Source organism: Amblyomma americanum, chromosome 10 (assembly GCF_052857255.1).
Source record: "Amblyomma americanum isolate KBUSLIRL-KWMA chromosome 10, ASM5285725v1, whole genome shotgun sequence".
In the NCBI taxonomy this organism is placed as follows: domain Eukaryota; kingdom Metazoa; phylum Arthropoda; class Arachnida; order Ixodida; family Ixodidae; genus Amblyomma; species Amblyomma americanum.
This window is the reverse complement of record NC_135506.1, coordinates 70999890-71071419: the sequence shown is the minus strand read 5'-3', so window position 1 is coordinate 71071419 and position 71530 is coordinate 70999890. Positions and strand designations below refer to the sequence as shown.

At 48.7% G+C, this 71530-nt stretch overlaps 2 protein-coding genes and 1 long non-coding RNA gene across 4 annotated transcripts in view; 1 reads left to right on the top strand and 2 right to left on the bottom strand.

Moving 5' to 3' along the window:
• LOC144108387 (uncharacterized) overlaps window positions 1–12831 on the bottom strand; it is a 19058-nt gene extending 6227 nt beyond the window's left edge. The window contains exons 1-6 of the mRNA XM_077641634.1: window positions 12730–12831; window positions 9767–9853; window positions 6699–6938; window positions 4711–4883; window positions 2361–2594; window positions 1302–1435 (exon numbers count right to left, since the gene is read on the bottom strand). Of these exons, the coding sequence (XP_077497760.1) occupies window positions 1302–1435; window positions 2361–2594; window positions 4711–4883; window positions 6699–6846 (689 nt within the window). The 5' untranslated portion in view covers window positions 6847–6938; window positions 9767–9853; window positions 12730–12831. The remainder of the gene's footprint in view (window positions 1–1301; window positions 1436–2360; window positions 2595–4710; window positions 4884–6698; window positions 6939–9766; window positions 9854–12729) is intronic.
• Window positions 12832–16707: 3876 nt separating this feature from the next.
• LOC144106549 (uncharacterized) lies at window positions 16708–24600 on the bottom strand. The gene is made up of 4 exons (XR_013309044.1): window positions 24498–24600; window positions 22008–22034; window positions 20977–20994; window positions 16708–16725 (listed from the first exon to the last, which is right to left on the bottom strand). It is a non-coding gene; the product is annotated as an uncharacterized LOC144106549 (long non-coding RNA).
• A 10638-nt stretch (window positions 24601–35238) lies between these two features.
• LOC144106738 (uncharacterized) lies at window positions 35239–58492 on the top strand. 2 transcript variants are annotated; one of them, XM_077639583.1, is made up of 5 exons: window positions 35239–35391; window positions 42490–42625; window positions 44159–44292; window positions 48883–48988; window positions 57923–58492. In XM_077639583.1, the coding sequence occupies exons 1-5, from the start codon at window positions 35286–35288 to the stop codon at window positions 58161–58163; spliced, it is 723 nt and encodes a 240-aa protein (XP_077495709.1). In that variant the 5' UTR covers window positions 35239–35285; the 3' UTR covers window positions 58164–58492. The 2 variants fall into 2 exon arrangements, with proteins under 2 accessions (XP_077495709.1, XP_077495710.1); XM_077639584.1 differs by having other exon boundaries at window positions 42493–42625; window positions 57923–58491.
• The last annotated feature ends 13038 nt before the right edge of the window (window positions 58493–71530 follow it).

Below are 71530 nucleotides of genomic sequence, written 5' to 3'. Positions count from 1 at the left end.
CTAGGCTTCTTTGACTTGCGCTGACATCGCATAGCACACGGGCATTCTTGTATTTCGCCTCCATCGAAACACGGCAGCCGCCTCCGGGATAAGACCCTCGAGCATCCCCTCGAGCAGGCGAACGCCAAAGCCAATGAACCACAGCGGCGGGCTCTTCAAATAACGAGGCTACGCAGAGAGACCGGCGATGTGCCTGGGGGATGCCTTAGATTAGGTCATGACCAACATGCATAAGAGCTTAGCGCTGGTTTGGCGCCTATACCAGAACCAGATTAACTCGTTACTGCACCGTTTAATGATAAACACGATAAAGTTAGCGGTGCTGCAACCTCTGTCTCTTTCGTATTGAAAGAGCCATACGCCGACGGGAACACTAACGAATGACATCTGCAAAAGGAAAACGTTTCTGGGAATAAGACATGAACGGCGGATAAAACAAACGTGCACAGTGAAGGCGAAAACTATACACGAACTAACAAGTGGTTCATTACGCCAAGTTCTTTCACTCTTAATATGCATATGACTAACGTGACTTGCCGTAAGAAATTATGCGAACTCGATTTTAAAAATTTCGGGAATGCAGCGTTAGAAGCAAATTTATTTTCCTTCCTCGTACTTCTACGCATCATGGAATAAACATACGTACCTTTATTTTAGCTGTGCGAATTGCAAATTGCAGAGAGCGCCATACAATTTTAAACTGTTAATTCGACGCAAAGAAATTAAGTTTCGTTTCCTTCTTACAGGGACTCTGAAAGGGGCTTTAATGAAGTTGCGGTACGGCTGTGATCTTAAAGGACGCCGCTTGACGAATATCCTCCAGTAAGAATTTTTTTTATTCCCTTTGCGGAAGCTAAGTTAACTGTAGTGAAAATTTGAATTTCAACTTCTTCGCGCCTTTCCCTCTTCCCTCGTCACTTTTTGCACGCTAAAAGGTCGGCGCTCTTCCGTCGGCCCCACCTGCGGGGGCGGAGCTTCCTGACTCGCCGGAGCTACGCCGCTTATTGGCCGCGACCATGGTAGCTGCCTGAAGTCAGAAAGAATCTAACCAACATAGCCATCTCTGAACTGATGTACGCAGGTGCGAGCGACGGAGGAGGGTGCGAGCATAAAAAAGTCGGCCGGAAAGGCTCGCCAACTTTCGCGCATGTTTGTGGGTTCTCTGCTGCCTGTAGAAGTGTATTATTTGGCTCAGGTGTTCATTACGACACAGTGCAGTGATTGAGCGAGTTGATGTGCTATCCTCGGAAGGTGCTCCAGAGCCCGTTTAATAGCGCAGCGCATTCTAGGCAGCAACTTACTTCATGTCCTTGACGGCCCGAAAGACGTCCTTTGCCAGCTGTTGCTTGGAGGCGAGCTCCTTGCCGCTGTCCAGCAGTCTGAGGCCCAAGAACAGCTGCGACTCTGGAAGTGTCCTCACGTACGTCTCCAAGGTCTGCGCGGAACAATAAGAGTGTTATTTGCGGCTCCAAGTAGCCGTGTTTGACCAGATAACAACATGGACATCAGAGCGTAAAGCACGCCAGACGGCACATTGTTTTTTTTTTCTTCACTCTGTATCTGCACTGCAAGCTGCCCTCTGCGCACTCCCATTTAGGGGCAGGATATGCTGCCCAAGCCATTGGGTACATTGTCATCACTAAAAATACAGAAAAATTAACATTGGCTGCTGAAATAAATCCCTCTTCAAAACATGAGAAGTTCTTGCTGTTGGGAAGGTTTTAATCGAGGTTCAGATCTCCTATAACTGCTAACCTCAGTACCTCCTTTGCCGCGTTTAGAAGCCTCCTTCCATTGCTAACTGCATCAAGTTACTACGCTTTGCAGTGGGAATGTACCTCCGCTGCCAAAGGTAAGTATTCCGCATAACTAGAGATCAAAATCTACTCCGAAATTTAAGAAGCCGACCCTGCACATGTAAGGAAGTGCGCAAGAGAACAGCTTGCTTCCTTTCTACTCCCGCTTAGCTTTATTCATGTTTAGAGTGCAGGAGTTTGTGAGAACAGGAGCTTGCAAAAGTTTGCTTGCAAAATCTGAATCACACTAAGCTGTCCTGAAACCTTCATATAGAAGAGTGATCATGTGACCAGCTGCTGCAACGACCCTTCCTGTGATTGTCGAGTACTCAAGAATTGAAAGCTATGAAACACGAAAGGAGCATAATATCCGGTACCCGTAATGAGTCACTACATCATTAAGTTGTGAGGCTAAACCCCAGGCGTTTCACCACATTTCACCACCTCGCTGGCAGTTTACTTAAAAATGATTAAAAAGGTAAAAAAAATTGTGATATTTTAACCGGTTTTGTGCGTGGTGATTAAGGGGTGAATCGGTTTTGTGAACTGCACAGGGCAACTTGCCTTGAACATGGCGGACAGTTTGTGCTCCTTCTTGAAGTCGGCCGCTTTCCGGTCGAGACCCATGACGCCCAGCACGGACAGCGAGGCATTGGCGAAGACCTGTTTCGCTCCCAGCACGTATTGATCGGCCAGTGGCTTTCCATCCGGTGAGGACGCCAGGTCCATGTGCAGTCGGTTAGGCGAGAAGCTGACACCGAACGACATACGCGTGGACTTATCTCGATTTGTGGCAACCTGGAAATGACACAGTGCAGCTTTAAAATAAATAAATATATATATATATATATATATATATATATATATATATATATATATATATATATATATATATATATTCCGAGGCAGCCACGGGTTAATGTGACACCAAAAGGAGATAACGCGAGATTTCAGATAAAAACGATTTGCGAATACGGAATAATAGAGCTACGATTAGTTCAGACAAAAAAGGAATATTGCAGAATTATTGAAGAACATAACCACAATTAAGTGCCGTCTTAGGTTGATAGCGAGAGTGTCGAATATTTCTACAAGTGTTGGCATGAATAATACATTATAATTGCTGTCACGGCTCTCAAACTTGAGTGGTAGGAGGTGCCTTTAATGTTCATCAAGGTTCGCGTTCCGAGATTGTTATATATGCTTCATTTCTTTATTAGTCCCTCACGGCGCATACTACAGACACTGCCCACAAAGAAAGAAAAGTGGAGGTGATTGACCTCCTGAGATTGTCTTGTCCTCACATGAATGCAGGATCTGGCACACTTTTGCAGTTTATGAAGAGGGATGTTATAGAACAAAATTACACGCAACAGCATAGTAGTCTATCTGCAAAAGGAAGTACAAATACGGGAAAAATATGTGCGGAAACTATACACGCAGTTATATGAAAATCATGTGCACAAGACTTCTTCGAACTGTAGAATAGGACAGGCAGTACGCATGTGTCATTTGTATTATACCACTCACTCATTGAAAAAAAAAAGATTGTAAATCACGAAGTTTCGTCCTTGTTTTTGGTAGGTGTTAAAGAAGCTATAATACATTTTTACTTAACTGCGGATGACCACACACTCATAGGCGCGCTTTAAAACAATTATTTGTGACCGTGTTATTGCCACAGGCGCATTTGCGCGTATTTTTGTAGGTAAATGCAAGCAAACTGCTCGCCATTGGGGCCTTCGCTGGACGCCTTAAGTTCTTGGTTGCTTTTTACTGCGGTTTTTACTGTTTTTTATCATTATGAGAGCCAGAGACGCTGATCGGACTTCAGTATGCTCTGCACAGTTGGCTGCATGTTCACTGGCTTCTCTTAAGTGTGTTCCAGTACGACTTTACCAGAAAATGTTCTACTTCTCCTAGTTGAGCTTAGAAGACAAATATATTCGGTGCATCAATCTGTCCTGCTATCTCTTTAGACGCTACGCATTTCAGTCCACTCTACCTCTCTCTGTGTCTTCTTTCACCTAATGTACTTTATTGCAATATTCGCATGACCTTTTTTTTTGGGGGGGGGGGGGGGTGAATACAAGTGTGCGCTCAAAATTTTTATTAGCTACAAGAAAGCTTCAGGTAATTATGAATGGCATGCCTGTTACCTCCCGTGCGACGTCCATAAGTCATGACAGCCAGCTTTCATATCAGCCAACTTTTATGTGGTGAGGCAGATTCAATCAATCATCCTCGTTGGAGCTGGCCTTTGGGTCAACGATGAATAGAATTCAGGAGATCTTCAGGCATTACTAGGTCAATTGATAATGAATTGATTGACACCAGAAGCGCATTGTCAGGTGGCGCTTGCATGCAGTGAGGCATAGAGCGAGGCACGGTTGAGACTTAAGAAGGGGGGAGGGGGGTGCTTTTGTACCCGGGTCATAGGCGCAATAAACCGTAAGAAGGGGCGTTTCAGCCTGTCATCTTCCTTCGTGTTTCGTCCTGTTTGCGTGGTACCGTTTAGAATCAACAATTATGGGCATATGGAATATGGAATTATGGGAATATGGAGTCCATAAGGTATAGAAAATTATATCGAAATGTCTATAAGGAGTCCATTAGCATTGGACATAATTTCCATACGATTTCTATAGAGTGTACATGAAGTCATATGGAGTCCGTAAGGTTCCATGGGTGCTTCCATATAGACCATACGGCTTCTTATGCTCCATACTGACTCCATAAAATTTCTTATGGAGACGTATGAAAATATAGAACTTGTCATATGGAAACTTTCATCAAAGAGGGGTACTTCATAATTGCGAGCTTTTATAAGTCCTTAAATGCTACCATGCCAAGCGTCTGAAACCCGTTGAATGGTTCCTGTATATAAGATAACCCGTTCCTGTATATACGATACCTTGAGGAAGGTGTCGAATGCCACTCCTCCCGTGCTTGAGATGAGCGTCGAGTTTAACATTTCGACGTGCGTGAACACAATGATGTCGCACAGGGCCTCCTTGATGGGGAACATGGCAGGGTCGTGTCCAGAGCGGCCAACCGTGCACACCAGGTACCCGTAGCCGGTGGAAGCTGCATAAGCAATCGAGGCATCAAGATGTGGTCTGCAGACCCCCCTGCAGCTAGCGTAATAAATCAGTGAAAGCTGTGCTGGCAGAAAAAGAAAGCAACCTCTCTCCAATGCTCCCTATATGGTGCGCTCATCTGAAACATAGCTTTTCCAGTAAATGGGCCGTGGCTGCGCGAGGCATACATTTCAGTTTCCCTTCGGGGCGCCAATCACCTAAGCAAGCTATTGTCCTTCCCTGCAGGTAAAAACAGCCTGCGCTTGTTCCTCCCTCAATACCGGCGAGCAGGTGGAAGGTCAAAAATGTACAGCCCAAGGGGTTAGCTTCCAAGCAGTTTAGCGGGGATGTTAAGCAGACAGTCCTAAGCTTTGGAGGGTTGAGGACTTAAGTTCCTCTCGCATTCGCGAGATTAAAGATTGGCGCCCCTAAGCATGCAAGAGGAGCCATGGTCCAGGGCTTAGAAGCAGACCTCTTGGGCTGTATACTCTTTAGAAAGACTTTACAGTGTATTGGACACGTCTCATCGAGAAACAGCGAAAAAGCGAGCACAGAGGGTGGCAGGGGAGTTAAATAGAAGGGCGCTCAGCAAGTACCTTGAAACATTTGACGCAGACGTCAGCACTACCCAGACGTCCAGGCAAGTACAAGAGAGAAATAACGTTATTTGACCAAGGGATTACGGGATGCAGGCTCCTGGGTCCCCGCAGGATCATAATACACTACACTTTCATGTACATGCATGTAGGTCCAGACTGTGATCGATCGCTTATTCGTTCTGAACATGTATACTCGCTGCAAAAGGTTGAACTGCGAAACACAATATATTAGCGAAAAATATAACTTCATGAGAGTTAATGCGAACCGTCTGTAATAGATTATGAAGCCTTATTCTGAGTCTGCAAATATTACAATGCGCCATTAATTTCAAGCGATGTACCCCGGATGTAAAGACCTATTTTTTTTTCTCCAAAGTCACGTCCCGTAATAATCTCAAGGAGGGTGTCCAGTGTTGTTCGCTGCTGAGCGGCTTGTCACTGGAACAGTAATCCTGATGCGCTTGGCAGATTAGCGTGCACTTAGTAATAATAATAATTGGTTTTTTGGGGAAAGGAAATGGCGCAGTATCTGTATCATATATCGTTGGACACCTGAACCGCGCCGTAAGGGAAGGGATAAAGGAGGGAGTGAAAGAAGAAAGGAAGAAGAGGTGCCGTAGTGGAATGCTCCGGAATAATTTCGACCACCTGGGGACCTTTGACGTGCACTGACATCGCACAGCACACGGGCGCCTTAGCGTTTTTCCTCCATAAAAGCGCAGCCGCCGCGGTCGGGTTCACTTCAGGCAAATTTGATAGATGGCCACCAAGACTCCAGAATATTCTGAGCTGTTTGTGAATACCTTACACCAACGTTACTTGTTCTGAACAGAAGTGTCACAAAGCGTTTAGATCTTCAGGACTGGAAGTATTTTGTCTGACTCCGTCTGATGGCTGATCCAGTGCGGCGGGTTAGAGCTCATAAAATGATATGAGCATGGGCCCCGATGACAGCTGGTAACCTTTAGTGAAAGATGTAAAATGTGAACTGATGTGTCACAGTCCTAGGCAATTCTGTTTTCATCATTTGTGTGCTTATTTTCAATAAACTGCTCTAGATGGTGATGGTCAAAGAATAGGGCAGGTATCTGGTATCATTCCGTAACGCCATTCTGGAACGCGTGATTAAGCATAACCCACAATATCGATTCTCTTAAGCTCCATTAAGCACGCTATTGCGGTAAGCCACGGATACCTAACTAACTTTAGCCTGAAGTACTCACGTGTGCGCGTTGTTGTCGTCGTCGTCGTTGTCGTTGTTGTCGTGGTCGTCGTGGTCGTGGTTGTTGTTGTGGTCGTGGTTGTTGTTGTGGTCGTTGTCGTAGTTGTTGAGGTCTTGGTGGTTTTCTTCGTGGTCGTTGCTGCTGTCATCGTCTCAGTGCCCGTACGCCCTGTCGTCTTCGTGCCGGTCGTCGTCGTCGCGTCTGTTGTCACCGGTTTCGGAATGCGGCTGGTCTTGTCCTCTGCACGCGCCACACAAAACACGCAAAGGTTGACACAAAACTTTTTCATCAGGCAAGGAGAATGTCGAAACACTTCCTCTCTGGACTGTTGCAAACAACTTCCGCTGCCGATTCCAACCAACTAACACTGCGCAGGACAGTCCACGGAACAACGAGGCGATTCCCAGGGATCCCTTTCTATACTACTGAACAACGAGCTACCGGCTTTTCATCGGATGCTTCGAATTAACTTTAAAAGGTTCTTGTCTTGGATTACAATTGTTCCCTTTAAAATTTTCCGTCAATATAAGCAACATGTGCACAGTTACGCATAGTGCAGCACAGAAAACATCCTTTTATCTTTACCGTTAAATTTCTCGATCCCCACATGGGGATAAGTCGTGAAGGTATTGACCATTTATTATGGCCAATTCGTTCGGGAAGCACAAATAGTGCTTCGGCCAACTAGCTTTTTTTTGGTGGGAACGTAGATTTTAGATCACTGTTTTCCGGGTAAGAAAGCCCTTACGCATGGGTATTTCACCTTAGGCTACATGAACGGCCATTTCTTTTACACGACAGTGTTGAATTATTCTGCTCCGCCGTTTAAGAATCAGGGCTGCCTCAAAATCTTATGCAAAGCTTAACAAACCGAATCGATTTAAAGCGTGAGCATAACTGTGTAAATCGGGGAGCCCTTCAAGTTTTCAATTCGATACAGCGGCGCCTAAGCAGCTGCTAGCATCCCATAGCATTCAGCATAAGGCTAGGGTGAGGACAGTCTAGATGAAAAAAAAAGGGCAACCCGCAGAACTGCATCGGTTCGCTGGCATAATTTTGGTGCCACGCACAATTTCAGGTGTGCCTTCCTTAGTAGGCAGCCTCAAAGGTAGCAGTGCTGCGGGTATTTTGGGCATACACGCATTCATTTTACGATGCAGGCAGAGGAAGCGCCTAGCAGAATCGAACATGTTTAGTGTGTTCTGGTATTAATCACCAGACTGATTTGCGTACGTAGAGCACGTAATCATGCGCTGATCAGCGAGAGAACTCAAAAAGCATAGGAAAATTTATTGTTTGATGGTTGTCGGATTGGCTTGTGAATACTGGGAACCCATGACATCATGCGTAGCCGGCTTCGCACCAGCGGCCGCAGCCGACGAGGCACAAATGTGCGCTCTCTCTTTATAAATATGCGAGGTGAGGGCAGCGTGGCTTCCAAATTACTCAGCCACATATCGGTGTCAGTTGAAGAACTACGACATACTTTCGCATAATCAAACCGTCAGCTGTCTGACTAATGCAAGCCACGTGTCACCGCGCTTTATCGCCTCATGTGGTTAGGCCTTGTTTCTCTCCTTGTTTACGTTTGAACAATGAACGCTTGTTGTGAAGGCAAAATAAAAATAAACAATATCGCCCCGAGCCCTTAAAACTGAATACGGTGTAGAACGTAAAGATGTTCTATTTGCATATGACGCGACCGACTTAACAGCCCTAAAGTTTACAGACGAGATATGAGGAGAGCCGTTGTGGAGAGCTCTGGATTAATTCCCACCCACTGGAGTTTATTCAAGGGTTTCTCGGGCGCTGTGTGATTTGGGAAGACGTGCGCTTCTGCTAAAATTCCTTGAAGGCTTGAGAGCCGAGGTGTCTAAATGTGCGCAGTGCACCCTTGTAGTTTCGTACTTTAGGCATTTCGTGCACTGTACTTTCAAGAACAGAGGTATTCATATCTCGTTGCTTGTTTCATTGTCGTAGCCTTTCTTTTCAAGCGGCTCTCATCCATGAATGAGCCAACATTATTCCTCGTCTTGGCTACTCTGCTTTTCCTGACCCCTCGCAATCCTTTGTCATGTCCAGCGTCGTCGGACACAATTTTAGAAAATTTAAAAATTGTAAAGTACTCTTCATTGGCCTCGTGTTGACTACTCTGCTTTTCCTGACCCCTCGCAATCCTGTGTCATGTCCAACAACGTCGGACACAATTATAGAAAATTGGAAAATTGTAAGGCACTCTTCAGTAGCCTCGTCTTGACTACTCTGCTTTTCCTGACCCCTCGCAATCCTGTGTCATGTCCAACATTGTCGGACACAATTTTAGAAAATTGAAAAATTGTAAGATACTCTACACGTCACGGTGGTTCAATAGATAGGGAGCTCAGCTACTGAGCCGGAGTAACCGGGTTCGAACCCGACCGCGGCGGACGCGTTTCCATGGAGGCGAAACGCTTAGGCCCCCATGTGCTGTGCGATGCCAGTGCACGCTAAAGATCTCCAGGTGGTCGAAATTATTCCGGAGATCTCCACTGCGGCACCTCTTTCTTCCTTTCTTTTTTCACTCTCTCCTTTATCCTTTCCCTTACGACGCGGTTCACGCATCCGCTGAGATGTGAGACAGATACTGCGCGATTTCTTTTCCCCAACAACTAATTTTTTTTTCAAGATAGTCTTATGGAATTATCGAAAGTAATGGTTTATTCTTCAGGCATGTTGCGAAATCTTTCTTTTCAAGCGTTTTCACCGATGTCATCGAGCAGTGAAGGCTGCTATATCAAACTAATGTGAACGCTTCCGACAATAGCAAAGGCATTAATAGAAAAAAAATGCAAGACTGCTGTGGGGTGATCTGAGGCTATATTGATTATTATCTTTAAATCTTACATCGAATTAAAAAATTGCGTTGATAAACTGTTTTCTACTCAAAAATGCTTTTGTCTAGGACTGTTGGGTATGGACGTCAATATATATTGCTGCTGCGTAACCAGGATCAACCAATATGACTCGCTAAAATTGCGACAGCCGGATCGCGAGAAAAAATAGGCGATATAAAGTTGGTTTAAACTGACCAGGCTTGGACGGCGGACTTCTGGGAGGGATACCAATGTACTCAGGCGCTTTTGTTCTTTCCGTCACGTCCGCTTCAGGATCGCCAGCTGCGATATCAGAGGGAGGCATATTAGCACATCGGTACGCAGGATTCCCCCGAAATAATTTCATGAAGCACCAAACGAAAGGTACCTTCTCACTGAGCGCGCGGTTAGCTTTCTTCGCTCACTTGTAGCGTGCAGAAATCCAACCGCTCAGGGCGGATAAAGCCCATCCTCCTCGTTATTGCTCGCAGCTTGAATACAAGACCCAAAAGACAAAACATCTTGTATACCATGTGTTTCGGAAAAGGCCACCACTAATTTTATGAATTAGTGTCTTCGAGGTAAAGCATAGTACGTAATACCAGCGTTGCCGAACGTCAAAAAGTAGGCGATTCATTTCAGCTAGCCAAAGGATTAGTTAAAGTCTAATAGTTAACATTTTAAGCATTACCGACAGGCGCCCACTCGCAATTAGAAATTTGTAGTCTGCTGTAAGTAATAGCTATATGAGTATATAGAATTTTAGAACTCTGGTATTACTATGTCGCAAAAAGTTTCTCTTTAACTAAAAAGCAACTATTTTTGAAAAATTTTGGAGGGTTTCTTCGAAACACCGGTTATAGTCGCGGCCAACATGAGGGCACAAAGAGTAAACACGGTCACACAATCCCACAAGATAAACATCATGACGGTCTACCCCTTGCTCTGTAGGCATTTATGACTTATTTCTTTGTATATTACCACCACGATTTCCACTTCTTCCACTCTAATATTTATGCAGTCACAGACATGCATGATTAAAATGCTACACAAATACGTATACGAAAATCAGTTTAAACATGATTCCTGTCTCTTATAGGTAGATTTAGTTTTTAAGTATGTTTACTGTCTGCTTAGGTCTGTTCATGCTTCATCCGAGCCTTCATACTTGCTAGGTCCTTTTCATGTTGTACTTCCTGATAACATTTGCACTAGCCTTTTTTGATTAGGTTTGAAGAGACGGCAAAGATTTTTACGGTTTGGAAGGGCAGAGAGGAAGGCGGGAGTAACACGCCGCTGATCTGTCAAAACACATTACGGGGGAATGGTATACGGGAAATGCAGGAATAGGAGAAAAAAGATGAAAGGTAATGGCTAGTGAGCTGGCACTGAGGGCTTCACTATGGTGCCTACCTCTTGTAATGAAGGCGGCGGTGAGTGCCAAACCATGACTGCTGTTCGCTGTTCATTAGTGCAAGCACCGTTTCAGCTGCGTCTTCTATTTGCACAGCTGTTTATACAACGGGCTCGCACGCATCAGAAGCGGTCGGGTGAGGAGCACTAACCAGCTGCTTTGGCGCTGTTAATTTGTTCTATAGCAGAATCACATGTAGACGGGTTTCAGTACTACGAGTAGGCGACGGCAGAGGTGGCAACGCCGCAAAGTCTTATCTCTGTGCGCGCCCAGCACAGGCACACTCTAAACACAAATACGCCTATATGGGTGTAAAAAGGGTGTAAACTTTCTTCTAGCGTATACTCCCTTATATAAAAAGGAGTGTGATAGAGGTAAGCTTACTCCCTTTTTAGTCCTTTCTGTTTAGAGCGCATTAGTGGATGTGGGCACGATGACTTTGCACCTTAGTGCACAACTCGTTCCTCCTTGACCGAATCCTGAGAATTTGCACAGGTGGACTTGCTGTGCCACCAGGCTATGCAACCTATAACATGCTCGCCGCACACAATGTCGTTGTCGTTTCTTCACGGGTGTAGCCTGTGCGTCTACACTTACATCGCCGTTTGCGTGAGCGTTTCCATGGCAACGGGTCTGGTGTGTGTGTGTGTGTGCGCCTTCGTTTACGGCGTCCCATCCCTTACCATTTTGTTTATTGTTTTCAATTTCGTATTGAGCTTTGGACGCTCATGCGTTCCGTCGTAGTCTGCACACTTTGGCGCCTGGACGGTACAAGCAGGTCTAATATCGTTGCCGACTCAGCGAAAACATGTAATATAGATCTTGCACGTAGCGCTGAGGGGCTCGTCTGATATTTTCGGCAGCCAATCACTGCCCTTTGGTGGCCACTGCCTGTGCGAGGGAGGCAATGCGTTGACAACACTCAAATGCCGTTGAGTTCTATAACCCAGTTATGTGCCTATTTCTCTAACAGCCGATAAATGATAGCTGTGTGTGTAGTTATCTTTTCAAAATGAGCCAAATGCTAGAAGCGGGACTGGGTGAGATTTTGTGATTTTTTGAAGTGAGCTGAGAAGAAGGAATATGGCCAACGCCGCAGCCAGAACAAAATAAGCCAGTTTGGGTACAAAACGCCTTTGGAAAGAATACGTTTGGAATTAAAAAAAAAGGCGGCCACTTAGAATCAATATCAGCCAAGTCCAGCGAGCCAATGGGAGTCTAGCACGGACGCCACGAATGCAAACAAACTACACTCTGCGATGACCATTTTTCGTGAAAATGATAGGTTCTGAGCAGTCTAATTTTGTTTTTAACTGCAGCTTTGGAATTGACTAAAACAGGTACGAATAAACAGGTAACTGGAAGCGTCTAAGGAACCTACAAAAAAAAACTACAAACACCGAGTCAAGTAGATTATTAAAGCAGCGCTCTCAGACTGGATTTTATGGACCCTTTGGGCTGCTTGGAATGCTTTTCGGGCTCCCAGTGCACCAAAAAATAAAAATGGTTTGCGCATTTTCCCCGTTTGCTGCACTAACCTTTTTTTATTCGGGACATACAGTTAAGGAGTTAATAGTTGGTTGCTTCATTATTATTTAACCAGCCAGCTAGTTAGTACGTCTTTGCTCTATTCGGATGTGATACAACTTGACAATACTATGGCAAAAGAAAGCGCTCTTCTAACTCAAAAAGCCCGTTTTTAAAAACTGCAAAGTCATAAGTGAAACATCCCGGGCCATTTATGGAGTGTAGAATTTTCGCTCACGGGACCCGAAGACAGAGTAGTATATGCCCAGCAGTAGCAGCAGCAGCAGACAGCAGACGAGGAGGCCGAGGAAAACCTTTTGCCTGTTGTCCTCCTCCTCTTGGTCCCTAAGAGGAGTTAGGAGAAAGCATTTTATTCCGCGGTAACAGATGACATTGCTAATCATGATTGTAACGGACCTACTCCATTCAGCTTGATGGAGGCGAAGTTCTAGAGGCCAGCGTACTGTGCAGTGTCAGTGCACGTTAAAAGACCCCAGGTGGTCGAAATTTCCGGAGCCCTTCACTACGGCATCCCTCATAGCCTGAGTCCCTTCATAAACCAAACGAAACCTTTCATCTCTATGGGCCATTACTTCACTTAGCGTTTGACGAGCGTTAGTGCCTTGACTGCGCCTCTCGCCTTTGATTCTTTCGTTTCTCATGACCTCGGCAAGGTGGTCACCATTTCAGGCTTTGTACTGCAGCGGCAGCGTGGCCAAGTGGTTGAGCATCCGCCTCGCATGCGGGAGGTGCGGGGTTCGATCCCAAGTGATACCGGGTATCCATCGGTGATACAATGGGTACAAGCTTTCCCCTGCCCTGGTGCTCGGTTTATTTAGGGTGAAATGTTGGGAGATGGGTCTTTGACGCCACCTTGAGAAATTGAAAATACCTGCTGTCACGGCGCTCTTTGGCCATATATGCCCTTGCGCCATAAAAATCCATCATCATCATCACCATTTTAGGCTTGGCTCCCTCCTTATTAGCTTTCGACGCTAGCACAGTGAGGCTGCCGTTGAGCTGCATCTGCATCTGCAGCTTCGGAGGGTCCCTTCCTGCTGCTGCTTTTCTCTGCACAGCTGAGCCAGGCACTCACGATACACGCCTGCAGCTGGGCTTCCTAAGCGATATGTCCTTACCGTCCTTCAACAGATGTGCAGGTACATAATCTTCAACTGCGGCTTATGTCCTTCGCCTTGCTTGCTTGCAGACAACCTTAACTAAATCATTCTTAGAGCTATCAAGCTAAATAACCGTCAGTTATCTTATATTGCCCGGACGCAGCGTCAGTATACAGGGTAGGTCACATAACATGGAGCAAGGTTTACACAAGCGCAGAACGCTGCGTACGAATGAGACCAGCCGGATATTATGGCATCGGTACTGTTTCTTTAGGGACAGTGGTGAAAAGCGCGTCATTTTCTGACTTTCGTCATATAACCTTGAATAGTACAACCACTTTTTTATATTTAAGCCGCAAAAAACATGCATTCCAGTTCTGTTTAAAGCTGATTAGGGTCTTCACAAGCACTGAAAAAAAAATGCGAACTGAGCCTTCGTTAATCAGAAACGTGTCGAACAGGGTAGAATTTCTCCATGAGACATTTTAAGGCAACGTGCTGCACAACTAGCTAGGGACCCTGGATTACCGTAAGTGGTGTTTATTGCATTTAGCTGTTCGTCTTGACGCATGAGAAGCAGGCTCCTTGAGGTCTTGCGGCCGAATTATATTAGTACGAGGCTACATGCAATACGACAGTGCGATGCACTCTCCAGATAGCTGTGACTCTCTATGAAGTTCTTCCCTTCCTTAAGTTCCCCCTATTTGAAAAAGAATCTATGCGCCGATGTAGGCATAGCTGTTTCAGAATGATGAACTCCCTGAGGTGCGTAAAGGTCAAAGTGAGGCTCAAGCATGGAACAGTAAAAATGGTCACCCCCTAATCGATCTATATGGGAGGCATATTTTGAGGGGGAGGAGGGGGGCAAGACATCAAGCCTATTTTGTTTTTTATTTATTTAATCCTCATATACGTAATCAATATTATATTCAATTTTAGGTTCAAGTTTTATGTTCAAAGGTCGATGTAAACTAGCAGTTAGGTAGACAATGAAAAGGCTTCTAAAAGAAACTGTTTAAGGGGCTTACTCACGCCCACTAAGAGCTGAATGACTCGGCGGCGGCGATAGCCACAAGCCTGCTCAGCGGTCATCGAACTGAATGCGAGCAGTTCTTGGCCGAGCTCAATTTAAAGGTGGCAAGGAACTTTCGTTATAAAGAACCAAAAGCAACTACAACAATCTGGAAATATGTGGAAGCATTTGCACGTAGCCACGATCATTGAAGATAAGTCTGGTAGCATCTCGCATTACAAAGCAAAGTGATAAAGCCACGTGCCGGTGGTTTTGAGTGCGAACGAACAAACCGTGCAAAGATTCACGGCAAAATAAAACGTATTGAAATCGGAAGCTTTAAAGATGGGAAGCTTTACGCACGAGAAGTGACCAATTGCATTAAAAAGTTTGTGCATAGTTTGTTTATATTCTGCTAATCATCATGTACTCGGGTCCAATAGCCGCATTCTGTTGGGGCATGACTGGTTTAGGTTACTCATATACGAAATGCTTTACAACCAGCTACAAAGCCAAGTAGCTAAGCCTCACAGTGATTTGCACCAAGAGGGGGAGGGCGCTGCCCCCTCTGGAAAAATGTTGGAGGGGGGCGACCGCCTCCCTTCCCCCCCCCCCCCGCCCCTGTTCCGGGGTCCCTGGTGGCATATGCACCTTTCTGTGGTTTTCCCCGGCTCTATCCGTCTCCAGTGCATGCTGGATATGCCAGCCGCCATCGAAGAAAGAATAGCCGTGGTTTAACTCCGTTATACCTATTGAGACGAGAGTGAGACGAGCGGAAGCTCTCTCGAAACGCGACGGAGCGACTACTGAGGGCGCGCGATATACAGGTCAAGCTAGTCACGTGGTTAGGAGAGGAGGAGTCACGTGGTCTGCGGAGCGGCGAGACCCGCTGCGCCAGCGGTCGGAGCGGCGCAGCTGCGGAGAGTCACGTGGTATGACGTCATGCCACACCTCCGGTTTAGAGGTGACAGCGCGACGCCAGTGACCTTCAAAGTTGCGGCTCGGAAAGTAAGAGCTTCCGCTCTTAAAATTATCAGTGCGCCAGTGATTTTGATCTCACCATTATACTTACCGGCGTGTTGCTAATGTGAGGGGAAAAAAAGAATGAAGGTCATAGAGTCGAAACTGCTTTTATATATTTCTATACGAAGTATGTTTATAGAAATAAATTCAAGCCAACGACGTAGTCTGCAAAACAATTTCAATGCACCGTAAAGCACCGCGATCCCTTTGTAGCTTGTACAGAGCAGTTGAGTACTATGTACTGCCATAGTGCGGAAAAGATTGCCCGGCCAATGTGCAAAAACTGCCTCAAAAGTCGGCCTGTTGCCCGGTATAGGGAGTGCATGCATTACACACGTCAGAGTTTTCCGACGCGTGCGTCATTGCTAAGCGCCACGAAGAAGCCACTAGGGATATACCTCAGTATTTCTGATCAAAAGGCAGATGAACATTGTGTGAGTGGGCCATCGCTATCAGTGACGAAAAAAGAGCTCACATATTTGGCCCATCATGCGCCATCGCTAGGCCCACGTATTGATTACCTATAGCTATGCCTTTTGTGTTAAAATTTCCTCTTTATCTTTTCTTATAGCAGCTTGTATACATTTTAGGCGAGGCAAGGGCAATAAAGCTGCATCTGAAATAGCTCCGTATCGGTGTGTGTTTTGTCCGTCCTGTGTGCTGTTTCTTGCGTTCTGTATCAACAAAATGCGATACATTACTTGTGTTCGGGTGCAGTCACGAAGGTACGCATTTTGTCTATGAAAACCCCGTTAATGGACAAAGCTCCGTAAATCGTAAACTGAACGAATACTACTTTACAAGGAAGACATGTTTCCAAACTACTCAGGAAAACTGTGAAAGGCCAAGAGGACAACATCGACATCCTGTTTGTAAGGCCCTAGGGATGTGCTTTAATAAAGCACTGAGGGAGATTCATGTATCTGCTCATAATATCTCACCACAGCAGGAGTGTCTTCGATTATTTCGGTCCTTTTCCGCGAATGAAACCACCGAGTCGGGAAAGGAAAAGGAATAAAAACCCCGAGAGAAAGTAAAAGTGGCTATTGTGTATACTCACTTGAGTCGGAGATGCCCGCTGTACGGAAAGCGATAAAAGTTATTAGCTGTCACGGACAGAAAGGTTCCTATTTTCGTACATGGTACACTGAACAATTCTATGACCAAAACGAAAAGCTGTTTTAGAGAGCAACCTCTACTACGCAAGATACAACTTAAAGTTTCGTCTGGCTTTGCGCGATTGACCTTGATGTTCGACCAAGGTCAAACCAAGCACATATCCCCAAGACAAGCAGTGTATGACTATGTGTCTTGCTGCGCATAGCCATGAAATGCCTGTATGGTATAGTCATAGCTAATGACCAGCATCTACGTAAACGATGACCAGTGGTCACTTGACCTTGGACCTTGACCTTGAGAGCTGAGATTAGCATCGTCTGATGTGACGTCATGAGATTACGTAGCAATGACGTTGCACCGTTCTTCGCTGTAAATACAGGCGGCTTTGCTTTCGCTCGTCTACTAGGTTCAGCGTGTTGAACCGCAGCCATTTTCTTTCAATAAATGGTATACCAGTAATGCAGCCTGAAAGATAATATTTATTGTGCACCATTAGAACAGTGTCAGCTGTAGTTCTTGTCACTGGCAAGGGAGTCTTCTTGGACAACTTACATGCTCACCTACGGTTGTGAGGCTACTCAAGGAGAGTGCTTTTGAAATAAAAATAAAAAAGGATTACAGGGCTGAACGAATGCGAAACTAAATTGAGTGAGAATTCTTTTCATAAAGTGCACGTAAATGTGCACTAATTAAGTTCATACTGCTTTGTCCAGTATATTGAAAACGTGTTGTGCTTTACTAAGCACGGACGATTAAAAACGCAGGCCGCATTATTAATACACATAGACTTGCATCTATATGCGCCTCGAGAGTAGGGTCAGTGCGCTTTTGTGGGGAAAAAAAAACGTCTAGATCGGCGTAATAGACTAGCGGAAATGCCTTGTTTCCCAGAAGGGCGAAGCACGCATTTGTCACTTTGTCGCGTTTAGGCAGAACAATTACAGTTCACATGAGTAACCTGCACCACCCCGGAACAACTGTCCCAAAGAAACTGTCGATGCGCGCAATTGGTCATTGCAAGGATTTATGCACCTCTAATTCATTCTCCAGTGATGAGAGCGTGCTGCCTGAGACGAGCTTTGACGGGCGCCAGCTGGGATGAGATATGAGAAGTTTTGCGCAGGAAATAATTATAATATCAGTGCCATCTTTGACATCGTGTGCCGCTTAAGGCGAGAGAAAGGTAGAGAACAAAAAAAAACAGCACGTAAGGCTTGAATTACTTGGAGCGACTGGATCATGCAAGATATGCACGAACACTCACTAACCAGCCCTTTAATACGCGGCAGTTGGGCATGCATACACGGTGAGAAGAAGAGGAAGAGAGATAAATAAAGGGTAAAAAACTGAGCGCCCCCATCGCCGATAACCTGTCAAAAGAGTAACATGTCCTTTATGGGAAGAGGCAGTACACGGCACGCTTGCACATTTCGACCCGGCTTCTCTGATAAGCTTCAACAGTCTCTCATTCCGAATTTCTTTTTTGCCGTCTTCGAAAAATTTTGCTGTGGTTAAAATTTAGCGAGCACCGATTTTCTTTGCACACATGTGCAGGGTCATATTGTTCGGCTCGTCTAGTTCAATGCCAGCGTTTCTCTGCGTCTTGCGCGTTGATGTCGCGCTCCAAGGATTTCAAGCCTTAGAATGTACTAACTAGCAGCAAGCATGATCTTTGCGTGAATTCTTGCTAATTTATTAAACCGACCATGAGAGGTCCTCAGGTAGGAAGATGATAATTCAGAACATTACATTTCTAACATTTATTTTCTCGCATTAATGTTCAATCGCACACAGTTGAGTGCAGTGATTAATGCGATGAATATGTTTCGTATGATGATTTCGCAAATTCAACCCAATCTGGCGTTTACCAGCAGCTACCAACTGTTGGGGAGGACAGACGAGCGGGTGTAGATAGGCCAGCGAGCTAAAACTCGAGTTTCTTTAAACGAAAAGATAGGAACAAGGAGAATTTAACGCGTGCATATCTGCCTACTTGCCGCTGCGAGCTATCTTTCGATTGCACGAATTTTCGGCTAAGCGGTACAAAATGTTTGTTCAAATGTATAGGGGGATCCCCCAAGGTGGAGTAAATTTGTAATAAGGGAGTAATTACTCATTGACATCCCGCCGAACGCAGCCATGCGGCTACAGAGGAAAGGTATGCAGCTTTCTCGGAAACCTCGCAGTTGATGAAAAATTTGTCCTGATCCCGGTTTAGAACCCGGGACCACCGCTTCACCAAAGCAGTCGCTCTGCCAGCCGAGTTAACCGGGACGGCAAGCTTATGGTAGGGCGAGAGGGAATTGATCAAGAACTCGAAGTCGGAATAGTGTTGGTCAAATGTTAAGGGGGATCCCCCAAGGTGGAGTAAATTTGTAAAAAGAGAGTAATTACTCATTGGCATCCACCACGAGTTATTGATAAATTCGCTCCCACCCTACCATGACCTTGCCGTCCCGGTTAACTCGGCTGGCAGAGCGACTTCTCCGGTGAAGCGGTGGTCCCGGGCTCGAACCCCGGACCAGGACGAATTTTTCTTTCTCTGCGAAGTTTCAGAGAAAGCTGTATAGCTTACCTCTGTAGCCGTATGGCTGCGTTCGCGTGGATGCCAAAGAGTAATTACTCCCTCACTAGAGATTATAGCCTCGTGGCTAGTTGGGTTTTTTAGTGCATGCTTGATAAAGAAACTGCAGTGCAGCAGGAGACGAAAGACACAGACAGAGACGAATCTCTCGTGCGGTTTGTCTCTGTGACTGTTTTGTCTTTCGTCTCCCGCTGCACTCCAAACAGAAAGGAGTAAAAAGAGAGTGAGCAGCCCTATAGTGAACTCTTTTTTATGAAATAGAGTGCTCTAATTCCAGTTTTACTCACATATAGGCATAATCGCGTTTAGAGTGCGCGCTGCAGTTTGTTTAACCTCAATGTAGTACGGAGGTACGATCTTGGTCAAAAGTCTTCAGGCCAAAGGTTTTTCCCTTCAGCCGAATAACAGAACCATTACGGCACCAGTAAAGACCGAGTGACCTTGAAATGCTAGCAGAAGGTTTCTTCTTGCGGTAGAGAAGCTTCCTGCTCGTTTTGAATGATCCGCTACACGGGGTATTCTAGGAACATTCATTTTGCTGCAGCTTGACGCTGTGGCCTAAGGACTTTTTACTAAGGCTGTGCATCCTTTCAATTCTTTAGTAGCAGCACGCGAGCGTCGACCTTTCGCTTCGCCAGCGCCATCTGACGGAGTGAATCGGCAAACCCGGCGAGAATTGCCGCATGCATACCAAGCACAGGACTTGGCCATCATCATCTCCCCGGATATTCCTTAAATTGGGCGCAGACCTCGATTCTTTCCTTAGCCTATCGCGTTGGCTGGCATGTTCTGGTCAAGCAACGTATAGTTTAGTTACCTGCTAGCAGCACGCTCAGCATCTCTAGCGTTGTTAACGATCAACATATGGCGTTGCTGGTATTTTAGAGAGGCTTAGCATAGCGCGATCCGCGATCCGCTAACGTGAGCAGGTTACTCGTAGTTCCAGCGACGCATGCGCAGATGGTCCCAGAGGGGCACACTTTCCACTGAGCAGGCTCAGCTCGGTTACCGTGGAAGTGGACCACGGTAGTGGATCGCGAGGAGATAAATCTACATTCTGTTTGCAGATCTGTTTTTGGGGCGCGTTTTTGATGAGCCGGAGATAGAAACGCGAAGATCGTAATCTAACCTAAAAATGAACGCAACTGAATACCTCCGCCGATAACGGGATTTGGGCGGCAGATATTCCAAACCCTGCAATAGGCGAAGGAAGCAACTGGGGTCTGCGTGTAGCTTTATGAACAGCCTAGTAGTCGATGGTCGGCCAGTCCTTTGCTTCGTGCGCATGCAGCCACTCTAGCCGAGTTGGCCGATTGGCTCTGTCATATGGCGATATTAAAGCGAACGATCGACGCTCGCGTGATAATACTAAAACAGGAAGCGTGTACGCCCGCGACTGTTACAGGAAAGTCTCCGGAAATCTCGTCGTTCCAGAAAAAAAAAGTAATCAAAGGACCTACCACTTGACCACCGAACAAGGAAAGAATGTGTGGGTGCGCTAGAAGACGTTCCCAATATTGTGCACGCTTGAAAGGCACGCGAAATCCACCTTTCCTTAAGACTAATGCAACTCATTAGCTCACAACAAAGACCGCACAAGAAGAGAATGCTTCCGCATGTACTTACATTGCTCGAACGAACTGACTGTTTAAAAAATAAAAAAAAACAAGTTTTTGCTGAAGTCGCGTCTTCTGTCTTCTCAAGTTGCAGATAGCACTAGACAACGACGAAAATTAAAAAATTCCCGTGACGTAATTTTTAACCCAAATATTTGTTACTGGGGCAAGTTATCAACTCAGCTAAAGCAGATAGAACAGCAAGCAAAGTGTCATATTGAAGCAATGCCACCGAAATGCCTTCGTGCCCCAAAAGCGGGGTTGCAGTATAAAAATATTCATTACTACTAGGCGCCCTTCGCTTCAGCAGTCGCGTGTCGCTAACACTCTCGCCAAGTCATGCCAAGCATGCGTCGACTCATTCGGCTGAAGTCAGCATTGTCACACAGTCCCCCAATGATGGGGTCTCTCTAGAATAAGGACACTCAACACGAGACGTGCAACCATAAAGTAACGTAGCAAAGCAGGAGGAAGTGCGAGAGGAGGCTCGAACATATGCGTGAAGTTAGGCATCGGCGTGTGCCAGAACAACCAGCTACCGCCGTAGTAGATGCCTAATTTGCAAGCCTCTTAATTCTTGCAAGACCTGTACGGAGTGCCTTGCAGCCTGTGCAATACACTGAGGTATACGTCTGATCTCACGAGTGTACACGAACAACACCACGAAATGCTCTCATTGCGTCGTTGTTTTCATAGTGAGTTACGACGTATCATGACAAATGTTTCGCGCTTTAGATACAACGAGCGTAATGATTTCTGACATTTTTCTTAGTTTTATACTACTAGTCATGTGCTTGCGTGCTGGAGAGCCCGATCGAACATGAGCCTAGCTAGTACGCTTCACTGCCTCTGTCTTAAATCACTTCAGTGAAAGTTGCTGATTTTATTTCGGTTATCCCCGTATCGCGAAATGTACAAAATGAAAGAAAGGTAAAAACCAGGACTGGAGAAGAACTACCTTCTATCCTATTTCCCTTTGCGAGACTGGACTCGTCTGCGTTGATATCAAATGGATATGTTTCCGGAGAAAACTATGCTTACCTTCAATAAAGGAGGTGCCCTCAAGGTCTGTAAACAACGCACATGAATGTTTTGAGGCGCGATATTCGAGAAGATTTCAAGAAAACACTTCATCGAGACAGTGACCACATGAAACTGCTCAAACGCTAGAGAAGAGGCGGAAGGGAGATAACGGTATGAGCAGTCACGAGCGTTTTCGACTTCAACGAGACGCAGAGCGGAGCTGGTTAATATTCAAGAACGCTGTATATTGTATGCAGGGTAAGTGAAGCGAACAGCTTCACTACTCTAAGTAAAGCAGTCGTCGCGTACGCCAGAGAATGACCTTGAACGACCTCTAGCCAAACCACGTTAGCAATGTACGACGATATGTGGTGCAGTTATAGTGTCCAACCCTTGACCCCTGCCTTGACCCGTGACCTTTAGTTACCTGTGACCATTGACGTCGGGTGACCTTTGCGTTGACCTTTGACCTTAAGAACATCCGATGGGGTGGTGTGAAGCCGCGTGATGACATCCGACGGGGGTGTGCTAAGACCATATGATATCACGTCATAGCCACGTGGTCGTTTTGGTATACGTATATAGAACGGCTGTCGCGACCGTGTAGCGGAGCTGCCACGGACGAGCCTCAGACAGTTAGCAAGCGTCCTTACTTTTCCCTGACTTCCAGGGTTAGCCAAGTTAAGCCACTGCCAATTTTTCTTTCTCTTCCGTACGCCCTTACCGTACCGTAAAAAAGGCAGCTGCGGTCGATCAGTGGTTATGGCGCTCGGCTGCCGACCCGGACGATACGTGTTCCACCCCGGCCGCGGCTGCCGCATTTCGATGGAGGCGAAATGCTAGAGGCCTGTGTACTGTGCGATGTCAACCGCCAACACTGGTAATACTTGCGGCAAAAGCCGTATTTTTACCCCAAAAAGCTATTTTGGAAAATTTTTGAAAGTGTTCGCTGAAAAAGCCGGTATATATCAACGCAATTCCCAGTAAACGTCGATGTCTGTCGGTTTCATTGCCTCTATTTGACGTAGGACATCTCCGAACAAAGAGCTCCAAACACAAGGTAACAGTTCGACTCGGGTAATCCCATTTAGTTTCACGTCTGTGCATTTGAAATAACCAGCGAACAATCGCTAAAAACTTTGCCCTTTGAGGAAGGCGGGTGCAAGACTGCTTCACTGAACGCAAATGAGAGGTGCGCATCTAGCAATAAATGTTCCCAGCCTGCATATAGCAAGCGCGAGGGAGCTCAAACCTTGGTCACAAAGGGGTCTCTGGGAAAGCATTACACGATGGGTGTGCCTCCGGGATAGCACGGTTATGCTGTCCCAACCAAACACAATAGGCAGGGCATTTAAGCAGCAATTTAACTACCTCAGTAACGTTAACGAGATTGACGCGGTAGTAGTAGTAGTAGTTGTGGTTTTATTAAGATAATAATAAAAAGGAAGGAAAAGCTTATTGCTAGCCCGGCATCTGCCATCGATACTGAACCACCTGATTTGGGGCAGCGGAAGTAAATGATAGCAGGCAGGATGCAAAAATGAAGTGAAAGAGGTGAGGGGACATAGAGAGAGGATAGAGGCAGATGTAATATACACAAACTATTTACACAAACAGAAATGTGTACAGGTTGTGCGCGTGGTTAATTCATGATGGAGCAGAACTAACCACGCGCACAACCTGCACACATTTTTTTTTGTGCAAATAGTTTGTGGCTTACTCGTTTGAGCAACCGCATCGCACGCGGGGTAGCTAGGGTTCGATCCCCAGTAACCCCGGGTAACCACCGGTGATACAATGTGTACAAGCATTCCCCTGGCCTGATGCTCGGCTTCATTTGGGTTATATGATTCGAAAATCAGTTTTAGAGTCTGTCTTGAGTAGAAAAAACTTTGTACCATGGCGCTCTTTAGACCGCAAAGCCCTTGGGCCATAAAAATGCATCATCATCACCATCATCAACGTTAAGGAACCTTTGCAAACCTCTCTTCGAGGCTTCTGGCAAAGAAGATAAGTATGGACCGCATTCGTGCTAAGAAATGAAGATATCATCTGTATCATGTACAATTTTAAAATGCGCTAATTTCAGGTAAGCATTGATTAAATCCTCCTAAGATTCATGCGTTCGCGTCTTGGCCAGAGCACTTAATTTTTTTATTATTACATTCTCAGTAATAGCGGCGTAAAGCGGCACTTGCAAAGGTCATCCTCACGCACTTTGGTCACGAAAAAAGCACCTCTCAAATCCCCTCCATCAGCACTGCAAGAAACGAAGTGCGCGGGAGCCTTTTTCAAGCGTAGTACTTTAGCAAGAACTCCACTGTTCATCCAAAACCTTTGCTTAAAGGCTTCAGCTAAGACTAAGCAGAGAAGGCCTATTTGCTTAAGGCAGCGGAAAATCTTAAGCCACCTTGTCAAGGGAGTGAGGACGGAGGTATTCGCCGTCACCCGTAACTAGCCAATTTCTCCACACGAGACAACAAAGGTGAATCTGCTGGCCTTACTCACCGCCCATGGCGGTCGTTAACGTTGTGCCCTCGGAGAACAGTCGTGGCTGTCTTCAGCTTACTCTTCCTCTTCTTCTCGGCTCGGGTAGTGACGCTTTTTTCGGTCGTCTTCTTCTTTTGGTGCCATTCTACAATAGTGTGGCTCATGCAGCCTGCCCGACCTTTCATTTTTTCCACCTTTCTTTCGTCTGCTTCGCCAGTTATCCCAATCCTGTCTCTTCCATCTTACCCTTACATAGTGCAGAATAGCATGTCGAAGAATCATCGCTCACGCACAAATTCTTACCTATTCCTTGTAAACAAATTTCTACATTTTAACTTAACAGCCACACGTGACCAATTCAACGACAACCGCAAGGAGTCTTTGCCGAAAGGCTTCAGCTAAGACTAAGCAGAGAACTTCTATTCGCTTAAGGCAGCGGCAAATCTTAAGCCACCTTGTGAAGGTAGTGAGGACGGAGGTATTCGCCGTCACCCGTAACTAGCCAATTTCTCCACACGAGACAACAAAGGTGAATCTGCTGGCCTTACTCACCGCCCATAGCGGTCGTTACCGTTGTGTCCTCGGAGAACAGTCGTGGCTGTCTTCTTCTTTTTCTTCAGCCCAGGTATATGGCACATACCCACGCGGGGGGATTGGCCAAGGTGTAGTTGAATAAACAAAGAAGTTTCCATGGAAGACGACAAAATTGTAGCACCAATCGTGAATTTTGAAAAATCAATGAATACAAAAAACAAAACAATATTGACAGTTAAATAACAGACAGCGTTTTGGTGAAAAAAGAAGAGCTCGTAGAACTTTAAAACAATTAGCACATCTACAGCTCACTCTTCCTCTTCTTCTCGGCTCGGGTCGTGATGCTCTTTTCGGTCGTCTTCTTCTTTTGGTGCCATTCTACAATGATGCGGCTCATGCAGCATGCCCGACATTTCATTTTTTTCCACATTTCTTTCGTCTGCTTCGCCAGTTACCCCAATCCTCTTTCTTCCCCTCTTACCCTTGCATAGTGCAGAATAGCCCGAACTTTCATTTTTTCCACCTTTCTTTCGTATGCTTTGCCAGATATCCCAATCCTCTTTCTTCCCCTCCTACCCTTGCATAGTGCAGAATAGCAGGCCGAAGAATCATCGCTCACGCCAAATTCTTACCTATTCTATGTAAATAAATTTCTCCGTTTTAACTTGACCGCCACAAGTAACGAATTCAACGACACCCACAAGGAGTCTTACTGAAAAACCGGCCGCTCACTGCCACCCAGGAAATGCGCACTGCTGAGCGCGTGAACACCGAAATAACAACAATAAATCGCGCAAGACCCGCCGCGGCGGCTCAGTGGTTAGGGCGCTCGACTACTGATCCGGAGTTCCCGGGTTCGAACCCGACCGCGGTGGCTGCGTTTTTACGGAGGAAAAACGCTAAGGCGCCCGTGTGCTGTGCGATGTCAGTGCACGTTAAAGATCCCCAGGTGGTCGAAATTATTCTGAAGCCCTCCACTACGGCACCTCTTTCTTCCTTTCTTCTTTCACTCCCTCCTTTATCCCATTCCCTTACGGCGCGGTTCAGGTGTCCGCCGATATGTAAGACAGATACTGCGTCATTTCCTTTCCCCCAAAACCAATTATTATTATTATTATTATTATTAAACCGCGCAAGCAAGAACGTTGCATTAGAATGACTCGCATGCTGAGCGCTCATCTTTTACAGCTGTTCAATGAACAGTGAATTGAGGGTTAACTGTAGAGGGCAGGAAAGAATAAAACTATTTTATTTATCGTTTTTGAAGTGAGGGTAACGCTGAAAAGAAAGCAAACCAACGTTTATTAGAAGCCCACCATCAGACTTCGATGTGTAGCGCTTGCATTGCCCGCACATTTCGCAACATCGTCGTCATCATCATCATCAGCCTGACTACGCCAACTAGAGAGCAAAGGCCTCTCCCCTGTCTCTCCAGTTAACCCTGTCCTTTGCCAGCTGCGCCCACCCTATACCTGCAAATTTTTCTCATCTGCCCAATTAACTTTCTGCAGCGCCCTCTGCTACGCTTGTCTTCTCTTAACGGGAGGCGGCAGGCAAATAGCCTAGCAGACCCTCCGTTTCAGGCCGCACATAATGGAAGGTTTGTGGAAAGCGACGCACTGCCTTACCCAAGTGGTGCGATTTCTTGCGCAGATTATGGCCCCTTAATTGCCACACAGGTGCATGGCTGACATGTTAGAATCAGCGGAATTAAAGTCTACCATGAAACTGCAAGTCGCAGCTTGAGCCAACCATAAATTGAGTCGGCAGTGGAACTGTCAACCACCTCAGAGGCAGCTGTCATCAGATGCAGCTGTCATATACTTTCTCTTCGAGGAATGCAGGTGAACGCAGATTGTAACACCTCAGAGTATCGCCAAATTCAGGCCACCTCATCCTTATCCTCTTGGTCCTCACCTGTATCCACTACCTGCCCTAAGTACTGGGTCCATATTTGCGAACCACTTAGAGCGCTTCTTTGGCTGTCGTTAACTGCTGTTGGTTTCCCAGAATGTTCATCACCAGTTTAGTCTTTTAGATATTAAATTTCAGAACCACTGTTCTGCTTTGCCCGTCCTAGTACTGAATCATGCTGGCGATGGCAACAACGAATCACCTATTACGTATTATCCGCTTTTATCCTTATTCTTACCAATCAGATTTCTCAATACGTCTTCTGAATACGCGCTGAATAGTACTGTGGGATTTGTTTCTCTGCCTGATTTCCTTTGTAATGAAAATTGTACCACTTTAACTCTGTGGCAATATGACGGCTGTGCAGCCGCTGTAAATCTTTTCCTGTACTTTCAGATGCGCCTCTGCTGTACCCTTTTTCCGTAATGTCTACATGACTGCTTAGGTTTGGCTTCATTCAAATGCTTCCTCTTAATATATGAAGGCTATATAGGGGGGGGGGGGGGGGGTATTACATTCTGCGCATATCGCTATCATCTGATCGATGGTGTAAATACGGCCTATTGCCCTGTAGCCTTTATGAAAGCCAATCTGGCCCTTTGGATGGTTGAAGCCTATGGTCACTTGAAAACACTTAGCGATTACCTCTACAAACACCGTGTGCGCAGCCGAAAGTAAGTTGACTGGTCTATAATTTTTATGTGCTTGTTGTCCCCTTTCTCGCCGATTGTGATAATGTCAGCATGCATTCTAAATTTCGACCAGGTTCGAGTTCAAAAGAAGCTTGGTATACTGAGTGGAATGTCCTTCCTCTACAATCTCCCCATCGTCCGTCACCATACCTGCAGTAACCTGATCCCCACCTACCGCCTTTGGACGTCTCCACACCACTGGCTTCATCTTACCATTCCGATTTTTTCGCTCCTGTGGAAAGCTGTGCAAAGTTTTTCACCTGCTTTAACCATGTTATTCATATTGGTAATTGCATTGGCCTGGTTGTATATTTGCGCGAACATCTCATTTTTGCCTTTGTCTAATGTTCCTTGACCTCTGTTGGGCCACCAGACCCCGTTCTTTAGAACACGCTTAAACAAAACAACTAATTTCTAATACGTGTCTCAGCTATCTAGCCTGTCAGTGCGCACACATCCTTTATTTTCTGTTGCTAATCATCGTAATACTCCTAAAGGGTGCTATACTAGACAATTCCGGACAATAGCGTTCTTGAGCGGGACAGAGTTTACGAAGGAAATTTTTTTTTCATATACTGTAAGATATATCACAATACAAATCAATATATCCGAACATCTCCCGTTATTATCGTTTATGATATCGTCAAAAGCGTTCCCCGTTCGTTTTCTGTGGCAGTCTTAACTGTTCGATGCGAGCGCTGGAAAAACAAAAAATAATGTGGTACACATGTTAAGCATGGGCCACTACCTACAATATTTCCATAACAGTGCTTTACAATTTTACAATTTTCAAAATTTTTATCCCAATATTTTGGACACGATACTCCTGATATGAGGCCACCTATCCTAGATGAGGTCTTATATCACACCCACGTGGTTATCGACACCCGACGCAACAGTCGGATTGGTTAAGGCGGTATGTTATTTAGGTGTAAAATTTGGGGGACCAAGAAAAGCAGCAACGGCAGTTTGGTCACGTTTAGGACTTAATTTATGCTGATCAGGTACACTTCAAGACCATTGAAGTGCACTTAAAAATTTGGCATTGCGCCTGAACGTCTCTAGCACCCAAAAAATGGAGCGTCTTGAGCGTACACGCATACCCTGAAATCCCGAACAAACCGCGAACTTAAAAAAAAAACTATCGCACTAATCCACCCGATACTTGAGTACGCTTCTGTCATATGGAATTCTCAACAAGCGTACGTCATAAACAACATTGAATCCCTGCAAAACCGTGCTGTTCGCTCCATACTTGCAGGTGATTCAAGCTTCACCAGTGTCACAGCATTAAAACAACGCGCCGTATTGGAAACACTATCATGTCGACGCCATTTCTCTCGCCTAACCTTACTTCACAAATCATACCATAATCGCACCCTCCATCATTACTTCTTTTTGCCACCCCCTGCAGTCTTTCCTCGCCGTGACAACGAAAACAAAATAAAACACATAACGTGCAGTTCATCGCTTTACGCGAAATCATTAATTCCTCGGACCATAATAGACTGTAATAACCGGCCATCACACATAGCTACTGTGGTTAACTTACAATCCTAGCAGCAATCATTAAAGAAAACCATGGACCAACATATTTTGTATTTTTTGTTGTATTATGTGCATTACAGTATTCCTGAGTATTTTTTTTTGCGTTGCCTTGTTTGTGTACTATACTTGCTTTATTTCGTACTTCGTCATTACATGTATCATTTGTTTTATTTCGAGTGCCTGTGCCATATTCTTATGCTTGTAACCCGCCCCCCCCCTATATAACACCCTCGCACGAGGGCCTTTAGAAGTACTATGAATAAAAAAATTAAAAATAAGTGGTATATCATGAACCGATATTTAAATAGCACCAGTGATCGGACCAATATTTTGGAGCTTGCACACTCTATATTTCCATATATAAAGAAAATGATACGTGTCTAGAATTACCTCAGTCTTCAGTATCCCAGAAAATGTAGAAAAAAGGTGAGTTGCATCGCCTAGTTTGAAAAGAACACCAGGAACACATATGGCCAGTGCTTACGCTTTTTTTATCTGGCTCAGCAACTGTAACTCTACTCTGCTGGGACAGAAAAATTAGACCAAAACCAGCCGGAAGCCAGTACGTCCATCACATAAGGCATTCCCTGCCCTAACATTATTCGTGAGGTGGCTGCATGCAGTGCTTTCCCAATAATTATGATGTTGCAGTCATGAAACGAACAATGTGTGACAACTTTTGCGGGGTTCTTTCACCAGCAAGGCAAGTTTTGTTATGTGTGATTCATTTGGAAAAGTTTCTATTCCAAGGAAATGTCGATAATGGGCACAGATGTCTCCAGTAGTCCTGCGCAAGAATTTTCAGCATACCAGCTCTGACGCCACCTAATCCAGGTGACGCAGACTCAAGAAATTAAAGTATAAACAGTACATCAGATTGTCCGACCTAAGTGTAGTCGTCCTCCGGGAGGGGCAGATTAAAAGTAACAATTTTTCGCCCGCGAAAACTTAGCACGCCATGCCTTCCGCTAAGCGTTCAAGGTTGCATTAGCTTCTTTTCTGACCCAAGCTCTTTAGTCATAAATTAAAATTATAAGTAAACTCAAAGCGTGCTGCTTGGTGCCAGTAATAGAGACCTACAATATCTCCATGTCTTCACACAGAAGTGTTCTGTCTTAATACAAGCCACAACAGGAAGGAGCTGAGCAGATTATTTAAATGACAACCAAAATCGCAATAACCACTGGACCAAGATGAAAAAAAGAACGCATCAAGTTAACAAATGAGCTGAACAACGTTAAATTAAAAGAGCGCAATAGGTCTCACAGGCTTCGCGCGTTAAGTCCGCAAACATAACTTAACCACAGTACCGCAAAAACGCACATAGGGATACGTATCCATCATTACGTTAACTTTGCACGAATAGAGCAAAGCTCAGGCTTTGCCATGGTTGACTCCGGTGAACAATGGAACACGTTTGCAAAATCATTAACGTACATCAGTGGCACGTTTACATAGCTCACAAATTCTTGATACTCTGCTGTCGGGCAACGCAGGTGGGTTGCGAGAGAGTAAAAAAGATGCCCGTGTGACATCTCAAGTGCGCTGAACGCCATTCGAGTAACGTTCCAATCGGGACGGTGAAAAGCACTCAGAAGTGAGGACAAGCCAAGGGAGGCGGCCATCGTGACGTTCGTCAACGTGGTATTCCTATCACTGTCCAAGTAGGTCCTAACGAAACAAGCTCGTAGCTTCTGGAGGTTGGCTTCAGTTTTGGAATTCCACGGGATGCCGTAGAGTACCACAGACCACATGCTTTCCGCCACAAGCCAGCCTAGGGCAGCCATGTTGGCCAACTGCGAGGCAGGTGAGCTGGGACGAATGACATCGTAGAAGAAGGCCGGCAGCAGGAAGTATCGGCCACCGACGACAGGATTGATACCGGTGTCAAACACTTGTGCAGCGTGCAGGCCCCAGAGACGCGCCCTAAAGGCATCAAAGTTAAACGCTCGGCCTCGCAACAGGTTTTCAGCGAAGTCGGGCGTTGGCTTTGGAAGCGCAACTGGCATTGTACTCGACGCTGTGGGAGTCAGAAGAGCGAATTCCTTAAAATGGCTCTCCAGCCTCGCAGCGTCTTCAGCTTCGAATAGCCAGCTGCGGGGACAGTCCCAGAAGACAGCGTCCTTCACAGCGGTGAATGTCACAATTGCCTGCTCGTCTTTCTGTGGCGTCGTCAGAATTTCCGCCGTAAAGAGATCCCAGATTTCGTTGATTGCCTCCACGCTGTCGTTGCAGATTTGGAACACCTGCGGCCAACAACCATCGTAGGCAGTGTAGAACTGTTCCGCGATGCTAGCAACGCTGAGCCAGAGCAGGTACGCGCCCTTGACGACGTCTGTGCCACTGTATTCGGCTGTGGAGAACAAGTCGTGCATGGCTCTAATCTTGCTGCCGCCTGCAACGTGAATTTCCAGTTCTTTTCCAGCAGAGAAGCCGATCGCAACAAGAGCGGCTCTCAAGTCTTTTAAATCCCAGACATCGCGATCGAAGGCGTCGCTTTCTCGTGCGGCCGAGTATTGTGTCTCCGTGTAGCTAAGAGTCCCAAATTTTCTGCATATTTTTGCGTGCATTCCTGATAGTTCTTCCAGAGGTATCTTGGCGTCAAACTTATCCTTCAAAGCTTTCAAACAAAATGATGCAAGATGCCAAGAGAAGGTCTCATTGCGGCATCGATCTTTTGCCTTCATGAAAATACGAGGTATCAAAGGGTAGTAAATGATATCAAGGAATGAGGGAAGCCTGTACTTCACAGATGCTGTTGCGGCGTATATTAAAGCGCTTGTGGTGTTAGGTCTCATAAGAAGATCCCTGTGGTTCGTCGCCAGCTTAGTGGCTATGGAGTAAAGGAAAATATCGCGGTTCGGTATGGCTTCAGGCATGACTGGTAGTAAGCGATGATGAACCCGGTGGCATCGACTTTCTGCAGTACCTTGGGGAAGAACCCTGTGACCATGATCTTCGCAAGTTCTTCCCGTCTCTCGAGGTGCCTCCAGAGGCCGTGCTTGATGACGTCAGTGCACACGTGAGCGAAGAAATTCCGGCAAGGATTTATGGTGGCGTTCACGAATCGAGCTACATCCTCAGCGTCCTCTGGGCAACAGAAGGAATTACCCTCAGCGTCGACGAAACCGCGTTGTGTGCTCCAGCGTTTACTGACGTAGACGGCGAGTGATGCGATGGCTACGAAGAGTACGGCTGAGATCACAAGCACGCCGCTCAAAAACAGCAGTCGCCGACTGGAGTTCTTGGTCGTCAGAATGCTGCTGAGTCCCGAGAGGACTACGGTGCGCAGAGTAGGGAGAGCTGGTAGGTTCCGGTGTCACTGCTTGGTTCGCCATGGCAGCTTTTGTCTTCCGCTCTTTCTTCTTCTAAGCCGACGCCTCCTCGCGCTGTAGCGAGACCGGCGGGGCATTTATTTCTTGATGGGGGACTTTCCCATTACGAATATGCTTAAGCTGGGAGGTGGGGATTTAGAACATGAAATTATAATAAGTATTCTGTTCTTGCTTCACGCACAGTCTGTTATGTATGGTGATTAGCGGCAACCTCAAGACATCAGAAATGCGTTGAGCACTCTCATTAAGCACAGTTTTTGTCCACGACGGGCAACATATGTTAGGCGGTATGGCACCATGATTGATTGCTTCATGAGGGTCCTTCTGTCTTAGGGTTAGACGATGAAGTTCTGCCTGGTATACTACCCGGGTAAAGCGCAAAGGCTGCTGGGACTTATGAGCACAAACGCCGCCAGAGCGCACTGCTATTCGGCGATGGAGACTGAGCGTAGCGTGTGCTTATTTACGGGTGGCTCTCATCCATGGGTGCCAGACTCTAGTGTATACGCTTATCAAGAATACCTAGAATAGGCAAAGTTTCTACCTGAGAAATCAAATATTTATCTGCTGTAAGACCGTTCGTCTTTACACGAGTACCTGCCGCCAACATAAAGGCGGAAGACTCCACCCTTGAAGCCTGCGATAATTGTCCACGCCATTATGGCACCGTGCCCTCCGTTCCAGCAAATCGGTATGCATCTACTCGGTCTTCTGCCTACGTCGTTGTTAAGGAACCGAGCGATCGCTGTTGCGACGGAATACCTCACGCTCTATGCCTAACTGCGATCTTTCCCTTCAGCAGATGCGGATGTGGAGAAGTTCTTCGTCGACTGAATCGTTCTCTGACGCGGTGGTCCAGAGGTCCTTATCATTATTCGTGCTGCCGCATTCATGTCCCAATTTGTGTTAGAGAATCTGGACTTAAGCCACACCGTGTACCTTCAAAACTATCGCGTACCACCCGCCAGGAAACGGTTTCTCCGAGTGCCTTGACAAGATTTAGGCTGACATGCTCTCTATATATGTGGCTATCGAGTACGAACCCTGGGATGAAGTGCAACCATACGTTACTCTTGCGTACAACACAGTGATTCAGCAAACCACCGGATTTGCACAGTTTCTCCTTGTGCATGGCCGGAAAGTGACCACCATGCTCGACGCTATGCTGCCCCGTGAGCCAGTGTGGGTGTGGACTCTAGTTCGACGCCCCCGGTGTTATCGAGCAGCTTTGAAACGCTACTTTGGACCCTACGAGGTGGTTCGTCATGCAGGCGATTTAGATGACTAGGTGCTGCCAGTTGTAACGCGACCGTCCTGCCGACCACAAAACCCAGAAGTCGTTCACCTCTTTCGCCTCCAAGAGTACTCTGACCGCTAGGAGCACGTCTTCTAACTCTACACTCAGCACACCCTACGGTGCTTGCGTTGTGCCTTGCTGGGCGTCGAGACGATGGGCCTTTCGGAAGGAGAGCAGTATCATATGAATCATTCAGGCTCCCTCGACTTCCCTGCTTCCTGCTCGGTACAAATCAACGGAAAAGAGGTTCTGTGAAATTACTTAGGGCTGCCGTTTACTCTTCCTGTCCTCCTCTCACTCGGTGCAACCGTCAAGGCCATACACCTGAGCAGGTATGTGAGCTTCTTCAGAGCTATGTTATCGAAACCAGGAGATATTTGAGTTAACTTTTCCTTGCTGTCACTTTTCTCTCAAAATTACGTTATTTCTGATGATTGCTGTAAACTTTATTTACTTCAACGCTCACCGCTTTGTTTCCTCGATTTTCATTCCGATTTCCTCGAGATCTTTCAAAATTAGTTGTCTCCACAGATTCGTCTATTTATGTTTATCAGCTGCTTGAGATAAACCAGGATGAATCTTCTCCTGATTGGATCTGCACCAAACTCTAGCCAATCCCCCACCGTGGGTACGTGCCATCGCTTCATAGGGAACGACAACACGAGGCAACAACAAAAACAACATGCGGCGTGTTCCCCTGCGGCGACACCATAGTGGTCTCGTGCAGTGGTCAGCCAAGCTGATCTGTTCGCGCCGCCGCGAGTTCGAAACCCAGTCGCGGCAATGTTTATTTCATTTCTGAGGGTGGTTTCTAGTAGTACCCGCCGCAGTGCCTCAGTGGTTAGGGCGCTCGGCTACTGATCCGGAGTTACCGAGTTCGAACCCGACCGCGGCGGCTGCGTTTCGATGGAGGCAAAACGCTAAGGCTCCCGTGTGCTGTGCGATGTCAGTGCACGTTAAAGATCCCCAGGTGGTCGAAATTATTCCGGAGCCCTCCACTACGGCACCTCTCTCTTCCTTTCTTCTTTCACTCCCTCCTTTACCCTTTCCTTACGGCGCGGTTCAGGTGTCCAACGATATATGAGACAGATACTGCGCCATTTCCTTTCTCCAAAAACCAATTACCGGATCAGTAGCCGAGCGACCTTACCACTGAGCCACCGCGGCGGGTTGAAAGCGGCAGCAGAACACGAAAGATTAGTTTTAACCACGAAAATAAAAACGAACCACATGGACTCATTGCCTTTATTTGTGTTTATAGTTTTTAATGTTAAGATATTTCGCTCCTGCGCACCCTGGCAACGACGATTACACAAAACGCGCACCGCGGGGTCATTGCTGTGGATATTTTGCCTCGTTATCTCTATCAGTCCGTGGGCAAGATTGCCAGATAAGGGCTTGTCAAAAATGCCAATTGATGAGCTGTGTTACCAGTCGGTTCCAGTGGCCGTTGTGAGTGGGGCGGCTGCGGTGTCGAGAGTGACTAATGTGGCACGACGGCAAAACAAACATGGCGTTTCCCTTAAACTCCAAAAAGCTCGTTTTTCTCGTCGGATTACTACCAGTCTTCGTTGAAACTGCAGTTCGGCAAGGTAACCGTACACTAGTGTCTTAATTTTGCGTCCTTTTCATTGTCTGATCTGTCACCTATTGAAGGCATTCGTGTGTTGAGAAGCATTTTATTTCGCGTTTATGTACAGTATTATGTTTAGGAATTGCAACCTATTTATGGAAAGGGAATCGTTCTGTTCCCCTAGTATATTCAGTGTTCTTCAGCAGCTTCCTATGTTGCCTCATCAAAATTAAGCTAGCTAGAAGGTGGTTTGCGGGCACACGGTGGGCCCAGCTGGCACAGGAGAGGGTTAATTGGGGAGACATGGGAGAGGCCTTTGCCCTGCAGTGCATGGGCGTAGTCAGGCTGATGACGATGATGACGATGAGGAGGTGGTTGCATCACTGAGTGCATCGATTCATTAGCAAGTATACATTATGGAGCATCAGGTAGACGAGCGGCAGAGTGATTAACTACGCTCAACCTCATACGTTTTCATTTCTCACTGGTGACGAAGAGAGGTAGATACATTCTGCGTGAATTTTATATTGACAAACCCGCACTATATTTGCCTTTTTTTTTGAGTAGCAGGAATGATAAAAGCTGTGCTAACTCCAACAGTTTCAGTTTTCGTGCGCCAAAGAATATCGAATTCTCACGAAGCTACGCTAAAGACATTTCTAAATAGATTCCTCGACGCATCAAAATTAAACTTTCAGCTGCTCGATATGACGAGGGCACCTCGGAGAACACTTCGTGCAAAAAGCTAATCCTGCTGCTAAACAACCTATAATGTCAACGGCCAGATTATCATATCAACAGGTGATAAAAAGGTTCGAAGTTTGGAGTTGATTAATTTCAAACGGCAGCATATGTCTCCTCAGTGTTTCCACTTTCTGATGTTCAGAAATTGGTCTGATTTGCCAGTTAGAAAAATATCTCATATTTTCTCTATAAATTTATTATTGCTTATATTTTATGCAATTCTCCAAAATATATCTTAACCCTTATAAAATGATGAATGTTAAAATCGTACTTTCCTCTATTTTACTTGCATGTATAATACACTATAATCGTCTAATCAGCTCATTTCCGAAGAAATACGCTTTGTTACAAACAGTGTTGCGACATGAGATGCATTTCTCTCAATCTGCATGCAGTAGCTTAGAAAACGTCATCTCTTTTGCCAAGAGCAACGAAATGGTTCCGAATCTCGGAGTTCAGTTGCGAATCAGGGGTGAATCGTTAGGGGTAGTCAGAGGTAGTCGTTAATTCAAGGCAAATGCAGAAGTCGCGATCTGTAAATCTATTGCTATGTAGCAGCTTTTAGTACGTTCACAAAACATGCTGGGTTTTTTGCTCCTGATGAGAGCCCTTGTAGCGTAGCAGTTGAGTCATCTTTCATTAAACGATGAATTATCCTTTAATATGGGGGGCTTATCCAAGGACCTTCCAACTCATGTTCTCAGATTAGCTGCGTATCTGTTCTGTCATCTCTTTTGTCTTGTGTTATTTGTGCGCTGCTACCCCAAGAATATTATCAGATAATCTTTCGTATATATGCATTTCACATGTCTGCACAAACAAAGGATTTCATCGAAATTCGCTTCGCACATGATGATGACGAACGCAAAGCGGCATTGTTCCCCTAAATAAAATCTACTTATTTGTTTATTGTATACTATATTATTTTAACTAGAACTGAATTTAGTTTTACCGTTTCAAGTCTGCACAGCAAAAATGTAATAGGATTTGTTTCTGAGCTAGTTGGTGGTTCATGGTGTAAGGGAACTACGGCCGCAGTATTCCAGTTCTGCAGTTCTCCAGCTTTGTGCACGTGTATTCTTCACTGTGAGGGGTAATGCATGCACAATTTTGAATGCTCGAGCGATTATCATGCCCGCTTTTTAATAGTAAATGCATTTGCCACGTTTGATATTGTTATTCAGTAATGCGTCTGTTTAATCAACTATCATAGTTACAGCTACCATGTACTTAAGTGATACCTGACCGAACAACTGAAAAAATGAACAGAGGGGTCAGGCCATTGGCGCCCTGAGATCCTGACCGGCGGGAATTTAATCACGGCAGGAACGCGACAACTTTGCTTCTGACCGCTGAAGACACGGAGAAAAGCCACAATGGCTGCCAAACCAAATGCGCCAACTAATGTTACCTTGACTGCAGTAGAACCTCTACCCTACAATGGTGCAGGTGGAAGAATGCGTGCATTTCAAGAGCCGTTGTAAAATAAAGCCGTTTTTCAATTCCATTTAACTTTGTCGCCTTCTCTCTTGACCTGCAAAGGGTGTTTGACCTTCGACTGTTTGTAACTTTTAAAAGTGACTTTTTGAGTTAAAAGATTGTTTTCAATGGCATGATACTTTCACTGGCGCTGGCCATGAGAAAACTCCCTAGACGTGCTAATTAGTAAGTTAATGAAGTACGCATTTTACCTAACATCATAATTATTACAGTTAGCTTCCTCATTAGTTCCGAAATTTGTGAGTTGCTTTTACTGACACCCATAGCAGCGTTTGTATTTTCGCAGCGTTTGTATTTTCGAAACCACAATTCTCGCTGGAGCTACAGCGCAGAGAAAAATTAGCGGACGCCTTTACTCCGTTTCAAACACCATGTGCAACGCTGTCAAAGCTAGCGCACTTGTTTGCGCCGCCTGCATCCGCGACCAAAAAATACTGCGTTATTTGTGGTGAGCGAAACAAAGTAAATGCTTTGCATGTAGGCTTACCACATGACACATTTGTCATGATTTTGATTAAATGCACTGTTGTTGCTGACAAAGCGCTGTCGCTTTCTCGTCCCATAGACCACTCAGACACAGAACAAGCGCGGAGTAACATGCCGCCCATTATTTTCCCGCCCGGACTACTTCTGTACCTTTAACGGCGTTGCACCTGATGTATGAAACGGAGCCGGGTTTGTAATAGCACAAGGATCCTGTTGGAACACGCGAGACGGGGCCTCGTCGTGCGGTGTCCCGGACTAAGGATACCGACCACCATAGCAGGGTCTTCTGTCTCCCAAACTCTCTTTCTGAGCATTAAAAAAGTTTTTCGCCGCCGTCACCACCCACGTGACCGTGCGAACGTTGCAATCGTGTCATAGACACGCTTGCATGCGTTGACTTAAGGTTCGATTCCCCACCAGGGTAGGTAGGTGAAAACTTTATTGATGAGCCTTAGGGATGTGTTACTGCCTAGGGTTGGTCTGGCTCTTGATCCCGGGTGGGGGCCAACAGTCCATGACGTGCGGCGACCTTGTCCAGCCCACTCTGCCAGCCGCCTTTGTGAGGATGGTTCGGAGCTGGAGACCGCGATCTCCCAACCATCTTTGTCCGAGAGGTTACAGCGAGATGGTGGTTAGAATTCTCGGCTGAGATATAAAATGTGGTCGGAGTTGGCTCTGGGAGCCCCACAAAGAGAGCATTCGGGTCTGTATTTTCCTGGGTGGATGAGGGCTAACAAAGCCGGTGAAGGGAATGTGCGAGCCTGGAGCTATCTCCAGGAGCTGTCCCCACCAGCGTATGGCTTAAATTGCCACAAGCAATTGCGTGCTGTATGTCGCGTAGATTCGAACGCAACGATGCCCGCAACAATGCAGCAGTTCGGTGGCCCACAGTCTTTGCCCCAGAGACCCATGCGTGGCAGACCGAGTGTGGCAGCGACACAACGTCGAGGAAACGCCTCAATGGATGCGCCGTTTTCACGGGCTGAACGTTAACCGAAGGAGCAGGGGATGACTGCAGCCAAGCTTACGAGCGCGCCAGCCGGCAAGACCGTGTCATGTGCTCTCTCTTGCAGCGTGCGCTGCTGCTCACGCAGTCCGGTTGTGTAGCGTCAGTGAGGACGGAGGTCAACTCACCAGTCAACATTTTGTTGTCAGCTTCTTCGAGGCTGACTACAGACCCGGTGATCAAGTATGGGTATACGGACGCGTGTCCGTCGCTAAAGCTTGTCCGAGAAGCTGCTCTTTCGGCCCTTACGAGGTGTTTCGGGGGTATCGGGGATGTACACTACGATGTCCTTCGAGACGATGCTGTGCAGTCGAGACGTCGACAGCGCAGCTCTAATATTGTGCACATTGTGCCTTTAAGCCGTAGTATTATCGCGGTAACGGTAGCGGCAGCGAGCTATGGAAAGAAAAATAATAGGTGTAACGTTAAGAGACCTGAAGCGGGCAGACTGGGTGAGATAACAAATGCGGGTGAATGACATCCTAGTCAAAAACGAAATGGGCTTGGGAAGGGCATGCAATTCGAAGCCAAGATAACCGCTGGTCCTTAGGGGTAACAGAGTGGATTCCAAGAGAAGGCAGGCGTAGCAGGAGGCGGCAGAAGGTTACGTGAACGGACGAGATTAAGAAGTTTGCGGGGATACGGCCTGCGCAGCTGGCAAAGGACAGGGTTAATTGGAGAGACATGGGAGAGGCATTTGCCCTGCAGTGGGCGTAGTCAGGCTGATGATCATGATGATGATGATGATGATGATGATTACAATCTACTCCACCTTGGGGGCTGCCCCTAAACATCTGAACAGCACAGTTCCCACCTCTTTTTACTGACCAATTCGCTCTTGCCCTGCAACATGAAAGCTCTTCCGGTGAGCTCAGTTGGTAGAGCGACTGCTACGCTGAAGCGGTGGTCCCGGGTTCGAACAGCGAACCAGGAAGAATTTTTCTTTAAGCATAAAGTTTCTGTGGAAGCTGTACAACTTTCCTTTATATCCGAATGGCTGCGCTTGGGTGGATACCAGTGAATGATGACTTCCCTATTACAAATCTACACCACCTTGGGGGATTCCCTGAATATTTGAATGTCCGGACCCCGTAGAGTATCTGTTATGGGTCCAGGTTGGACTTATTTTTGGAAATGTGGCGGAGAGTTTGAAGGATGCTTCACGCCCGCCACCGGTTGGTCCGGTATTGCACTACCTCCGGGATCGGCTTTGTCTTTAGCGCGTCTTTACTCTCCTGTCTTTCTATCCCCTCTTTCAACTCTCTTTCTATCTGCACGTGGTAGCGATTGTGGCTCGGAAGGAAGGAAGGAAGGAAGGAAGGAAGGAAGGAAGGAAGGAAGGAAGGAAGGAAGGAAGGAAGGAAGGAAGGAAGGAAGGAAGGAAGGAAGGAAGGAAGGAAGGAAGGAAGGAAGGAAGGAAGGAAGGAAGGAAGGAAGGAAGGAAGGAAGGAAGGAAGGAAGGAAGGAAGGAAGGAAGGAAGGAAGGAAGGAAGGAAGGAAGGAAGGAAGGAAGGAAGGAAGGCCTCGGCTTGAGCCAGTGAGCAGGCCTGTGCACTTTCTTTTCTTTTTTCCTGGCAGTAACAGACAGTCTTCGCGCGCTTCACTTGCAACTCTTTGCTCCTTTTTCCACCTCTCTTGATTGCTTTCCCTTTCAACCTTAGATTGACGACTGCGATGCTGCCGACATCATGCCAATGCTCTGTTCTTCGGAAGGCGCGCGGGTGAGGGCGCGGGGGGGGGGGGGGCAATAATTGGCGCATAGCTGATCTGGAAGACGATGGTGTAGCGCTCGCACTACCGCGTTTCGAATGCCGTTGCCACTTTGACTTGCCTGGCTCCAGGTAACGAAGCGCTCCTCTCTAACAAGCATATCCAGCGTAATACAAGGGCATCCAGGATCTATCTCGAAAGTTTCGTACAAGTACACAAGTGCTTAACCAGCCCACGGATGTATGTGCGCGACATGCGTGAAAAACAACTACTACAACACAAATTTTTAAGAAAAACTGTACTGAAATCATTTTCAAACTGCAAGAAAGGAGTGTCTACTAATGCGTTTAAAGCGACATTAGAACGTATTGCAGTCATTTATAAAGCTGTTTGTGTGTCCCATCTGAGCTCTTGACGAAAGCGATGTTGATGGGACAAAAACAAATTTACAGATATAAGAAAGTTAGCTAAATTTAGCACATGTTGTATATGTGTTAACAATGCATTTCTAAGAAATGAGACGATAACTATAACATAAAGAAGAGGGTCGTTTTCTTCGAAGAAAAAAACCTTGCCCACTTTTCAGTTTTTCGGCACTCCTATTGAAAATGTGTAGAGGAATAGGTTAAAAAGTGTATAGCTTTACAGGATTAATGTCCCAAAGCGACTCATTCTATGAGGGACGCCGTAGTGGAGAGCTCCGGGTAATTTCGATCACCTGGGGTTTCTAACGTGCATTAACATCGTATTGTACACGGGCCTCTAGCTTTTCGCCTCCATATAAATGCGACCGCCGCACGTGGGGTCGAACCTGCGGCTTCTGTGTACTGTGCGATTTGAGTGCACGTTAAAGAACCTCAAGTGGTAGAAATTACCCGGAGCCCTCCACTAAGGTATGCCTGATAGCCTGAGTAGCTTTGGGACGTTAATCCTCTACAGCCGGTCCAAATGTTCCATAATCCTATTTGCTGACCAATTCAAACCTATAAACATTTTCCAATGAGGATTAGATTAGACCTACAATGTTTATTATCCTGTGTTTTAGAACTTGATCTAGTTATGTCATTGATTAAGGTTTAAGTTTAAGCGATTTAATGATTTTCACATATACTAGTAGCAAGAAATATCCGGCATGACTGAGAGGCGCGACTCAACTGAAGCAGCTAGCAGGAGTAAGCACAGCTTTGCGGGGGGCGGTACAGCGAACATCACGTGGCACGTGTACCGCGAAGTGACATTTAGTGGTGGGCGTTGCTGTGCGGACGTCCCCGGCGCGCGAGTTTCAAATTTTTCCACAAATTTCAGGTCGTTGAGGTACAAGGCCTAGGCACATCCCTTTTTCTTAAGAATTAATAAGGCTATATTACTAACGGCCAGGTACGAAGGTTTATCGGCAAGCAAGCGCCTAACGGCAATAATTAAATGTTTACACATTTGAAATTAGTTAGCAGGCTTACTACCTAGATACCGTCATTAACTTCCTTTCTGATATCAACTAAACGTGGTATTACAATGACTCAGAAGTCGTCTCTATAACAAAAAAAAAATACGGTTTTTCTTAAATTCTGATTCACGTTCGCTGAAAGCCCGTGGACATCTATTGCTTGATTCGTGTCTTTTTAATGTAAGCGAGTGCTTTTTTTTAATTGCTCTTTTCTGTCGTCAACACAGAAGAGCTGCCGCATGAGTGCACACCAGAAGAGGTGGGTCACTGCTACCGTGGCTACATTCCCCACCTGTGGAGGCGCAGTGTGCAGGATGGCAGCGAAGGCAGCATCAGGAATGAAGACCTCACAAGATGGTGCAGGTAAACGAGTACAATTCGCCTTTGTTCTCATTTCATGGGGAGTGAAGTCCCCACTTATTGGGGGATGCAGCAAATAAATGTCTACTTTTGATGCACTCCGGGCAGTTTATTGAACTTTTCAGGAATGCTGTGGCCTTACGCCAATGTGATACGCTTGAATTCAAACGAAATCTGGATTATCATCTTTGTGAAAGTACCGTTTCATTCTGGTGTATTCAGTGCTTGTGAATGTTGCCGTCCGTACACCTAAGCAGAAAAGAGCTGCTGTTTCTTAGAACCCATGGACACGTTAATGATTGGAGGGAATAGGTTGGATAGACGAGATAATCATGCCATGGTTGCTTCAGCATTTCTTGTTCGTTTTTTCCCCTTGTGTTTTCATACAAATGCTGCCTATATAAGCCAGAGTAAGACAATAAACGATGTTGTTAGTCAGCGCCTGTGTTCGCGTCCGTCTTTCTTGTCCGTGTTTCTACTGCGCTGCACTCCTTAGTACAACACACTTAGTTCGCTACATACACAAAAGTTCAGTATATACGAGATGACATACCTTTAGGTTCGTTATATGCGAGTTGACACAAGGAAGTTTGTTATATACGAAATGCCATACTTACGTTTGTTATATGAGACAAAATTAGGTTCGGTTTATCCGGGGTTAAGACACAAAAGGTCGTTATATGAGAGGTGACATACTAAGGTTCGTTATATCCGGCTAAGTTCCTATAAGTAGTTTACTAAGTTCGTTCGCGGCCCGACTGCCACCCACCACTAGCTACTAACAGACGAAGTTCGCCGTTTCCTCTTGCACAGGACCCTATAATGCTTACGCATTAATAATTACATTACTAATTTCGGATCTATCAACATCACAAAAAACATTCCTCGATGTTTTTCTGGGTTTCAGTCACTGCTCATTTCCTTCATATTAAATAAGTACTGTATACATCATGCCAATTCGTAAGGATAGCAGGAAAGTATGCGTTATCAAGAGAAAAGTATACAACAGCTGTATCTCACCGGTACTCACCTATGGGGTAGGAAACTGGAGGCTAACGAAAAGGTTTCAGCTTAAATTAAGGACGACGCAGAGAGCCATTGAAAGAAAAATGATAGGTGTCACGTTAAGAGACCGGAAGCGGGCAGAGTGGGTGAGGAAACAAACGCGGGTTAATGCCATCCTAGTCGAAATCAAGAGGAAGAAATGGGCTTGGGCAGAGCATGTAATGTAATGCTAAGGCAAGATAGCCGCTGGTCCTCAATGGTAACGGAGTGGATTCCAAGAGAAGGCAAGCGTAGCAGGGGGCGGCAGAAAGTTAGATGGGCAGATGAGATTAAGAAGTTTGCAGGCATATATAGGATGGATGCGGCTGGCCAAGGACAGGGTTAATCGGAGAGACATGGGAGAGGCCTTTGCCCTTATGTTGACGTAATGAGGCTGACGATGACGACGATGATAATAACGATGCATTCTTCTCGTAGAAAATACATTTTAGTGCAAAGCAGATCTTTTTGGTTGTTTTCGTTCGTTTTCAGGGAAATCACTGCCAAGATTCACTGCCACCAGAGGCTAGCACTGTGCCCTGAGGAGGTGAGGACTAAGTACAGCCTCCAGGAAAGGGGCTACGAAGCTCTGCGCCACTTCTTCTGCGACGAGGACGCCGTCCGAGGTGAGTACACGAGAACTTGCTCTGCTTGTGGAAACTATTGTCAACGATTTCATATGTTACGGTGTCACTCCTCGCACAACCGGCCGGGAAGGCGAGGTTCCGTGCCAGCCACACGCAGGCGTTACTCGTCCGCGATACGCCTCCCCAACCCGCGACGCTGAGTCGCAGCAAAGGCAGGTTCGGACGCAATAGGCAACAGCAGAACACGCTCGGAAACCGGCTATTAACCTAATGCGAAGTAAAGCACCCCGCGGAAGTATGTTCCATCGAATAAAATAGAAGTTTGAGAGGCTCACCAAGACGTCATTGTCAGCCGACGTCGGGTTGTACAGCGGCCAGAAAGGGATCCCTCGGGTCTCGGCAGACAACAGGCAAAAGAGAGCGTTTCCCTCCGCGAGCGCCTGTTTTCAATGTGAGAGAATCTTACGCACTGGTTGGTGCAAAAACCCCGCCGCCATCTGAAACCCGTGGCCGAAACGCGGCATGCAAATGACGCCGTCACCATTAGTGGAGCAATAGGTCGCAGGCGTCCCTACCACCACGTACCTCAAGGCACGATTGAGGACTTCACTGACCAAGGGGCCAGTTATGCGCCTTTCCTTTCTTCAAAATCAACGCAGTCTAAACCTTCCACTGGTCTTGAGAAACAAAAAAATGTATAACTGCCTCAATTTGTAGGTGAACGCCTCCGCCTACACACAACGCGGTTGAGGTATCCCCTTACCTAGTGAGCCAGTTACACTTGCTACTCAGAAATTTCACACACGCAAACACGCCGAAACACGGAGAATGCGGCTAGAAGTACTTTCGGTTGAGGTATCCCCTTACCTAGTGAGCCAGTTACATTTGCTACTCAGAAATTTCACACACGCAAACACGCCGAAACACGGAGAATGCGGCTAGAAGTACTTTCGTACTAAATACGAAGCAGCACTCAACTCAGTAACATATCGCCGCAACACTAAACTCAGCGACGCACACAGCGACAAGTAATGCTCTCGCATTTACAAATCATAAGAATTACTTAGGTTCCCCCATAATTTTTAACCTCTCGGGTGTTGCCCCGCGAAGAGCAATCGGTTGCCCATCGAACTTTGAAATGTACCCTTCCCTGCAGTGGGCCGCGAGCGATCGTGGCGTCTCGTCTTGGTCTACTGAGCAGGGAAGAAGCAGAATTAATGCCTTAATACCCTGGTTTTTCCGCTCTTGGGTGGCGGGCGGGCGCTGTCACGTGACACCGGCGCACTCCGCTGGCTCGGGGAAAAAACGCGGTGCGCTTGTGTCCCTCGATACGCACATATTCGTTTGTTTGTTGGCCACTAATTGGTTCCTTTTTGTCGAAGCCTGTCAATGAACAGACTAGTTTATGAAGTTGCAGTCGAGGAAATGCGCTTGTAATGCCATGGAGCCAAATTAAAGTGCAGAGCGCTAAATTTCCAAAGCCATTCTTTTGTCCAAGAAATTATTGCTATACTTTGCACTTAAGGCGCCATCCAAATTCCTGTTCTGGTACGGTAGTAGGTCAGTCTCTTCCCAACACGTGACCGGCAGGCCCTCTTTGCATGAAAAGTTTCATCACTGGAGGCATTTCCTCGCGTATTATATTGCCAACCTCGCGCACTATGGCACTTGTTCGCGCAGCAACGCAAAGAGGCCGCCACACGTCCGTGGCGCATGCCCTGGTTCGCGTTACTGTGCGAAGAGGACGCCACGAGTCAATGCACTCATAAAATTGGAGCCCATATACTAACGCATTCCCCACCGCATCAATCGCATTGATGGCTCGAAAATTTCTGACTCGTCGTTTCCGTTTCTTGCACCCTGTCTGTACACTGGCTTTACGCTCATGGAAATGCGTTCGTATACGGGCGCAATTGGGAACAGTTGGGAATAAGAATAAATGGAGAATACCTAAATAATCTGCGATTCGCTGATGCCATTGCCTTGCTGAGTCACTCAGGAGGTGAACTGCAAATCATGATCAACAAAATTAACATGCAGAAAAACAAGGTAATGTTCAACAGCCTAGCAAGGGGACAACAGTTCACAATTGGCAGCGAGAGCCTAGAAGTTGTGACGGAATACGTCTACTTAGGGCAGGTAGTGACAGCTGATCCGGATCATGAGAGGGAGATAACTAGAAGGATAAGAATGGGGTGGAGCGCATATGGCAGGTTCTCTCAGATCATGAATAGCAGTTTACCAATATCCCTCAAGAGAAAAGTGTAAAACAGCTGCATCTTGCCGGTACTCACCTACGGGGCAGAAAAGTGGAGGCTAACGAAAAGAGTTCAGCTTAAGTTAAGGACAACGCAGGGAGCCATGGAAAGAAAAATGATAGGCGTAACCACGTTAAGAGACCGGAAGCGGGCAGAGTGGGTGAGGGAACAAACACGGGTTAATGACATCCTAGTCGAAATCAATAGAAAGAAATGGGCTTGGGCAGGGCACGTAATGCGAAGGCAAGATAACCGCTGGTCCTTAAGGGTAACGGAGTGGATTCCAAGAGAAAGTAAGCGTAGCAGAGGGCGGCAGAAGGTTAGGCGGGCGGATGAGATTAAGAAGTTTGCACGCAAAGGGTGGATGCAGCTGGGAAAAGATAGGGTTAATTGGAGAGACGTGGGAGAGGTCTTTGCCCTGCAGTGGGTGATGATGATGATGATGACGGGCGTAATTCATTTCACACTTTGTGCCGAACTCCAGAGCCCTGCACGCGTTTCGTGGGATGACTGCTTAGGATTGGTTCCTAATGTGAATTTCCTCATGCGACCTCCATGACGAACTGCTTATGCTTCGTGAGATCGATGTTGAAGTCGGTGAGAAAAAAATGGCTCGGGGTTTAGAATTGCTAAGCACGAAATATTGTGCGAAAGCACGATGGGCCCCCCATATTTTGGGAGTGGGACAAACCCATTCTAAGAGGTGGGGTTCCAGGTCGGTTTCGAAAGTGGGTGAACTCAATTTTTAATTTTTTTTTTTGGGGGGGGGCAATTCCATTTTGAGACTATAGTCAAGCCTGTCATCGGCGCGAGCACATCCAGGATTCTCCGGCAGTCAAAGTCGGCCAAGGCCATTCCAAGGGCATATTTCAGGTGGTCTATGCCATATTTGGGCATGGACCATGTTGGCGATATCTCTCAGTAACCCATCATTCAATTTTCATCTATTTTGATCAATGTTTATTCAAGGTCAAATTTCGATTCGTCCATGCCATATTTGAGCATGAACCATGTCAACGTAGGCCGTAATCACATCGCCAACATTCAGGGCCATTGCCAAATCACATCACAGCTCTTTTTTAGAGCTGCTGCACATTGGGTCCGGTCACCCTCCAGGAGGCTTCATTCGTCCTACCGCTTTCGCCGAGAAAGCGGCTAGTAGTGCTTTCGCATTACAGCGAATTTAAGGATGTTATCTGAAAAGAAGATTTGACGCTTTCTCGTGGCCGCGCACTCCATACGATTTAGACGAATGCACCACTAGGCGCCAGGCAGGGCTGCGTGCACGGAGAGGTCCGCGAGTGTAGGCGCGCCTCATGCAGACGACGAAGCGAAGCTAGCGCGAGGTACGTGATGGGATGCGGACTGGAGAACAACAACAACGACTGGAGAACACTGACGACATTGCGAAAGCAGGGAAAGGATTTAAGACAACTAGCTCTCTAAAACACATCACGAGGTTTAGCTGTTTGCTGGATTACAGTTTCTACCGCCCCAATTTGAAGGGCAGGCTGGTTGTTGAGTAGCTAACGATCCATATGGGGCAGCGCTGATCCTAACGCTCTGGCTGTCGTACTTGACGCGAGACCGTCGTACGCCTGCTGTGTAAAAGGGCGCACTTTATTTTTTTGGTCCCCTTTCTTCGGCTCCCCTTCTTGACAAAACCCAATAGACAATTTCCCATCGCGTACATGCTTACTCACTGCTTCAGTCTGACGTTCTTGACGTGCAAGCTGTGCACTGGTAACGCAGTGCTTAATGCGGTGCTCGCCTGTTCCTTTTTAGTGTTCTTTTTGGCACAGTTTTTAAGCTGTAAGCCTTACTTGCCCTTGAGCAAAAACCCGTCTCTGTGTGTGCGTGTGCGGGGGGGGGGGGGGAGGATGGGGGGCACCCATAAATGCAACCTGGGAGGTCGCGCGAGGTTTTCTTGGGACAAACTCGATCGCATAAGTCCCACCGGTGGCAGCATCTACCATCTCAGGGCAATGTGGCGCATCCCTTAACCGCTGCACCACTGGGCCAAGAGTATCATGATGGCTCCCAGGAATCTATGAATTTTAAGTAGACAAAGACCAATTATGCATAGATGGGCATTAACTCATCAGCCATCCCGTTATACCCTTAAAGCTGAGCGCGGGCCGCGGCACGGCAGCGACTGCCGTCATGAAGTTAGCGCGCAGATCAGAAGAGGTGAGGCTGCGTCGCTGTGGCGGCTACACACAGTCATGCAGAGGTAGAATTACATCGGATTACATCGCGCTGCAGCACGTGACGACTGCGTTCACAAAGTGAGCAGGCGTGTCTGCGCCTCCAGACACATAAGTACTCTTAACTGCACCTGCCAAATTTCCCCCTCCTATTTCCACCCCAGGCTACTACACGGCCAGAACGTGCCAAGATCCTGAGAAGCTTATCCCTTGCCACGACGAGTACATGGAAGGGATCACGCCAGGAAACACCAAACATTTTAGCTGCCAGTAAGTGTCTGCACTTTTTGAGATGCGTTATGATGGCAGCTGAAATTCAGCAGTAGCTCCTCAGCCTGCACTAAGCGGCAGCAGTGAGGTCCCCTGTAGCATTGATTTCCTTCAGCCGAGAGGCCTCGCATGCCCACACTTGCCCTGAAAGGTGACTATAGGTTCGGACCACGATCCAAAGCAATCGGGGCATGTAAGATTCATTTAATTAACCATCTTTTATCGCTCTTTGTTTAACGGCCTTAAAAACTTTCGCACTGGAGCTACCCTTCAAAAATTGCGATTAAGGTGAACTGTTTTTATCATCTGTAAGATTGCACACTAAGCATTTTACGCATATTCAGGACTCCAACACCGAAAGTGTCGGAACTAATTCAGTACAAAAATTTGTGGAACACTTAATGACATTAGGAGTTGAGAACGCGACAGCATTAAAGCCTAAGGTTATTCGGCCTGGTTCGTTTCATCCGTCATTGCTGCACGCCGCATACGCTGAGCCTGTGCAGCCGCTGATACTCGTTCTTCAGCGACATACTTGCGTGGTCGTCCTCTCCGCTTGCGGAGATTTGTCCCTACGGCAAGCACACGCGGCATTAATTCTTCCTCCATTCCAGCCTGATACGCGGATCTGTCAAGGCATATCAGCACACAACCAAGCGGAGCAGCTAACTGCCGCCGAGCCCGCCATCGTGCTCGACTATGTCCCATTTTCCAGAGCACCTTCAAACCATGTCACGTGGTCTCACACGTCATAGACCCAGTCGACCAATCAGTGCTCGGATAAGTCGCGTGACCCTGTTACGACATCACTGTCTCAACCAATCAGTGAACGTTATGATTAATCACGCCTAGCGTTCAGACTCCCGTTGTGTAGAAAATCTGGCGCCGTGGGTGTCAGCGTTGTGTGCGAAAAATCTGGTGGCCCACCTGCCACCTAGGTCACGTGACCGCGTGACTGCCGTCTAGTATTGGCGGGCCAGTAGGAAAGAACTAGGGATGAAGGAACGCTGGTAGTGGTTCTGATCGAGCACTGTGAAACTTACGGAGACCGGAAGGGAAACGCATAGCACGGTAATGAGTGCCCCCTTGCAAGTACTAAATCTACAGAGCCACGTAAATAAATAAAAAAGGTTACAGCCCCCTTCTGGGCTCCCGAAGGAAGTAGTAAGCACTAAATGCTTTACTACATAGGTAACATGTAGTCAGAGTTTGCCCGCAGTTACGCCCGATTCCCCAAATTTCTCTCGATTAATTCAATCGGTACCTTTAATTATTCATTGCACTCGCCCGTTCGCACCCGAAAGACACCGGAAGATTTTTCTCGGTCCACACGGCGAGGCATGCATCCCTTACATAAATTTCTTTAAACAGTCTGTAGACTGTCCATAGATTTCTGTCTATAAAGTCTATAGACGGTCAACAGACAAACCGTAGATAACAGTCTACGTAATTCAAATCCTACGGCAGTATACAGACGATGTATAGATTTATGGCCATACACTTTTATTACACTTTTGCCCATAGACTATGAATAGATACAGCTAGCCCAACTCAAATTTGTCCTGAGGGCTCCTTTAAGAACGCCCTCAGCAGTTTGGCTACATAACTACCTTCTATTATTGTTTTCATTCAATTACTGTGCTTCTTATGCTGTATTTTTGGTTAAGTTTGTTTTAAAGTACCCGCCGCGGTGGCTCAGAGGTTAGGGCGCTTGGCTACTGATCTGGAGTTCCCGGGTTCGAACCCCACCGCGGCGGCTGCGTTTTTATGGAGGCAAAACGCTAAGGCGCCTGTGACCTGTGCGACGCCAGCGCACGTAAAAGATACCCAGGTGGTTGAAATTATTCCGGAGCCCTCCACTATGCCACCTCGTCCTTTTTTTCTTCTTTCACTCTCTTCTTGGGACGCGTTGGGCGTTCGCATGTGGACGGACGCACTCCACATCGGCTCCGTGTCTTTTCGAAGATTCCGACCCAATTTTCACGTGGGCCACCGAAAATTTTCGGCTACATCGACGGATAACGTCACCTGGACCACGGCGACACCACTCCTGAGCCGGTAGGCCCATTTTTTTACTTCTATCGGACTTTCGAGTGGCCACCTGCGGCCGGGAGCGCTGAGCCTAGCGTAGGCCTAGCGCGCTCCCGGGGCGGCCCCGTGCGGTGCTTGCGTGTCTAGACATCGGCCAGCATGGAACCCCGGGACGCTGACGACCCTATCATGAATGAACCTACCCGGACCTCGGCCCAAGGTTCGGCGAATATTGAAAGTACGGACGAATCTCCTGCCGCGCCGCCGGTCAATGCGAGCCCCGGACTTGGGGACGCAGTGACCGAGGCCATGGAGACCTCGATACCGCAGCGGGACGACGGGGCCGACATCGACCCACTGCAAGACGAAGACATGGATCGTTGGCAGCTTGTTTCTTACAAACGGCGCCTAAAAAGGAAAGGCTCGAAGAAAGGCTCGAAGGGGCCAGGCGATCCCCGGGAAGAAGCAAGCAACAAGATAGCGCCGACAGCCGCAGCTGGCGGAGCAGAGACGCAAGCGAGTGGCGTGCCGCGCTTTACATTAAAACCACATCTGGCGGGAACGCAGCGGCAGATCAGGCCACGTCCGCCACCGCTACCGAAGGATCATATAAAAATCATTTATCACCCCAAGGGAGGCCTAAAAATCAGCGAAATCCGTGTCGACCAGGCAACGCAAGCCCTCGTCGCGGCCAGCGGAGGAACGATCAAGGAAGAAGACTTCATCATGAGACTCCGGCCCGGATCGAACATCATGATTGCGAGCACGCCCGACCTGGACAACTGCGACGTGCTCAGGAAGATCGAAAAGCTCACGATCAATGACCAGACCTATGCAACCAACACCTATCCAGCCCTACCGGACGACCTGAAGCGTGCGGTAATTCACGGCGTCATGCCGGGGCAATCACCGGCCCTACTGAAATCGAGGCTGCGGCTTCGATCACAAGGAGTGAAGATCCTGGAAGCGAGAATGCTGGGCAAGTCGGAAACGGCGCTCATCACGTTCGACGGCCCGTATATCCCGCAGTGGGTCATCTACCGATCCGGAGAATTCAAGACCTACCCATATCGTCCTACGAGACAGATCTGCTACGTGTGCGGAGAGCAAGGCCATCGTTCGGACGTCTGTCCAACGCCGAACACCAAGCTCTGCAGGACGTGCGGCACACACGACCCACCAGAAGGCCACCCGTGCAAGGCCAAATGCATGGTGTGTGAAGGCGACCACGTCACCACGGAGTGCCGTCGACGCCTCAAGACTACTGAGGAGCTCCGGGGCAGCACGACCGGCGGCCGGCAGTCCCGGAAGCAACAATGGCAGCAGCAGCACCAACTGCCGCAGCAGCAACAACCGCAGCAGCAGCAGCAGAACCCGCACCTGAGTCGAGAGCGCCGACCCAGGTGGCTTAGCTCGGAGCGGGACCATGGCCGCTCCTCGAGCCGAGGCCGTAGCACCGTGCGAGATCACAGCCAGAGCCGATCCAGGGATGACTCTTTCCCGCCGCTAAACCGGTCAACGGCCAAGCCGAAGCAGCAGCAGCAGCAGCCGCCGCAGAAACAACAGAAGAAGGGCGGCGTCAAGGTGAGCTGGGGAGCGGGCTCTCCAAACCCACTGATTCCGCACTCGAATCAAGATAATATTACGCGTAACTCGAAGGAAATTAAAGCTCTAAGAGAGGAGAATGCACATCTCCGAAAAAAAATCGATGACCTCATTAAAGAGATGCAGGCTCAGAGAACAGGGCACGTACCGCGGCCCCCGACTCCTGCGGCCGAAGTGCAACGATCTCCAACCCCCTTAGAAGTGAGCCCCGAAGAATTTAGAACTTTCATGCAGAGCATGGAGGATTTCATGATTCGCACCGAAGGACAGTTCCGACAAACTCATGCAAGATTAGATGCCATGCAGGTCAAACTCAACCTGTCAGAACAGAACATCACATTACTACAGCAAAAAGTTGCGTTGCAGGACCAAAGTTTCCGCAGCCACGTCAAAAGTCAAAATACGCAACGAATAACAAACGAGGCCCGGGACAGGCTCATACACGAGCGCCGTTTCGGAACTGAAGGCTCCAATCAGAACAATGCCCAAAACAATGGCTAAACAAACTCCACTAGAAATCTGGCAATGGAACTGCAGGGGGTACCGCCAAAAGCAGGGACTCCTAATGCAGTTTTTACATACGCAAGGTTCAACACCCGATATAATAGCTTTACAGGAAACTAACACGACACCGTCACTCAGGGGATATACGTGCTACGATAGCGGACGCACGGCAACCTTGGTCAGCAAAAAGTTGGTAGCCATAGCCCATGACCCAATTCCCAACACGAAAATTGAACACTTAGTGACGGAAATTATTCCCAAAAAGAAGCGTAAGGAAAAGAGTGTCTTTCTAGTAAACCTCTATAGCCCGCCTCGCCAGCGGGACGCGAATTTTGATATACTCTTTCTAGGGGCCAGCAAACTTGCGAAAAGCAACTCGTTGCTCATTGTAGGCGACTTCAACGCTCGCGGACAGCAATGGGGATACCCCACTAATAATCACAAAGGTATACAGGTCGAGGACGCGGCGGAAGCGATCCAATGTACCCTCTTAACAGACCAACTTCATCCCACACGCCTTGGTACTTCGATCTGCCCGGATACGTGTCCGGACTTAACGTTTGTCAGGGGAGTGAAGCACGCAACGTGGGAGAATCTGCTGGAGAATCTAGGCAGTGATCACTATATCCTGAAGACCACGATAGCAGCCACCGACATCAAGCGCAAGCTCGGCACGGCCAAGATCACCAACTGGCCGGCTTTCCGCAAGGCTTGCGCGGACCTGGAAGGGGGGATTACTTCCATAAACGATTGGTGTCAACAACTTAAAGACATCCAGAAGCGGTACACTCAGGAAGTGGATCGCACCGAGCAAACACCTGAGGTGGACCCTCGGCTCATCAGGCTGTGGGAGGCACGTCGAGGACTCACCGAGCGCTGGAAGAAGCAGCGCTTTAACAGGAAGCTCAAGCTCAAGATCGCAGAAGTCACCAAGATAGCGGAGGAGTACGCGACCCAACTGGCCAGACAGAGCTGGCAGCAGTTCAGTAGCTCGCTGGACGGCACCCTCAGCACGGCCAAAACGTGGCGTATACTCAAGACCCTCCTCGACCCTACCCAAACCAGGGCCGAAAGCGGGAAAGCTATCCGCAGACTCGTCCACACCTTCGAGGGTACGGAAGAGGAACTGCTAGATAAGGCCAAAGAGAAATGCTACGGCACGACCTTGCCTGCGGCATACGCGAAACCATACCTGGGGAAACCGAACACCCACTTAGACAGGCCGATCACCAGGGAAGAAGTGTTCGCTACCATAAAGGCATGCACGCGCAACACTGCGGCGGGAGCAGACAAGGTCCAGAGCGCACTCATACGCAACCTCTGCGACGAGGCGGTCGACCAACTGACCAGCTTCCTCAACGGGCACTGGGCCGCAGGAACGGTTCCTGAAGAGTGGAAGCATGCAGAGGTCGTAATGATCCCCAAACCGGATAAGAAACTCCAGATCGAAAATCTCCGACCTATCTCACTCACCTCCTGCCTAGGCAAGCTCTACGAGCGAGTCGTTACTCGGAGGCTCCAAAGCTACATGGAAGACGAAGACCTGTACCCCCCCAGTATGTTCGGCTTCCGAGCCCACCTCTCCACCCAGGACATCCTCTTACAACTCAAAGAGGAAGTCCTCACCAACGTCCCGAGCGTAGGCGAGAACGTGGTTATGACCCTCGACATCAAAGGAGCCTTTGACAACGTTAGCCACACGGCTGTAATGGAAGGACTCGACAACCTCCACTGCGGCGAGAAAATTCACAGCTACGTGAAGGCCTTTCTCTCCAACCGCACTGCAACGGTTGGGCTCGGAGACCTTCGTAGCGCTAAATTTTCGACCCCAAACAAAGGCACACCTCAAGGGTCCTTCATCTCGCCACTACTTTTCAACGTGGCCATGATCGGCCTCGCAAGACAACTCGAGAAGATCGAAGGCATACAGCACGCAATATACGCTGACGACGTCACAGTCTGGGTTACCACTGGGTCGCTCGGCCAGAAAGAAGAACGACTGCAAGCAGCGGCTACCTGCGTGGAAGAATATGCCAGTGCACGAGGCCTCGCCTGCTCCACCTAAAAATCAGAACTCCTGCGAGTCCACAAAGGGAAACACAAGGAAGGGTCCCTCAATGTCTCCCTCGAAGGACAGCTAATTCCCGAACGAGACAAGATACGCGTCTTGGGAATGTGGCTGCAGAGCAACCAGCGATGCGGCCATACGCTCGGCCTTCTCAAGCAATCGACCACTCAGGTCGCCAGAATGATCACGCGCGTGTCGCAGAAGCGGAGCGGCATGCGAGAGGGGGATACCCTGCGCCTGGTTCAGAGCCTGGTGGTTAGTCGCGTGGGTTACGCCCTCCCGTACTTCAACCTCAACAAAGGAGAAGTGGATAGTGCAGACACCATACTCCGCAAAGCTTACAAGACAGCCCTGCATCTACCAATGAACACCTCCAACGAAAAACTATTGGCTCTTGGAATTCACAACACCTTCGAAGAGATCAAAGAAGCCCAACTGGTCACGCAGTTAGCTAGGCTCCAGCAGACTCCTACGGGGCGCTCGCTCCTTAGCCGACTGGGGCTAGGCGGAACTGCGGAATTCGAGAATCGTACTGCGAGCATACCGGACGCAATCCGCCAGACGCTAAAGGTTCGCTCCCTTCCCCGGAACATGGACCCCAACTTGCATGCGGCCCGTAGGGCAGCCCGGGCGAGGTATGTACAACAAAATCTAGCTACAAAATCCACAACGGTATACACGGACGCGGCTCCGTATACAAGAAGCTCACATAACAGCACAGTGGCGGTAGTTATTGATTCGAACTTAAAGGAATTAGCTAGCGCCTCAGTGAGGGATTGCACGGTAACCGAAGGGGAGGAGCTGGCCGTAGCTCTAGCGGCGGTAGCCGGTTATCGAAGCAACATGTCCCTTACCATACTTACAGATTCGAGAGAAGCGTGCCGTAACTACATGAACGGCCGCATAGGTCGCGCCGCGCTCCGGCTCCTCCAGAGCGCGACCCCACCAAAAGTCATACATAGCATTTACTGGGTGCCAGGACACACCGACATAGCGGGAAACGAACGCGCCGACGAGGTAGCTCGAGGGTATACGAGCCGGGCTTCCTCCCAATCGGACGATCTACCCGACCGAGTCAGTCCTACGTACTCAGACATTCTCAACTACTATAAGGGGGTACGGATCCGCTATCCGCCGCCTCATCCTGATCTAAATCAACTAGAGGCAGTGTATTGGCGAAGATTGCAGACAGGAACATTCCCAAACCTGCATATCCTTAGCAAGATTTACCCGACGCAATATCGGGACACTTGCCCGTGGTGTGGCAGCAAACCATCGTTGTATCACATCACGTGGGATCACATCACGTCTGATCCAGCACGCCCCACGAGCAGCGAAGCTCAGCGGAGCCCTGGAATAGGGGCACCGACCCTGTGAGAAGAAGGAAGATGGACCTCTTCTTTCTCGTCTGCTACTAGCACCTTTCTAGAGCATTAAAAGTCTTTCCTACCTACCTACTACCTCCCTTCTTTATCTCTTCCCTTACGGCGCGGTTCAGGTGTCCCACGATATGAGACAGATACTGCGCCATTTCCTTTCCACCAAAACCTATTATTATTATTATTATTATTATTATTATTATTATTATTATTATTATTATTATTACTAATATTACTATTATTATTATTATAGAGTAAAGTGGCCATATTGAATCGCAGCATTGTTTAAAGTGCCCTTTTACAGATAAAATGCGCTTCATCTTTTTGTTATCGTTACGTGCTATCCGACACCTCCATAATGTGTTCCGTGCTTTGGCGGTTGCATAAATAAATTAATATTTTCATGAAGAAGACGAAGCTGGCGGTGGCGCGGGACGGAGCGCTCGCGCTAAGGCAGCAGCCATTAAATCAACTTTTTGTCATTGATTATCACGCCTGTCTTCGGCTGGCCGCCACGTAACATTAACACCAAAATGGGGAAAATGCCGTCAGTCATACCCAGCAACTCTGGAGAAAAGCATTTTTGAGCGGGAAACCATTTATGGACGCAATTTTTTAATATAATGTAAGATTTCACGATAACAGCCAATATATCTTCAGATCACACGACAGCATTCTTGTGTATTTTTTATCTATTATCGTTTTTGCTATCGTCAAAAGCGTTCTCCGTTGGTTTTTTTATGGGAGTGTTAACGGTTCGTTGCGAACGATGGAAACACTTTGAAAGAAACCTTTCGCTCCATATCAGAAGAATGGACCATTACCTTCAATATTGCCGTAGAAGTATCGTACAATTTTGAATTTTCAAAATTTTTGTCCGAAATTGCTCGACTTGCCAGTGTTGCCGCGCATGTACACAATGCTCCAGTATTCTTAGCTTACTTCTTCCAGTATAGGTACATAAGTGAATTCCACTGTCTTTTTCTAATGTATATCAGCATTTTCTTGGGTGAATGAGCGTTGTATTTTGTTATTTTGCTTATTGATTGTAACCTGAAATGTCGCTTTGGTATTTTAAATTCCTTGTATAGTCCCTCCTGCATGGGCTAATATATTGGCCTGCAGTATTTAAAAATAAATAAATAAAGTATGCTTCAGCTGTAGCGGGATGCGACTGCTGCAGTAGCTAAAAATTGTAGTGTATTTTTCCTTCCCTTATTGTTTGCTCTGTGATAAGTAGCATTTTTCACCACCACATTTTCTTCCAAATTTTCCACGACTCAGAGCAAGCAGTCCAAAACGTTCAACGCCGTAAACATTTACGCATCCTATTGTTATTATTTGCAGACTCTCGGAAGCGGCGATAGGGTGCTACGAGAGGGCGTTCACACCGACTTGCGGGATGACACTGAACTCGGCCAAGGCGGCGTTTCTTAGGGGCGAGGACACTCTCCTGCTGCTCAGCGACTGCAACGGATCGATGAGAAGACACGTGGCCACAGAGCACCTTCTGCTTACGGCAGCAGTTGCAGCCCTGGTCCTGCTGCAATGGACCGGTGGTTCGTCACAGTTAAACGTGGAAAACTGAATAAATGTGGCCGCCTCTCTTCCCCTACCCGCTCTCAGAAAAAGAAAAAAATTATGCCGCCACCGTCTGGAAGACATTGAAGTAACGAGCGTTATCTGTTTGGTAGCGCCATCTATCGTCCATGCGATGTATTACCACGTGATTGAGCTGCCGTCACGGCCGCCATAACTAAATATTTACCTAATTAGGCTATATTGGTGTCTAACATGTTCTGCTCATCGAGCCCGTTAGGAATATGCCGATAGTTAATTAATTAAAAGCAATTAGATTTAAGCCTAACCATAACTAAATATTAACTTCACTAGTTAAAATAGATGTTTAACGTGTTCTACTCATCTACAAGATTCCAAATATATAATTCGTTTTATCATGGCATCAATCATTACTGAGTTTTAATCGATTAAACACAGTCAGGTGACTAATTAACTATGACGTCGCAAAATCAGTGACCTCACCAAGCAATCACCAATTCAATATACTAATGACGTGACCAATCAATCACCAAATGGGTTGCTACATCAATTTGCTATAAGGGGCCGCCATCTTGAATTCCTCGGACACAAAATTTCACGCCGAAGGGATGTGGTAGAATCCGCCGCGGTGGCTCAGTGGTTAGGGCGCTCGAATACTGATCCGGAGTTCCCGGGTTCGAACCCGACCGCGGCGGCTGCGTTTTTATGGAGGAAAAACGCTAAGGCGCCCGTGTGCTGTGCGATGTCAGTGCACGTTAAAGATCTCCAGGTGGTCGAAATTATTCCAGAGCCCTCCACTACGACACCTCCAGCTTCCTTTCTTCTTTCACTCCCTCCTTTATCCCTTCCCTTACGGCGCGGTTCAAGTGTCCAACGATATATGAGACAGATACTGTGTCATTTCCTTTCCCCGAAAGCCAATTATTAAATACAGAGAGTAAAAATTAACCGAATATGGAAAAAGAAAAGAAAACAAATAAAAATTTAAATACAAAAGGAAAGAAACTAAAATTATAGAAAATAAAATTGGTGTTTGGGGAAAGGGAATGGCGCAGTATCTGTCTCACATCTCGGCGGACACCAGAACCGCGCGGTAATGGAAGGAATAAAGGAGGGACTGAGGGAGAAAAAGGTACCGTAGTGGAGGGCTCCGGAATAATTTCGACCACCTGGGGATCTTTTAACGTGCACTTACATCGCACAGTACACGGGCGCCTTTTACGTGTCGCCTCCATCGAAACGCATCAGCCGCGGTCGGGTTCGAACCTGGGTTCTCCGGTTGAGTTGCCGAGCGCCTTAACCACTCAGTCACCACGGCTTTTTTTTTTCTTTATTGAACAAAGCCGCCGCGGCGAATTGAACGAGCCAATTATTCCAAACTTGGCACCCCTGATACTATAATTAATATACGTCGCTTTTTTTTTTCTTCCTCAATTTACTCGCAATAAAATCATGCGCACTTGAAAATAATTTTGATGAATCGGCTTCACACATGCATAGCAAATGCCGGAGGAAGCTGACGCGAGCCGTAAGTTCGCCGGTGGGGAAAACTTTAACTAGTGAAGATAGTTTGCAGGCCAAAAGTGGCCCTTTTGGCATCGAATTTTCCTCCTGTTTTATGCTTTTTTGGCTCTTTGAGTCGATTTTAATTGTCTTTGTTTTTAACGGCCTGGTTTGGACCTTTTAATGCATTTTATCGTCATTCTGCTCGTAATTCCCTCTTGGCTTTTAGTATATTTTTGTTATTTTTTCATGTTGTTATCGCACTGTCATTTGTCATTCTGTTACTGCCTTTCAGTGCCATCCTCTACCAACCCTTACCTTTTTACACTCCCAGTTGCACTTTATCACCTCGTGTCTTTTCACCTCAGTTATCTTTCTGTCGCATGCAAACATAGCAGTTGCTTCCTATGTATTCCCGCCCACTTTTCCTTTATATATTGTCACTCTGCAATAAAGAACTAGTTGAAGAGAAAAAAAGAGTGCTGTGTCGTTATATCTGCCTCTGTCTGTGTCTAAAGGTGCGCTGTTTTTTTCCAAATATGAGCTACCAACTATCCCGTTTGACCACCCTTGCAACTTAGCCAGGGACCCGGCTGGACGAGGCCGCTACTCTTACCCGTTGGAGTAGAGCCCTTTGAGATTTCAGCTCCGAGGAATTGAGCAGGGTTGCCTCCCATGCCTCTCGGGAAGAGGAACGGTTTGGGGGAAAGGAAGGATTCATTCTTCTGACAGGCCCAAACCATGTGGAAGTTGTCAGACACTTCCCCAGAGGAATGGCAGCGCCCATCAATTTTGGAGTCAAAATGTTTTGCTATCGCAGGACACAACAAAGTGTTGGTCTGCAGCCGCCTGAGAGTTCACTCATCGGCTTTACTCAGGTCCTTAGCAGGGACCGGGAAAAGCCGATGCCGTTCGCAATAGTACTGCACAATTTCCCTGAACCGCAGAAGCGATTGCCTAATCACTGAGCTGAAGGAGCCTGGATGAGGTGCCCGGTGGGTATACGCTAGGGCGGCCACGTCCGCAGCCTGGTTACCTCTTAGGCCCTAATGGCCCGGAGTCCAAACTGCGCGTTTGGGTGAATGGTCCGATTCCCTTACTGCCAGCTTTTGAATATCGTGGGATAAAGGTGAAACCTCGCCAGCCAGGTAGTGTTCAAATGCTCGAGGCGAATCTGTTATGATCACCTTTGAATTCAGGCCCGAGGCGGCAAGCGCAATGGCTAGCGCCTCGGCTGTCGCTTAATTTGGAGCTCGCTATGAGAGGCCGTTAACGTGTTGGTGGTCATGGTGAACTACGGCGGCCGTATAGAATCCAACGGGCGACGGCCCTGCCATGTCAACGTATGTTTGTGGCGCCACCGCTGCGTCATAAAAAAACTGCGCGCGCTTCCTCCGTCCGTCGACACACTTGCTCATCTGGCCACCACAGACTGATGCTGAGGAGAGTAATAGTCGCGCGACGTTAACTATCGTCGTTTTATTGAAGGAGAACATTCAACTGAGGCCGAACACCTGATTTCGTTTGGTGTGAAAGTAAAACAAGCCAGTAAAACCGAAACTACCGCGCCTTGCGTGCACACGTCCGGCTTGACTGAGGAACCACATGAGATAACCGTCAAGCTCGTTGACGTGTTCCACGATCCAACAGTAAAATAAGTGACGAGTTCGCGCATGACTGTCCTCTCTGTGAAAGTGCAAGCATATACTCTCTGCTGCGCTTATACGCTATAGCTGGTACAGGTAAGGACCACCGCGTTGTCAGGGATCGCATCATCGAGGGAGAAAATATCGAGGCACGTTTACGCAATGCGCGTTAAGCACTGTGTGCCCTAGAAATGTCAATATGCAACCGTGTACTTTGCAGTAAAGCGCACACCGCTTATGTCAACTCTCGACACTTGCTGGGTGCATTGCAGTGACGGTGCGGATGGTTTATGGGATGAAATGTAAAAATGCGGAAGGAAAAAGGGGGCGTGGCCGCTGCAACTGCCTTAAATGTGCACTAAGGAGGATTCCGAGGACGTCTTTTGTAGCGATAGCTACATTACGGTAGCCTTTCGAGCCTCCAGCGTGGCTGCGCCGCCACGTGGTGCAGAGCAGCTGCCGGCGGCGCGGCGTCGTGGCTGATCACGTGGGTCGTCACGTGGTTGGTCACGTGACCAGCCACGTGGCGCGGAGCACTGCGCGCCGGCGAAACCGAGCTGCAACAGCTGTGCGCATGCGCCGTGTCAAGTGGGACGAAGATGAAGAAGGAACGCCCAGAGAAACGAAGCGGCGAAAGACTGACTTTGCAATTCAACTGAAGAAGTTCCACCCGGCCAGCTGTAGTTATCGCATCACTCCAGGTTCAACCAGAGCTAAACCACCGCCAATGCTTTTACCGCGGTCACTCGACCTATACGCTCCACGCATTCTTGGAAACTTCCAATTATTGCCCCGTTCGGCCGATTTCCCCATCAAATCGAATTAAACGTCCTGGCTTCTGCCTGCATTTTTGAACTCATCACCGAAAGTAGGAGGCAACAAAAGCGTGGAGTGCCTTTCAGTCAGCCGTGTGGCGGCTTGCCGCCCTGCCATCGGCGGAGCGATACGTATATCAAAGAGTCCACGCGTATTTTTATTTCCGCCGGCCTAATTTGCAGCTATGTAGTCTGGGACTGGAACTATTTATTCGCAGCAACCTAAAAAACAAAAACAAAATAAAAGCTAGAGCCAAGCCGCCACGCGAATGGCTAAGAGGCACTCCACGCGTTGGTTGACTCCTACTTTCGGAGGTGAGTTAAAAAGAAGGCCTAGAGACGAGACGTTTCATTCGATTTAATTGGAAATCAGCTACACCGGGCAATATTTTGAAGTTTCCAAGTATGCTTGGAGCGTGTAGATGGAGTTTCCGCCGTAAAAAGACGAGCTCAAAGTCCTTTTTAGTGCACTTTTAAGCAGCATAGCTGTGCGGAAAGAAGAGGAAAAGGAAAGGATTAAAATAGGCGAAACACAGACAAGAGCGATAGCGAGAAATCACAGGGGGAGAACCATTGCCAGTTAACATACACAAGAACACTTACACAAAAGAAAAGTCGCTAACCTTACAGTTGCCCAGTCGCTTTTGCGTTCGGGTCGCGGAATCGATTGTTGACGAGGCGGTGGCATTCTGATGGAGGCGAAAATGCAAAAGGAGCCCGTGTGTTGAGCGATGTCGGTGCGCGTTTAAACAACCTCAGATGAATTAATAATTAATAATTGGTTTTGGGGGAAAGGAAATAGCGCAGTATCTGACTCATATATTGTTGGACACCTGAACCGCGCCGTAAGGGAAGGGATAAAGGAGGGAGTGAAAGAAGAAAGGAAGAAGAGGTGCCGTAGTAATTACCCGGAATAATTTCGACCACCTGGGGATCTTTAACGTGCACTGACATCGCACAGCATACGGGCACCTTAGCGTTTTTCCACCATAAAAACGCAGCCGCCGCGGTCGGGTTCGAACCCGGGAACTCCGGATCAGTAGTCGAGCGCCCTAACCACTGAGCCACCGCGGCGGGGCACCTCAGATGGCCCCGATTAGGTAATCCAGTGCGCTACAATCACAACACTCGAACAGCTCTGGGACGTTAAACATGACGCATCATGACAAAACAAGAGGCGCGGTGTGTCTAACATTCTTGTAGAAAATTTTCGAATATTGAAAAATTGTGAAGTACTGTTATGGAAATATTGAAGGTAATCGTCTATTCTTCCGAAACATCGGAAGAAGCATCGACACGCAACCTAAGCTGTGGCTAACTTACTGCGTCAGCGATCGCTTAACTACTCTGCGCGGAGTGTCGCAGGCATTGAACGGAAGCACCTTTAAGAAAGAAAAGCAAGTTTGAATGCTCTCCACAGTTTAAAACAAATGGTGACTTAACAGGGAAGCAAAACTCGTCATTAGCAAAGTGTTTTGAACGCACGGTCATTGTTGGCGTCACTTCTTTGCCAATTCGGAGAGTGGAGATCCACGCGGCTGTTCGGCGTCAGTATCGGTTGCCAGAATGAAATTTTATGAAAATAAATTGGTTTATCTCTAAATCTTGCTGACACGCATTGTGGGACCCAACTTGCATTTCCCACCTTCCTCACGAAAGTGCGAAGGTGGTGGCACGATACTTTAATTTTGACATTTTAAATTTATATAAGTGTGAGAAGAGAGCAAATAGGTGAGATGAGTCGTTATGGCCTTTCTGTAGCTTCCTTACATGTTGGAAAAAACGTGGCACAAAATACGCGGACACGGATGGAAAGAATATCACGCGAGAACTAAATCTGATGAGAACGAACAGATACCTTTGGTGAATATACGTGACCAACGAAACATTTTATGCGGAAACATTTAAGGAAGCTGATCGAAAATGAAATGCACTTAGGTATTCGTCGGTTACCAAGCCCGCAGAGCAGAGGAACGTATATAAGGCACGCTGTGATAGGTGAATGCGTTTCCTGGCTCGCTCAGACGCGCTTATCTTCCTGGCTAAGATATATGAAATGCTTAATTATTCCCGCGATTAAAGGTATTGTCTCTACAGCCACCTAGTCTACGCAATGTGTCCTTACAAAAACGTGTATATTTCCCTAATGTCGTCGTCGTTGCCATTATGAGGTACACGGCCGGGGTCTAAGCTGGGGTCCGCGGAAAACATATTAGGTGGTTCTGCGTAAGAAAGTGGGGCCCCATCTGCGATACGCAAGGTGTCATCCAGCCTTCCCTAAAAAGCAGCGCGATCAGGGCTATCTGCAATGCACTTATCTCTCCGCGCCCTGCCGCGCCTCTACCGCTATCTTGAATGATGCCTCCGCCGGCTTTTCCTGCATGTGTCAGCCTGTTATCTCACGCCATCATAGGCAGCTGATACTGATAAGTGCGAAGGCATAAGCTTTTTGTACGCAGAAGACAAGTACTGTCCGCAGAAGACGTTGTATAAAACATGCGCCGTTCCGTATAGCTCCCTGCTCTTGCGACTCCTTTGGCGTTATCACCAAGCAGGAGTGCCATGAATCGAAACAAGAAAATGGGTATGCCTCCTGATAAAAAAAATAAACAAAAATGCCGGGTTTAACTCCGCTTAAACCGATGTGTGACGTGCGAGAGCGCGGTGAGGTAAATGGTGACGCCACAAGCGACATCATAGCAGCGAGATGGCGCAAATAGCAAGGCTGTGACCACTTTTTCGGGGCTGGCCCGGGCCAAATTTAGAGGTCACCATAGTGTCGGGTATGGTCAGTTTTGGTTGGAAATCGCTTTTGGTCTAAATCGGCCAAGGTCAAACTTCGAGGGTGATCCGGGCCAAATTCTTGCCACTTGACGTCACAGTTGCTATGGCACCGAGCGATGCACAAGCAAGATTTTCACTCGACTCTGACTATCCTGTCTCTAAAAACTACCTCATCACGAGTCTCAGCAGCAAGCTCTGCTGGAAAGTTGTACAGCAGTGAATTATAACCGAAGCTCAAATAGTGTAAACCATTTCAGCTGCCAACAGTTTATTTATACCCTGTAATTAGCTGCCTTGTTTGCTACAGTCTAGTAACATGGCATCCTCCATTCCCCTTGCGATGTGCCTTCCGTCAGGTTTCCGAATGGATGGATGGAAGGTAGGAGCATCCCCTTTGAAACAGGGCAGTGATTATGGTGGTGGTGGTAGTGATTTTATTAAAAATAATAGTAAAAAGGAAGGAAAAGATTTTTGGCTAGTCCCGGCATCTGCCATCGATACTGAAGCACCTGAGCTAGGGCAGCGGAAATAAAGGATAGCAGGCAGAATGGAGAAATGAAATGAAAGAGGTGAGGGGACAGGAAGAGAAGATAGGGGGAGAGGTAATATGTACAAACTATTTACACAATAAGAAATCTGTCCAGGTTGTGCGCGTGATTAGTTCATTTTAGAGGAATTAAATCACACACGCGCACAGCACTGTGATGGTTACAACTGGAGTGGGGCGTCCAGTTATTAATCGTTCAAGGTAGAACTCGCGGAGCGTTCGGCCACTGCGTGTAGCTACCTGACGGAGAACAGATGGGACGTCAAGCCCGTGTGTTCGAGGAATGCACAGAGGCTCACCAAAGTTCGCTCACGAGTGCGCGCACTGCCCTGCGGCCACAATAGCGTCTTGATGGAGTCCGGTAGTATGCCCTGCGCCCTATAGGCCGCGAGCATATCGCGACGAGCATCGGCGAACGCGGAGCAGCGAAGGAGCAGATGTTCTAGTGTTTCCACTGCACCGCATCCGTCACACACATCACTCGTCGCGATTCCGTGACGCACCCGTCGTTCCCCGGGCCACACGCAGCCAATGCGCGCGCGAAGGATCATTGCACGTTGTGACCTTGTAAGTGCGCGACAGCCGGTGACACTGTCGATGCGCTCACCTCCGCGATGCGTGGGTCGGGGTGCTGCTTTCGGAGATGGTCGTGGATGGCCGCACGCACGTCCTCCAGCGCAAGGGGCAGATCGCTGGCAGGTAGTTGGTGTGCAGCGGTCGCGAGGTCGTCAGCTTCTTCGTTGCCGGCGATGCCGCAGTGACCGAGCACCCACTGTGCACGCACGGCACAGCCTCTCTGCGCGAGGCGCTCGATGCGCGAGCGAATTTCCCGCACTAGTTGGGTACCGCGGCCGTTAGATTGCAGGCGGCTGAGGGCGGCGCGGGAGTCGCACAACAGAGCACTCCTGGGCGGCGGAGGGCCGAGGGTGAGCAGCAGGTCCAGCCCGAGCCGGATCCCCATCAACTCTGCCGTGGTGGAGGAGCCCAGGAAGGCTGCGTGTTGCTGGCTGTGCAGTCGCAGGGCGGGGATGGTGGTCGCCGCAGCAAGGGAGCAGCTGTCGCGGGCCACTGAGCCGTCGGTGTACACGAGGAGATGGTCCTGGAGCTCCTCGTGTATGACGGCTCTGGCCAGCTGCTGCACAGCACAGAGGGGTGTGCTCCGCTTTCCCGCAATGCCGACGATCTCTCGCTGTACCTCCGAGGCAGCAGGCCATGGCGCGCAGGAGCCGGCCGTAGGGGGGTGGGCCTTGTGTCAATTGCTACGCATACGCTGCAGCAGCGAGCCGCCGTCCGGTGCGCGGTGAAGCCGGTCGATGTGATTCAATGCCCTGCGCGCTGCTTGGAGCTCAAGTGGCCACGCTCCTGCCTCTGCCAACGTTGCGGCGCACTGCGAGTTTTTGGGCAGGCCTAGGCACACGCGCAGGGACTTGCGGTGCTGAAGCCCGAGTTTCTTCCAGTACGGCTTGCGCACCGTGACGAGCGGCAGCGCATAGAGCACCGCCCCCAAAGCTGCGGCATTGTATAGACGCAGCGCGGCTTACTGGGAGATGCCCTGGCCTCGAGTGGTGAGCTTGTGCACGGCGGCGGTGATCCTCTTCATCTGCAGACAGGCCTTGGTCGCCGCGGGGCGGAAGGAAAGGCGCCAGTCGATGTCCAGACCAAAGTACCGCACCGATTTACGCCATGGAATCGGAGTCCCGTCCAGTGACAGTGGCGCAAGGTGCGCGCGCGAGCGCGAAACGCAGGCCATGGCCACCGATTTGTCCGCACTCAGCGACAGACCAAGGCCGCGCAAGCTGGCATCGATTGCGGTCGGGGCTCCCTGAAGGCACCCCCAGACACGGAACGCCTCGCCTGGTGGTCCCCGGCACCACAGAGCTATGTCGTCTGCATATATGGACATGTACACATGGTGTCGGCCGCTCGTGGGGAGGGAGGCCGACACAACCGACATGGCTACATTAAACAGAAATGGTGATAGGACAGAGCCCTGCGGCACGCCGATGTCCACCAGGCGAGGCTTCGAGAGCTTACCCCGTACTCGTACGCGCATGGTGCGCCCTCACAGGAAGCCATGAACGTATCGCAAAAGGCGCCCACTCACACCAGCCCCCTCAAGCACCGCGAGAATTGGTGCGCGGTGAACGTTGTCAAAAGCGCCCGAGACGTCCAGTAGCAGCAGCAGCGCAACCTGGCCTGCCGCCCTGGCATGCTCCAGCGCTGTAACAACGTCCGATATAGAATCAGCCGTACACCGCATCCCACGGAAACCCGTCTGCCACTCGTCAAACAAATCAGCCTCCGCAGCCCGCTCGTTCAGACGCTGCAACGCCATATGCTCCATGAGCTTACCTGCCGCCGATGTTAATGCCACTGGCCGGTATCCGCTCAGCTCCGTAGGTGCGCACCCTGCCTTTCGGATGGGACAAACGACCGCGGTTCGCCGATCCTCCGGTAGCTCCCCGCGTTCCCACACCAGGTTGATATGCTGCAGGAGGATCTGTCGTTGCTGTGCATCCCGGTTTCGCAGCATCTGGTATGTCACCCCGTCCGGTCCGGGCGCCGAGCGGCGGCGGCAGCGCATTGTTCAGTTCCGCCGCGGTGAACGGCGCATCAGATGGACCTTCCGAGGCGATGGGCGAGGGACTGGCGTCGCTTCTGGGGCTCTCAGGAGCAGCTATGTTAGCGGAGTTTGCGGGGCTGGGCGGCGCGAATCGATCGGAAAACCGCTCTGCTAACTCTACAAAGCTGAGCCCGCTGGAGATTGCGAGGGCGGCCAGCGGTTGACGGTTTGCCTCTAGTTCGGTGATGCGCCACAGGGTGTCAAACAGCCTCCGCGAGCTGACATCTTCCTCCATCCTTTGGCATAGTGAAGTCCACTGCCGGCGGTATAGCTTGTTGGCGTGGCGGCGCGCTGCTGCGTCCAAGCGGTTGTAGACAGTCCAGTCGGCGGCTCTGTCAGTCCGTCGCGCCCGTCGCTCTGCGCGATCTCTCTTCTCGCGCAGATTGAGCAGCTTCATATCGAGTGTGGGCTGCCCTGCCCTTACCTCTGCTCGTTGGGCGGCTGCGAGAGCGCTTCGGACTAGACTTGAAAAGAAATCTGCGCCAGTGGCCGCCGCCTCGTCGACCGCCCGCCTGAACGCACTCCAGTTGGTAATGGAGTAGGCACGTTTGGGGCACGCCTCCAACGCAGTGGGTTCGATTAGGATGGAGTAATGATCCGAGCCCCAGAGAGATGGTGATCGACGCCATGTCGCCTCGATGCCCCTGGATGCGAAGGCAACGTCGATGCAGGAGGCAGTTCCGCGTCGTCGAAAGGTGGGCTCGCCAGTGTTCAAGGGGGTGAGTCCCAGCTGCGTTGCGGCGTCGTGCAGGTCGTCTCCACGCGCGGAGTGGCGCGCACTGCCCCACGCACTATGGTGGGCGTTAAAATCACCACAGATGATTTGGCGCGGGGCACGAACACACAGCACGAAAACACAGCGCGTTCCACGCGACAGCTGGACGCACATAAACACTGGCCACCGACGTGCCAACACCACCGACGCGCACTGTCACCACCACGCACTCCTGGGCGTCAGATGTCGCCGCCGCCGAGCCGACGAGGGTGTGCTGGACGTCCTGCCGCACGTATATCGCGCACCTTGATTTCCCGGGGCGATGAGATGTGACACAACAGGGCACTGCGGCACAGGTGGGTTCCTCGCACGTGGTGGCTGAGTGGTAGCCAATGTAGCCAGGTAGCCGAATCTGGGGCTCCCCGTCATGTGAACGTACGTACGTCTCCTGCAGCGCGATAACTTCCGACGAATCCTGTGCGATGCGAACTCGAATTTCGGCGTACCGCGCCGCAAGTGAGCGCACGTTCCACTGCAGGATGGATGGTATGCGGGAGGGAGTCCTGCGGCTAGCCATCATGCTGGCTTATCTGTGCGGGAGCACCTGCTGCTTCTAAGCAAGCCCGGTGTCCATCGGTGCCCTCCGGCAAAAGTGCGCTGAGGGCGCGCCACGCCAGCTTTAGGCGCGCGATCTCCGCGTCCCGTGCGTCAGGGGGCTGGCCGTGAGAAGCGGCCGCAGGCTTGGGCCGCGCTGTACGGGACGCCGGGCAACCGGTTCGCCGCTGTCGCTGCCGGCGCTGCCGTTGCTTCGGTGGGTGTTCCCCTGACGGCCTGCGCATAAGAAAGCGCGCGCGGCGTCTGCTGATGTTGCTGGGCTGGGCCGCTATTTCAGCCTGGACGACGGCTCGGACAACTCGCCTGGACATCGGTGCCATGGATGTGGCCACGTGACGCTCTCGCTGCCAGTGCGGGCACGCTGGGTCAATGGCTGCGTGCCGCCCCCCGCAGTTAATGCAGCGGGGCTTGCTCGCGCAGGTGCCAGGCTCGTGCGGCCCGCCGCAGCGCGTGCTTCGGGCAGGAGCACGACACACCTCAGTGGCATGCCCAGGCTGGCGCACTTGGCACACTGGAGCGGCCGGGGACGGCAGGGACGGACCGCGAGCCTGCGCTTGAATACGGTGATGAACGCCGGGGGTGTCGGCGCCGCAAAACGGAGAGCGAGTGTGCTGCCCGACAGAGACGCCGACACCATCGGTACCGTTGACTCCGCCGCCGCTAGCAGCTCCTCCGCCGTCCTGCGCCCGTCCACACCGAAGACCAGGCCGGAGCTTTGATTCCGAGGAGGAGGCTCCTTGGCGCAGACCGGCACGCCGCGGATAACGGCTGTGGCTAGCAGGGCCTGGAGAGCATCGCTGCTCCCCGTGTCCACTGCCACCACATTCCGCCGCATGTTTACCCGGACGGCGAGGACGCCCGGGCGGGATCCGATCTCCTCGGCCAACTCCCAGCCCTGTTCCCTGGTGAAGGCGGTGCCCCAGTTCGCCGGCCGAAACAGCACCGTCCCCACCAGGCTGGACGGGACCTCCACGGCAGCCGCGGCTCGCTCCAGGGCAGCTCTCCGACGCCGCTGCGCCTTGGTAGTGATAATGCGCCACGGGACCAAGCTAGCCCCAACATCAGCGTCGCCGCTGTCTGCGGCGCATTGCTGCGGCGCGCCGCGGAGTTGGGCGCGCTCGCTGCCAGCAGACGAAGCCCCAGCCGCAGCCTGGTCTCGTGCGGCGGGATTTGGTGAGGTCGCACCCGGTTTTCTTCCGGACGCCGTCGCCCCAGCAGCAGCATCAGCAGCAGGCTGGAGGTGGGCTCCATGGGGCTCGTGCTGGGAAGGCCCTGCTCCTTCGAGTGTGGAGGGAGAGGGAACAGTGACGGAGGGGGGGGGGGGAGGGCTTCGAGCTTCCCGCTTGGCCACCGCGATGTCCCTTTTGGTTTCCGAGTCCCTGTCCTCCTCGGACCCCGTTGAGCGACGCCGTTTCCGGAGAGCAGACTCGTCCATTGGGATGCACATGCTCTCCTCGGCTGCAGGTGTCCTCGGTGAGCCCGCAGCAGCAGCATCAGGGAGAGAGGGCACCACAGCCGGTTCCCCAGGCGTAGCAATGGCGGCAGCACGAAGCGCAGGGGTGGCCAGAAATGGCGGGGAGGGAGCCACCATGGAGTTCTGCGTCTGGTGAGCGAGCGCCATGGCGTCCCTCAAGGCTAGAATGCGTGGGTCCGCCGGCGACACGTCCAAGGTCCCGATGACGGACGCGAGGTTCTCCAAGGTGGTGATGAGCGCCGCCGTCAGGCACTTCACCGTGTCCCGCAGATCAGCGATCTCTGCCTGCATTCGCCGAATGGTGCTGGACGACCTTCCTCTGGATGGCGTTCGTCTCCGTGATCGTGAGCGTGAGCGTCCTGCCCTGCGTTGCTCATTGTCACCGCCGAACACAGGCCTTCGCTCGTTCACGGTGTCTGTGGCCTCCATGGGGAGACCCCGCAGCGCCGCGAAGCCTTAGACCCAGCGTCCGAAGGAGCAGAGAGCTAAAAAACACATCCGCTCGCTTCGAGCGCCCGCCGAACAATCCGTGGCTGTTGCCACTATGCTGTTTTTTCCTTTATTTTTGTTTACTTTGCTGTAAGTTGTTAATACAATTCGCCATTTCCTTTAAAAAAAACGTCTTCCTACACTTTAAAACTTATGTCACCTCTCTGCTTTTGTACGACCAATC

Coding starts and splice junctions, on each gene's coding strand:
- LOC144106738 (XM_077639583.1), top strand. CDS start 35,286: ATGTGGCACGACGGCAAAACAAACATGGCGTTTCCCTTAAACTCCAAA. Junction 35,392..42,489: donor TGAAACTGCAGTTCGGCAAG/GTAACCGTACAC, acceptor TCGTCAACACAG/AAGAGCTGCCGCATGAGTGC. Junction 42,626..44,158: donor GACCTCACAAGATGGTGCAG/GTAAACGAGTAC, acceptor GTTCGTTTTCAG/GGAAATCACTGCCAAGATTC.